The sequence below is a fragment of the Rutidosis leptorrhynchoides genome, chromosome 3 (assembly GCF_046630445.1).
Source record: "Rutidosis leptorrhynchoides isolate AG116_Rl617_1_P2 chromosome 3, CSIRO_AGI_Rlap_v1, whole genome shotgun sequence".
Lineage (NCBI taxonomy): Eukaryota > Viridiplantae > Streptophyta > Magnoliopsida > Asterales > Asteraceae > Rutidosis > Rutidosis leptorrhynchoides.
This window is the reverse complement of record NC_092335.1, coordinates 425341724-425413812: the sequence shown is the minus strand read 5'-3', so window position 1 is coordinate 425413812 and position 72089 is coordinate 425341724. Positions and strand designations below refer to the sequence as shown.

Here is a 72089-nt window from a genome sequence, read left to right as displayed (position 1 = left end):
TTTGACTTTTGAAGAGAATTCGAATTTTAACCAAGAAAGAGTACCTTTTACACCAAATTAACGATGGAAATGTGTTTAGGAGGCACGAGAGAATAAGATTTGAGCTTCGAATCACAAAAATTGGTCAAGATTTGATGGTGGTGTGGTGGTGGGATGCTCGTCGGCCGAAGGTAACAGGGAGGGAAGAAGAGAAAAAAGAAAAGAGAAAAAGAAGAAGAAAAAGGAGAGGAATGGAAGAAAAGGAGAAGAAAAACGGGCCCGTGTGGCTCACGGGCTTATTTCCCCGACCCGACTTGCAAATTTTTATACTTTTAAAATTTTAATGATGTTAATAAAAGATAAACTTTTACTTCGGATTTTAATCCGGTTATTTTTATATAATTAACTTAAATAAGAAAAGACAAATGGATGGAGTAAAATTAAAATATTTTATTTTATTAAAACACAAATTACACATGTTCCACAACTAAATTCCAGAAATTGTGATGACCCAGAAATTTCTGATCAAATTTAAACTTTAATCATTATATGATTCTGACACGATAAGCAAAATCTGTAATGTTGAGTCTCGAAAGTTTTGAAATCTATATTCATGTAATCAATTACCCTTTGACTGTGCTCGCCGATTCACGAACATTTATGTGTATAGATATATATATATATAAGATCTAGTTATATTAATTGAAAACGTTAACAAAGTATTAGATGTATAATACTTTACATGAACATAATTGTTTCGATATATGTTTAATATATTTATCGACTGAATTAAAAGATAATATCAAATGATTGAATTATCAGATACATAGTGATATGATTAAGGGCCTCGGTTGTGAGGTCCACGTTGATTTGAGAAATCTTTTCTTTTTAACGGTATTCAGAATAACTGGTAAAGTGATCTGCGAGTAGGAACAATGTGTCAAATAATGAAAGCTAGACAAAAGTTAATGGAGATTCCTGTTTGATTTCCAATACATGCTTTATAATAATTTACTTGTGACTTTTGATAAGGTAATCATTTAACTTTCATATTAGTTAATGTAAAGGTGAAATTATGAAATGTAGATAACTTAGAAGATGGATATCGACAAGTTAAGCAAATTAACGTGTTACATTAAAATAATTTCATACATTTATTTATTCGTTGGACTTTAACCTTCAATTCATGAACAACCAATTATTAATGGACATCTGTATAAATACATATATACAATAAATTGGAATATTAATTTTTAGAATTTAATATATAAATAACTTGCAACGTGTTAATAAAATGAATCTATATATGTATATATATTTATGATTGCTTTACGTAATTATTGATCGTATGTGTATTATAATATATTAAAATATATAAAATTTAGTACTCAATAAGTTATTATATAATATATAATATATAATCATTTAATATTAGATAAATAATAAAATGTAATATTAAATTACAAGTTAAAATATAGTTGTTATATCAATACTATTATTATTACTTTCATGGTGAATATCAAAATTAATGTTAATATTAATATCAGTATTAGTAATATTATTATTTTAAATATATGATACATAAATATGAAATCTGATACATTTAATCTGTTATAATATTATTATTACTAATGTTATTATTATCATTATTAATATCATTATATAAAAATGGGAATAGGTAACTTGTTGTATCTTAATTGTAAATTGTATTATTATTAGAGATTATTAATACACTAACAATAACAATTATTATTATTATTGTAATTACCCTTATTATTATTATTATAAAGTAATACAATTTATTATTATCACTAATAATATTATTACAATCATTTTCATTATTTTTTTATTACTCTTATTAATATTATTAATATTATTATTATTATTATCATTATTATTATTATTATTATTATTATTAATTATTATTAAATACAATTATAGTTATTGATTAATTACATTATTTCTATAAAATATATATAGGAATCAGAGTTCACAGAATCTGTTTTAGGTTACTATCATACTATTATTGAGTTACAAAAAATGGTACAAATCAGAATCAATCAACTACAGCAATATCCAAATTCAGTTAGGAAATCGTACACTATTTTATCTTTTTTATTTATTTTTCAGTATCTGATGGATACTTCTGTCGACCACGATTTGCTATGAGCCACACGAATTATACAATGTTATAGATTAAGTAGTTTCTTTTATCCATTATCATTATTAATTAAAACCACTACAATTCGAATTTTAAAACAAAAAAATTCATAAACTGAAGCAGGACCCCTGTCCTTGTTTCATTTTTCTCAAATCTCGATTTTGAAATCAACTTCAAAAAGTAATAATGCAGTTTTGTTAGGATTCATTTATGTAATCTTTCTGCAAAGTTTCACATCCCAATTCGTAATAACAAACCCAAATTCTTGAGTCAAAGTTTTTAATTTCAAAAGTCAACAAAATTGTTCTTGAGAAATTCGTGTTTGATTTTATGTTTTTGGATAAATCGATGATCCATAGAGTTTACAGAAACGATTTATAACTTATTTCTTGTTATAGTCATAGCCTATAACGATCTCAAAATCAAAAACCAAATTATTTTTTTTATATAGCAGCGATGTACAGCAGCTTTTGTTATTATTATTTTTTTTTACTTCTTTAATCCTATTCTTTCATCTTCTGATTTATTTCAATCACCTTTACGTTAGTTTCTGCTTTAAAACCATGTCCAATTCAAATCTATAAGTGTTCATACGATTTCCAGTTAGTTAGAAGAAGATGAAATAGAGAGGAAACAGAAATACGGTTTAAGTATATTAGAATCTGATTATAATCAGAAAAATAATAATGGAGGAATGGCTGTGTGGGTGTTAGGATGAGCGGGAGGTCACGGGTTCGAGTCCTGGCTTGGGCGATTTGTTATCTTTTTGAGCCTTTAAGGTAGTAATCATTTTTATTATTATTATTATTATTATTATTATTATTATTATTATTATTATTATTATTATTATTATTATTATTATTAAGATTAAGATTATTGTTATTATTAATGTATTATCATTAATATTGTTACTAGTATTATTGTTATCCTTATTAATATCATTAAAAGTATTAAGATGGAAATTTTAGAATTTTCATTGTTATTAATATAGGTATTACTAATATTACTATGATTATTACTATTAATATTGTTATTATTATTAGGAAAATGATACAAATCATTATTATTTTCACTAATAATAGTATTTGTATCATTTTTATAATTATTAGTATTATTATTATCACTAATATCGTTAGTAGTAAAATTATTATAAATATTATTATTATCAGTATTAGTATTATTAATAATAACATTATTACTAAAAGTAACATTATTTTCAAACCTGTCATTTTTGTTAAAACTAATAGTATCATTAAAAGTAACATCTTTACTATTATTATTATTATTATTATTATTATTATTATTATTATTATTATTATTATTATTATTATTATTATTATTATTATTATTATTATTATTATTATTATTATTATTAGTGTTATCAATATCATTAAAATTATTATGATTACGAAAATAAAGGTTTTAAAGATATTGTTAAGGTTATAAGTATAAAATAAAGATTACATATACACAAATATATTTAAATTACATAACTTAACTATATTAAAATTTCTATATATAAAAAAAATGAAAGTATATGAATAAATAGTGAAATTTATAAATTATTAAATATAACAAATACATTATTAATAATAATAAATAGAATTATTCGATTACAAGAATATGTTTTAATAAATATACGAATGATATAGGTTCGTGAATCTGAGGCCAACCTTACACTTGTTCAATGATGTTATATGTAATTTTACTACGAAATACAGTATGGTGAGTTTCATTTGCCTTTTTACCCTTTATATTTTTGGGCTGAGAATACATGCGCAACTTTTATAAATGTTTTTACGAAATAGACACGTAATTGAAACTACATTCTATGGTTGGATTATTGAATCGAATATGCCCATTTTTAGCTTGGTAGCCTAAGAATTGGTGTTTATTATAATTGTCACCAATTGACGCGAATCCTAAAGATAGATCTATGGACCTTGACAAGTCTCATTCGAGTTACGAATGCTTTAGTACTTCCATATCATAACTGATGTGAGTCCCAGAATGATGGGGATATTCTATATGCATCCTATTAGTTCAGTTATCAAGCGTTCACCATATGAATGATTTTTATCTCTATGCAGTTTGCGAAATGCCTGATATGAGATGTATATTTATGAGAAACGGAAATGAAAATCTTATGGTTTATTAAATTACGAAAATGATCGATTATGATAAACTAATGAACTCACCAACCTTTTGGTTGACACTTGAAAGCATGTTTATTCTCATGTTTGAAAGAAATCTTCCGCTGTGCATTTGCTCATTTTAAAGATATTACTTGGAGTCATTCATGACAAATTTCAAAAGACGTTGCATTCGAGTCATTGAAGTTCAATAGAGAATTTTATTAAGTAAATGACAGATTAGGTCATTTATAGTTTGGATATTATGAAATGGTATGCATACCTGTCAACTTACGATGTAATGAAAGTTTGTCTTTTAAAAACGAATGCAATGTTTGTAAAAATGTATCATATAGAGGTCAATACCTCGCAATGTAATCATATTTTATCGTATTCATCCTTATGGATTAGGACGGGTCGTCTCAGAAATGACGTGGGAAGAAAGACAAGTTTAAAGCTTCTTTGACCATCCAGAGTAAATCAGCGGAGTGTACTGAAAATATTTCGAAATCACTTAACATCTTGCACTCGCGCTTCTGTAAATCTCCGATATCGTCCATAAGTTTAACCAAAGCCCTTTTTACTTTTTTAGTGTTTGAAATTCCATCCCGTGGTCCAGTATCTAGATAATTAAGCTCAAAAAGAAGTTTTAACACTGTGTCTTGAAATAAAAGATCTTCCACGCAGTCAGGATCACCGATAGTAAATTTAAAATTTGTAGATATTTCCCGAATGATCTTCCTTTGCGGAGTTGTAAATGGAAATTTTGACATAGTGAGGATTTGTACGAGTTCTGAATATATTTGCTTTCTTTTCGCGAAGAAATTCTGATGTATTCTTTCCTCGGTAGAATCCGGAAAAGCTTCAATTAATCTTTTGATGAGAAATGAGGCTGGATCAAAGTAAAAGAAATATCGGTTTCCATATTTTGAAATAGAGTTAGGTTTCTTGCTTTCAATCCAAAATTCTAATTCAGATATCATTGCCGCGACATAACGGTTTATATGAACTGGAGAAATTTCCTTATTGGTGAAGTGAGGGAGAAAACTGACAAATGACTCTAAATCGAATTTGAAATCAATTTATGCATCTCGATACTTGACGAAAAGGTTATCCCCACATTCTTTTAACAGTTTGTGAAGAGAACGAATCTGAGAACGCAGCTCTTTTAACAGATTGATTTGAAATGTTGAAAACGGGAAGTCTGAGGAATAGAGGTGCCTAATGAATGCTCTATAGACGTCTAACCTTCTACTAGGATTTAACAGATTTCCAATAAACGGAGCTTTTGTTTTATCAGTGTGTCGTATCTCTTTGGGATTAAATTCGAACAAGTCTGGATAATTAAAAATAGTTGGGTATTCTTCCTGTATTTCATCTTCCATAATCAGGAGTTAAGACTGAGCCTCCCTTTTGGACCGTGAAGAGGGTTAAAACCTGGTTCATATGAGTAAAACTTATCCAAAAGCAAGGAAATCTCTAAGTCAGATGAAATCATCCGGCTTTTTGGACTACAAGGATCAAGAACTAAGTCTTGATGAGATTTATCAGGGTTTAGATTTGTTTTAGGTTTATAAAGAAAAACTTCGCCGGTTTCCGAAGTTGTGGGAGAGCAACTGCCTTTCGCACTTTCTTCGTAGTCGGTTAAGTTTGAACTGGAATCTACATAAATTAATACCATAATTAATATTTTGTTTTTATAATTTTGAAAAGGGTTTACTGAAATGGCGACTTTAAATCCTATACCGACAAACTCCCTGCTTGTTAAGCATGTGTGTTTCTTGTCAATTTATCTTTGAAAAAAGTGGCCAGGCAGACAACGGAGAGACAGGATCCTTTTGGTTCCAATATAATTGGAGACTGTTCGAAAAATCCAACAACCAAGTCCGTGTATAATTTTCTTTTTTAGACACCATTCAAGAGTCTCAGATGTCTTGATAGAATCAACGATTACCTTAACAAACAGAAAATAAGTCCCCGGTAGCGGCGCCAAAAACTTACTTACCCTCGTGATATGGCCAAAACGGACAGTTTTATTTGTGCGGTGTCGTTAGGCCGCGACGCGTCAGAATTAGCTACCACGAGGGCGTAATGGTTTTATTATTTATATTTAGCTGGGGCTCCTAGAAATAACTCACCTACTTGTCTTCCTTTTAACGAGTAAGTGGTAAATATAACTCAGGTTTGTATTTTTGTATGTTTGCTTAGTAATGTGGGACAAAAGTGCCTATATAGTTAACCCTGGTGACAAGAGGTGATAGATTAAGATTAACTAGATAAAACAGTATTTTAACTTATAAAGATAAAGATAGATAGGTATGAAGAATAGGATTCTGAAGGGGAATTATAGCAAGAGTTTAACTTCCTAGGATAAACACTAAACCTCAATCAACCGGGCTATGAACCTAACTGATTTGTCACTAAGAGTTTAGGCTTTGAAGATTCTAGCTAAGACGGATATCCCTACTCCCAACGTTAACCTAAAAGGTTTAAACGACCTTATGGATGGAATCCTAGGTACATGAACAAAGTGGTATACCCATAAAGGAAAGTCTCAGCTTTTCTTAATCCTAGTTGGTATAACTAAAGCAATATCCTACCACTAAATCACTATGCTATGCCTTAACATTAACATATGTGCAATCTTAGATATTCTAAGGTACTGCTAATTGGAATAGAGGTCTCTCCTTTGTGATCACTTATTCAACCCCAGATCATCTTACAATATCTCAAGAACATTGCTTTTGACGCGAATCATGCTTTTGAGTAAGCTAGTGTTTACTGAACTCTCTGTTGCTAACTCTAATCACAACCTAAACGGGTAGCTCTTCTATGACGAATAAGTGGTTATTCGTACGTAGGTACTATATCCCTATTGCGATGTTAAGCACACATAACTACTTACCTTGTATCCTAGGGTTGATCAGGTCCTAATACTAGGTTATAGCCACGTGAATAAGCGGAAAGGGTGATCCGTAAATTAAACTTCTAAACCGTCATGGTTTCAGCATAATAGTAGGATAAGTCTCAGATAAAGTATTCAACATATAATAAACATTCGTAATAGATAGATAATCATGCAAGATGAAAGCAACTTAAGATAATAAGATAACTTCATTAAATTAAGGAAAGCGTTCACCGTTTACAGACGAGATCTGGACCATTACAAGTGCTTATATCCTCTAGACCGCTCCTATTACAATCTTCGGCATTCGCCTCCGGGTAGTAAATTTCCCGCTCGAAGGTGAGAAGGCCTTGAAAGCTCTAGTGAGAGAAAGTGTATTGTAGTGAGAGAGTGAAGAGAGGTGTGTGGAAATTGGATGACAAAAAGCCTTTAAATAGACTTGAAAAATGCCTGCAAACGTTTGGCAGGCTGTTTGACAGGCCGTTTTTGGCAAGCCGTTTGATCAGGCAAGCCGTTTATCGAGCCCGTTTGCACTGACCGTTTGGCAGGCCATTTGTCATACTGGCAGGCCGTTTGACAAGCCGTATGGTAGGTCGTTTGGAAGCCTGGTCAGCCTGATTTCCCTGGATCGTAACTTGATTTCTTGTCTTTCACCGTTTTCGATCTAGAATCTTCGTTTTAGCTCCGTTTCTCTTGATTCTATTTGCATCGCCTTCGTAATTACTTTATCTACAAATTTAACTGAAAAAGCGATTATTTTGCCGACAAAGTTTTGAACTTTATGTTTTTGGGACTCAATATCGGGGGTAAAAACATGACTTTTTAGCCGATATAAACCATACTAGTGTATTCACCAAGCATATAAACTACGTACGTGCACGCCAAAGCACAACGATTGTTGTAAGCTATACCTCTTCTAAGTAAGGTCATCGAACCCGGTCAGTGCTGATTAATACACTTCACCATAACGCGGTCTCAAGCATTGCACCCCCTTGAGAGATTCTTAGTTAATTAAGAAACTTTTTGTTTAAACACATACAGGATTGAACCGTTAGGATAACCGAACGTGTTCATGGAAGTCACACTGACTTGGCCATGGTGTTCTTTATGGTTGAACTCTATTTAAGGGCCTAACTATCTTTTTAAACCCAATCATTAACGAAAGCATCGAAGCACATCACGTCTCTCGAATGTGGCATACCTTGTATTTCATTATGCTTAAGAAAGTTTAGACCTTTGTGGAATTTTAATACGTCACCCAATCGACTCGCGCAATTGGATGAGCCGTTTGAACGTGTATGCCTATAGTCAGACTGTACGGGCGTCGGGGGTAAAGGACGTTGTTGTCTATTCAGAATCTTCAAGCCTAACGCATTACCTAGTGACATGTCTTATGACAGGGGCGTTAGGACCAGTGTAGTGAATACAAGGTCACTACCTATTCATGAGCCAACATTCCATAATCTCGACAAAGTAACTGATGAAACTATAGTATGCACTTGTTTTAACCTTATCTGAATTACAAATTTAATCGCATTTACTTTATTTTATCTTATAAACTAGAAAACTCAAAATTAGGTAATAAACCACTACTCATTCACTTTAGGATTATCTTTAGTTATATGTTCGATTCTACTGATATCTTAAAAATCCGACCCTAGGTCATACTTCCCTTACTCACCATAATAAGGAGTAGTACGATTTAGGCCCCGCTAAATATAAATTTAAAACTATTGTTCTCACCTCCCGATAGCTGATTCTGAGGCCTTGCAACCTAACGACACAGCATAAATAAAACCGTCTGTTTCGGCCATATCAGGAGGGAAGTAAGTTTTTGGCGCCGCTGTCGGGGAACTGGTATCAGACAATACTGCTTCTATCAATCCTATTCGCAAGCATTTATTGGTGTCTAAGAAAGACAATTATACACGGACTTGGTTGTTGGATTTTCCGAACAGTCTCCAATTATATTAGAACCAAAAGGATCCTGCCTCTTTGTAGTCGGCCTGGCCACTGGGTTTGTTAAATAGTTCGTGCGAAGATCTGTTATCAAAATACCACGGAATCACTAGCAAGAACCAAAAACTTAATTATACCTAGAATAAATACCTTAGATTAGTTTAGATTAAGAATAGATTACCTTAGATTACTTTAGATTAAGATCACTATAGTTTACTTTAGACTAAATTAGGAATTTAGCTAAAATTTAAAACAAGAGGGCATATATAACAACCCTCAGTTTTCCATACTTGAAATGACTATATTACCCCTAGAGTTTTTTTTGCATGCTTATTAATATTGAAATTAATAAGTAATTACTCTACTTTAATACAACGTTGACTAAATATTTATTTTTGGGCAACACATTATATTAATTAAAGTTTATATTATTTATATAAGCAACTTTAGTAAATATTGCAAGTATTAAAATTAATGTGTGACTACGTGTTAGTACATTCTTTCATATAACGGTTATATTTCGATGAATCGTCTCGGTTTCCAAACCAACAATTTATATTTTTGTGATTTATTTTTAACCGAATTCTTTTATACGACATTACTATGTCATTTGAAATAATAAATTATTCCTATATCTTATTTCGTAGATTTTTATCCTTCTTGCGTACTTTAATCACGTAACGTTTTATTTATCGGATCGTGTTCGTTTATCGCCGGGCTAAAGTGAAAAATCAAATTTTGATTTTTGGCCCATCTCTTTGACCCGTTCGGCCGAATACTTCATGAATTACTCATTTTTCATTTTTTTAATTAATTATATTTTTTTATTCAAATTTATGTAAAGATAATATCAAAAAATTTAATTAAGGATGAGATTTAAAAAATAAATGAATAAATTATTGTATTGTTACTCCCCTTCAAGTCACGCCGAACACCTAAAATTGTAGGCTAAGATTCAATTTTTTTTTTTTTTTTGTTTTACCAGATAAGACTTTATAAATAAAATTTAACTTATAAGAAAATATATATATGTGTACTCCCTAACTCTTGGTCGATTCCCCCTTGGGGTGTATCCATAAGATCTTTTTAAGTTTTGGTATTTGGTATATATTTGATTTGTTCCAAGTTTATCTCATTTATTTTTCTTTAACCTAAAACACAAATTGAATTTTCTCTCCTTCTTTCTCCTTGGTTTTGGCCGACCTCAAACATCACCATCATCCTCACAAAATCAAACTCATCTCTTATTTGGTTGATCAATGTTCAAGTTGGTTGCTATAATTTTGCTCCTCTCGATCCGATCTCTACCCTTGTCTTTCTCTTTTACTTGTTAGGTAATTTTTATAAACCCTAACTTTTTTCAATTCATCTTATTTTATTTATTTTATGCATGATTATATAGTACTAGTGCTTGTGTTTGATTGTGGCTTGGTTAAAATTAATTAATTGGATGAAAAGTGCACTTTTTTCGGGTTATAAAATTGAGGCAGCAGCCTTACTGCATTTTGGGCGATATGTGCGTTAGGATTTGATCTCTGATTTGTTGTTTAACATATTGGTCTTGTCGAGTAGTTAATTTTTCATGTAGACTTTGTCCAAATCCGATAAACGAGTCAAAAGTTACGGTCAAATCAAATTCGTATATTTTTAATATATATATATATATATATATATATATATATATATATATATATATATATATATATATATGTATAAAAGATTACAGGTCTGATCAGGTCACCTCGGGATGCGTGCGAACCAAACTCAGAAATCTGGGTTGACGGTTGCGTGCGTGTCGAAAAATTAATAAATTTGGACTCTTGATTCATGTCGTTTACATTTTTTTTCGATTTTATATGAATTTTTGAAGTTTATATGAATATTAGTTTTTATAAAAAGTGCTGATGGAAATTTTGATAAATGTCGAAACGGGAATTGAATTTCTCGTTGATTAGCGTCGATTCAAGATTTGAAACAATTCATGTTACTTCCTTGTTGTAACGTTAAGAGTTCGGCTTAGGCCATTTGTCAAACCGAGATTCTAGGATTTTTCTAAAAATCGCCAAAAGTGGCTGTTTAGTCGCGCATTTTGGTATTTTTTGAAAAGCTGATAGAAATTTCTTTGAAACATCAAAATCGTGTCGACCACCATGGTCATTGAAACGCAGTAAAAATAGTCAAATAAATCATGTAGTATCTTGATAGCAAGGAGAAGCTATTGGTTCTGCTCGTTTGTCAAAATGAGTCCCGAGCATCGTTTTAAAAAATGTCAAAGTGGGTCACCTTAGCGCACTTGTACATTTTTTCTGAAAAGCTGAAACAAAATCGTTGAAAATGTCGAAACGGCGTCGGTTGCCACGAATTACTCATATCGAGTTGGATCCTGAAAGTTTTTGTGTAGTCTCTTTGTGGTAAAAAGTAACACTTGGCATTGGCCGATTTTCAAGCGAGGTCCCACTGATTTTTATAAAAATTCCCAAAGTACACAGTTTAGTCATTTTTACAATATTTTTGAGTTTGTAATTTTTCTAAGTCATTTAACTACCAAGACAAATATTAGGGGTGAGCATGGTGCGGGTTGGGGCGGTTTTAGGTCAAAACCACACCCATAACCGTTATTGTAGTTAACTAATTTTCCTAACCATAGGGTGCGGTTAAAAGCGGTTTGGTTAATATGGTCAAATTGGTTAATGATTAAATATAAAGCGGTTAATTTGGTTAACTATTTACGGGAAAAAAATTAATTTAATAAATTTGTTTCTATACTACATAAATAACATTTTAATATAAGACTGGGTTTTGTCTCATATTTCTAATCGAAAATAAAAGTTTATCAATGTCATTTTTACACTCTTAATTGATGCAAAAGACCATAAATTAGACAAAACATAAGTTCACATAAAGTTTTTAATAGATAAACTTTCCTTCAACCTTTATTCTCCCTCCATCCGAGAGTCATAGATCAAAGTGTCCTTCATTGGTGTGTTTGCCTTTTGTATAATTAATATGTATGCTTAAGTTTTCCCTAACATAAAAGTCAAAATAATGTTACACATTGATCTACAAGGTTTAATATTGAAACATGTTAACCACCTTCCATAACAATGATCATATATAAAAAATAAAAAAAACTAAATGGTGCGGGTGCGGTTAATTCGGTGCGGGTACCTATTATTTCCATAACCAACCCACAAAGTGCAGTTAATTCAAAAGTGTTAACCAAACCCGCGGTTATCCATTTGGTTTGGTTAATTTGGTGCGGTTTTATCGGTTAATATGGTTACGGTTCGGTTAATGCGGTTTTTTGCTCACCCGTAACTAATATTATGATGATATGATTTTGAAATGAGTATAAATAAGTTTTAAAGATTGTTTGTAAATTTTGATGACTTTCAACTTTGACCGTTGACTTTTGAAAATTTGTTTTGAGTTGAGTGTTGACCTTTTAGGTTGACGTTTGATTATTGACTTTTTGAGTTGACTTTCTAAATAAAGAAACCTTTTAAATGAAGAAACTTCTTAAAAATAGAAAACTTTCCAAAAATAGAAACTTTCCTAAAATAGAATATTTTTAAAAATGAAAACTTACTAAAAATAGAAAGAATACAAAATACTTTTACTTAATCAAGTATATTGTCACGTACTATTAAATCCATATCAAGCACTAAGACTATCATGCATTGACCTGACCTAAGTTAGGCTTTTACTTACTTACTTTCGTAATTAGGTTGAAGTCTCGATCATACTTGATCTATTGCTCGTGCATGTGTGATATCTTTCTATGCACTCTAAGGTGAACTTCATAGCCCCGCTTTACATACTTTATTGAATTTAATAATTCTCGGAATGAGACACATGCTTGATTTTAAATGGTTTACATTTTAGACACAAGTGCCTAAACATTTTAATATGCAACTTCATGAGACTTTTGTTAACTTGTATTGATGATTGTATCTTTACATGCAAATCCTCGCCATAATATCGTTAATTGCTGGAATTAAAATGTTGCAAGCTTAATTATTGTGAGTAGGCCTATTGAGAGCGACGTCTCTACCCATTGACCGATCGTCAAAGGGGTACATAATAATGATTACCGACATACGCGCAGTGCCAAGGGGTTTATGTTTAGCTCGATATTATAACTCATGGCATATTATTTATTTTTGATATATGATTTATAACGATTTTTTATATAAATAAATCTTGTGGTCTAAAAATATTTGATTATCAATTTTAAACCTATGAATTCCACTCAACCATTGTGTTGACGTTTTAAGCATGTTTTGTCTCAGGTACTTAGATATTATGCTTCCGCTATAGAACTTTGCAGTTATTTAGAAGTCAAGCCATGTACTGGGACCAAAGTTAACATCTGCGTCAGAGGCAATTTTTGATGGGGTGTTATAGTTGGTATCAGAGCGGTGGTTGTAGGGAACTAGGCAGTCTTAATGTGGACAACCCTGATTAATAGGGTGCATTAGAGTCTAGTCTACCGCCTAACCTATAGCTTTAGAATATTATTACTTGCATTATATAAATACATATCTCTTACTCTCTGACTTCGGGAGGAACTCCCATTATGATTCAAGGTATTCTATGACTCACGCGAGTTATCTTTATAAGACCACCTTGGTTAGGAAAACCGAGGGATGTCACTCATGATTTCTGGAATTCTTGACATTCCTATGCCATCTATCATGGTTATATGTATAACGTGAAATGTCATCCATGAATTTTGAAATTTCTATGTCAGTTACTACCTATACTCACATGTATATAACCTCCTTATTATATTACGTACCTATGTGCCCTTATGCCCTTGTGCATTGGTTTGCGAACAGAAAAATGTCATTATTGACTCATAAAGATTCTCGATAACTCAAAGAAATTATAATGTCATCACCATTCATATTCACTACTTTTAAAGTTTTTGTTTTCTCGTGCTATCCTTAATGCATTGGTTAGGGAAACGCTTTTGTTTAGGTACTTTGTAGATAGCAATTAAGTTTTAAGTCCTTGGAAGGTTTCTAATAGATAGAATTCTACAGAAATTCGGATTTTGATAACTTATCCTGACCTTATGGGGTGTGATTGGAATGGAAGTATGAATTAGTGAAATGTAATGACACCTGATTAACGTGATTACATTACAGTAAATCATATAGAAATTCCAATATCATGACATGAGGAATAGAAACTGAATCAAAGAAAATTCTCATGCGATTCATTCAAATATCCCAATGTCATTACATAACGGGTGAAAAATAATCATCTTCTTATTCGTAGAACTCGTTCTCATACTTATGAATAGATTGACTATCTCTCCCACGCCATAAAGGTTGTGAACCAAGGAATCTTGAAACTTTACATTCATTTTTCTTAACGACATATCTCTTTATCCTTGACGTTTAATCATCACTTGTTGTATCCAGGTTCACTCTATTACTACGCCCTTGGTGTAAACTTTCATATAATTTTCACCAACCCATTTCATTCGAATTCTCAAACGTTGATCTTATAAACACCACATTCACTATCACGTTCTCTATGCCGAGATGGTAAATATCTCACAGGCATAACCTTTTTAGAACCTTCCTGCAAGTATCTTTTTGATTATTAAGAAAATTTTCATGCTCGATTACTTTGCACCATGAGAATAATGATGTCGTACCCAAGTAATAATCGATCACCGTCAATTCAAAATCTAACGTAAGGTACACCATTTGAAGATTCTCATTTTGCCTGCGGGCTGCGGCATGAGCCGAATTCATCCTAATCACATCTGAAAACTACGATAGCAATTCCATCACAACCTAGCGTAACCTCCCTTCGGGTCGGTCATTTTAAATATGTGATCCTTCACAACATTGGAATCATGTGATCCTTCACTACATTGGAATCATGCGACCTTTGAATCGTTAACCACTTCCTGAAAATCTTACGATACTTCATTTCGCCCCAGTGTTAAAATCATGACTTGCTCTAATTAATCATTATTCAAGTGTAGAGCTTACGTTTGATAACAGATATATCACTCGCAACATCTCAATCCAGTTAGATCACATTGCCTAACCTCATGTTAAGATTGGCACTTCCTCATTGACAACTAAGTATGTTGAATATCATATTCTTCTCCCACCAACTTTCACATAAATAAAAGTTTCAATCATCAAATTCACACCATAACCTCACCATTCGAACACTCACTTTTGTAAGTCAACCTTATGTACCTTGGTACATAAGAACTACGAGGATTACTCGTCACAATAGATCTATATACGCATGTAATTGTATCATTAAATAATTATATGTTTAATTATATGCTAATGATCCTAACAATTTCAAATGACATCATGTCTTTAAATCACCCTTACTCATTGGGGAAATTCATACTATCTTGAAAATAATCACAGCTTTATTGAGAACTTGATGAATTGAAAATTTTCAATAATCATCACATAGTCAAAAGTCTCTACTTTATCATGCCTTCATACTTGCCCATACCATAAATCGTCAGACATTCACTATGGCTTGAACGATTCAAATTCTAAATTACAAACTACGCAAGAATCTTATTTGTTACTCTTTCTTACGCAACTCTAAATCCTAACTTATTCCAAGGGATTACTCATTTGATGATATTCACGCTATCATCCTTCTTACTTCAATATTATTCATATCGGTTGGGAATTTTGCAAAATCAATGGGTGATTAATCCTCATCCTCATACTCTACCATTCATATCTCACTTGTAAGCAATAGCTTCACACATGAACGTTTTGGCTCCAAGAACATATGCCCTGATATCAGTCAACAACCACATTTAATTCATTGGTTTTTCATTACCTCGTAAAATTTGTTGTTCAAATTTCACCCGATATTTCAGAGTCTTCAATCGATCTCTCTTGAACACGTAACCTCCAAAACATAAATACCCTGTTTTCCAAAACTTCTTACACATTATTTTATTTTCCGGTTCTCTTGAGATTTATTGATAAATTGAATCACAAAACTTACTTTCACTTGTGCGATTTATAAAATCATATATACAATATTATATATAATCAAATACATAAATTTACCTTTACTTATTTTGACACGTACATATCAAATTATACTTTCACTTTTACAAATAAATTCTTTTGCATTTTAACGAATTCAAAATTATATTCCTTAAAGTAGTACACGTTGTGCATAACTCTAGTTTTACTAAGAACTTCGTTCTGTTAATATTGTCACATCAAAATGAAATGTCCCGTTCTTATTGATTAAAAATGTTCCATATTAATTGATTTCGTTGCGAGATTTTGACCTCTATATGAGACATTTTTCAAAGACTGCATTCATTTTTAAAACAAACCATAACCTTTATTTCATCAATAAAGGTTTAAAAAGCTTTACGTAGATTATCAAATAATGAGAATCTAAAATATTCTGTTTACACACGACCATTACATAATGGTTTACAATACAAATATGTTACATCGAATTAAGTTTCTTGAATGCAGTTTTTATACAATATCATACAAGCATAGACTCCAAATCTTGTCCTTATTTTAGTATGCGACAGCGGAAGCTCTTAATAATCACCTGAGAATAAACATGCTTTAAACGTCAACAAAAATGTTGGTGAGTTATAGGTTTAATTTCTACATTTATCAAATCATAATAATAGACCACAAGATTTTCATTTTCCATAATAACCATCTTAAATCAGGCATTTCACAAACTGCAGAGATAAAAATCATTCATATGGTGAACACCTGGTAACCGACATTAACTAGATGCATATAAGAATATCCCCTATTATTCCGGGAAATCCTTCTGACATGATAAAACAACATCGAAGTACTAAAGCATCCGGTACTTTGGATGGGGTTCGTCGGGCCCATAGATCTATCTTTAGGATTCGCGTCAATTAGCAGACCGGTTTACTAATTCTTAGGTTACCAAGTAAAACGGGCATATTTGGCTTCGATCGTTCACACATATAATGTAGTTTCAATTACTTGTGTCTATTTCGAAAAACATTTATAAAACTGCATGTATTCTCATCCCAAAAATATTAGATTTTAAAAGTGGGACTATAACTCACTTTCACCGATTATCACTTCATCGAGAATTAGACTTGGCCACGGGTTGATTCACGAACCTATAACAATATATACATATATCAAAATATGATCAAAATATATTAACAATATTTTCTTTATTACGTGTTGATGATTTAAGTTGTCGAGTTAGCGGTCCATCGTTAATTGTCCATAGTTTGTGGTACATGAATAACTTAATATATATCTTGAATCAATCCACGACCCAGTGTATACATATCTCAGTATTGATCACAACTCAAACTATATATATATTTTGGAATCAACCTCAACTCTGTATAGCTAACTCCAACGTTCACATATAGAGTGTCTATGGTTGTTCCGCAATATATATATAGATGGGTTAACATGATAGGTCAAAACATTGTATACGTGTCTATGGTATCTCAAGATTACATAATATACAATATAAGTTGATTAAGTTATGGTTGGAATAGATTTGTTACTAATTTTCACGTAGCTAGAATAAGTAGTTTTTACCAATTTTGTTTTACTCGCCATTTCTTCATTTCTAATCCGTTTTGAGTGATTCGAGTTGCTATGGTTTCATAATGAACTAAAATTTATGAAACTAAACAGAAAAAGTATAGGTTTATAGTCGGAAATATAAGTTACAAGTCGTTTTTGAAAGAGGTAGTCATTTTCGTCGAAAGAACGACATCTTGATGACTGTTTTGAAAAACATACTTTCACTTTGAGTTTAACCATGATTTTTAGATATAGTTTCATGTTCATAAAAAAAATCATGTTTCCAGAAGTATAGCTTTTAAATCAAAGTTTTTCATAGTTTTTAATTATCCAAACCAAAACAGCCCCCGGTTGTACTACGACGGCGTATGTCCGGTTTTACGGTGTTTATCGTGTTTCCAAGTTTTAAATCATTAAGTTAGCATATCATATAGATATATAACATGTGTTTAGTTGATTTTAAAAGTTGAGTTAGAAGGATTAAATTTGTTTGCGAACAAGTTTAGAATTAACTAAACTATGTTCTAGTGATTACAAGTTTAAACCTCTGAATAAGATAGCTTTATATGTAAGAATTGAATGATGTTATGAACATAATTACTACCTCAAGTTTTCTGGATAAACATACTGGAAAAGAGAAAAATAGATCTAGCTTCAAAGGATCCTTGGATGGCTTGAAAGTTCTTGAAGCAGAATCATGACACGAAAACAAGTTCAAGTAAGATTTCTACTCGAATTAAGATTGTTATAGTTACAGAAATTGAATCAAAGTTTGAATATGAATATTACCTTGATTTAGAAAGATAACCTACTGTAAATAACAAAGGTTTCTTGTTCTTAGATGATTACTTGGAATGGATTTGAAAGTTTGGAAGTAAACTTGCAATCTTGAAAGTATTCTTGATTTTATGAAACTAGAACTTATGGAATTTATGAAGAACACTTAGAACTTGAAGATAGAACTTGAGAGAGATTAATTAGATGAAGAAAATTGAAGAATGAAAGTGTTTGTAAGTGTTTTTGGTCATTGGTATATGGATTAGATATAAAGGATGTGTAATTTTGTTTACTTGTAAATAAGTCATAAATGATTACTAATATTTTTGTAATCTTATGAGATATTTCATGCTAGTTGCCAAATGATGGTTCCCACATGTGTTAGGTGACTCACAAGGGCTGCTAAGAGCTGATAATTGGAGTGTATATACCAATATTACATACATCTAGAAGCTGTGTATTCTACGAGTACGTATACGGGTGCATACGAGTAGAATTGTTGATGAAACTGAATGAGAATGTAATTGTAAGCATTTTTGTTAACTGGAAGTACTTTGATATATGTCTTGAAGTCTTTCAAAAGTGTTCAAATACATTTAAATACATTACATGTATATACATTTTTAATGAAGTCGTTTATCCATCGATAGTCGTTACATGTAAGTGTTGTTTTGAAACCTTTAAGTTAACGATCTCATTTAATGTTGTTAATCCATTGTTTATTATATCTAAAGAGATGTTAAATTATTATATTATCATGTTAACATGATATATGAATATATCTTAATATGATATATATACATTAAAATATCGTTACAACGATAATCGTTATGTATATGTCTCGTTTCGAAATTCTTAAGTTAGTAGTCTTGTTTTTACTTATGTAGTTCATTGTTAACACACTTAACGATATATTTACTTTTCATTTTATCATGTTAAATATAGTGTAACAATATATTAATATGATTCATATATATTTAATAAGGCGTTGTTATAACGACAACCGTTATATATATCATTTCGAGTTTCTTACGTCAATACTCTCATTTTTATGTATATAACTCATTGTTACTATATTTAATGAGATACTTTATTATCATTATATCATATTAAACCTATATATATATATATATATATATATATATATATATATATATATATATATATATATATATATATATATATATATATATATATATATATATATATATATATCATCATCATGTCATATACAAATTATAACGTTCGTGAATCATCGGTCAAACTGGGTGGTCAAATGTCTATATAATTTATGTTTCAATTTACCAAGTCTTAACAAGTTTGATTGCTTAAGATGTTGGAAACATTTAATTATGCAAATATAGTTTTCATTAAAAATATATTCATAGAAAAGTTCGGGTCACTACAGTACCTACCCGTTAAATAAATTTCGTCCCAAAATTTTAAGCGGTTGAAGGTGTTGGCTCATCTTCTGGAAATAAGTGCGGGTATTTCTTCTTCATCTGATCTTCACGTTCCCAGGTGAACTCAGGTCCCCTACGAGCATTCCATCGAACCTTAACGATTTTTATTTTATTTTGCTTGAGTCTTTTAACCTCACTATCCATTATTTCGACGGGTTCTTCAATGAATTGAAGTTTTTCGTTGATTTTGATTTCGTCTAACGGAATAGTGAGATCTTCTTTAGCAAAATATTTCTTCAAATTCGAGACGTGAAAAGTGTTATGTACACCCGCGAGTTGCTGAGGTAACTCAAGTCGATAAGCTACTGGTCCGACACGATCAATAATTTTGAATGGCCCAATGTACCTTGGATTTAGTTTCCCCCGTTTACCAAATCGAACAACACCTTTCCAAGGTGATACTTTAAGCATGACCATTTCTCCAATTTCAAATTCTATATCTTTTCTTTTAAGGTCCGCGTAACTCTTTTGTCGATTTTGGGCAGTTTTCAATCGTTGTTGAATTTGAATGATTTTCTCGGTAGTTTCTTGAATTATTTCCGGACCCGTAATTTGTCTATCTCCCACTTCATTCTAACAAATCAGAGACCTGCACTTTCTACCATAAAGTTCCTCAAATGGCGCCATCTCAATACTCGAATGCTAACTAATGTTGTAGGAAAATTCTGCTAACGGTAGATGTCGATCCCAACCGTTTCCAAAATCAATAACACATGCTCGTAGCATGTCTTCTAGCGTTTGTATCATTCTTTCACTCTGCCCATCAGTTTGTGGATGATAGGCAGTACTCATGTCTAGACGAGTCCCTAATGCTTGTTGCAACGTTTGCCAGAACCTTGAAACAAATCTGCCATCCCTATCGGAGATAATAGAGACGGGTATTCCATGTCTGGAGACAACTTCTTTCAAGTACAATCGCGCCAACTTCTCCATTTTGTCATCTTCTCTCATTGGCAGAAAATGCGCTGACTTGGTGAGACGATCGACTATTACCCAAATAGTATCATAACTACTTGCAGTTCTTGGCAATTTAGTAATGAAATCCATGGTAATGTTTTCCCATTTCCATTTCGGAATTTTTGGTTGTTAAAGTAGACCTGATGGTTTCTGGTGTTCAGCTTTGACCTTAGAACACGTCAAACATTCTCCTACGTATCTTGCAATATCGGCTTTCATTCCCGGCCACCAGAAATGTTTTTTGAGATCCTTGTACATCTTTCCCGCTCCGGGATGTATTGAATATCTGGTTTTATGTGCCTCATTAAGTACCATTTCTCTCACATCTCCAAACTTTGGTACCCAAATTCTTTCAGCCCTATACCGAGTTCCGTCTTCTTGAATATTAAGATGTTTCTCCGATCCTTTGGGTATTTCATTTTTCAAATTCCCTTCCTTTACAACTCCCTGTTGCGCCTCTTTTATTTGAGTAGTAAGGTTAGTACGAATAATTATATTCATAGCTTTTACCCGTATAGGTTCTCTGTCCTTTCTACTCAGAGTGTCGGCTACCACATTCACCTTTCCCGGGTGATATCGAAGTTCAAAATCGTAATCATTCAACAATTCAATCCACCTGCGCTGTCTCATATTCAATTGCTTCTGATTAAATATATGTTGAAGACTTTTGTGGTCGGTAAAAATAATACTTTTGACCCCATATAAGTAATGCCTCCATGTCTTTAATGCAAAAACAACAGCGCCCAATTCCAAATCGTGAGTCGTATAATTTTGCTCGTGAATCTTCAATTGTCTAGACGCATAAGCGATTACCTTTGTTCGTTGCATTAAAACACAACCAAGACCTTGCTTCGAAGTTTCACAATAAACCACAAAATCATCATTCCCTTCTGGCAATGACAATATAGGTGTCGTAGTTAGCTTTTTCTTCAACAATTGAAACGCTTTCTCTTGTTCATCCTTCCATTCCAATTTCTTCCCTTTATGCGTTAATGCAGTCAAGGGTTTTGCTATTTTGGAAAAATCTTGGATGAATCTTCTGTAGTAACCGGCCAATCCTAAAAATTGGCGTATATGCTTTGGAGTTTTCGGGGTTTCCCACTTTTCAACAGTTTCAATCTTTGCCGGATCCACCTTAATACCTTTTTTGTTCACTATGTGACCGAGGAATTGAACTTCTTCCAACCAAAATGCACACTTTGAAAACTTAGCGTACAATTCTTCCTTCCTCAATTCTTCTAACACTTTTCTCAAATTTTCACCGTGCTCTTGATCATTCTTTGAGTAAATAAGTATGTCATCGATGAAGACAATGACAATCTTGTCAAGGTATGGTCCACACACTCGGTTCTTGAGGTCTATGAACACAGCTGGTGCGTTAATCAACCCAAACGGCATAACCATAAACTCGTAATGACCGTAACGTGTTCTGAAAGCAGTCTTTGGAATATCATCTTCCTTCACCCACATTTGATGATACCCGAAACGTAAATTAATCTTTGAATAAACAGACGAGCCTTGTAGTTGATCAAATAAGTCGTCGATTCTCGGTAGTGGATAACGGTTCTTGATACTAAGCTTGTTCAATTCTTTGTAATCAATACACAATCTGAATGAACCATCCTTCTTTTTGACAAATAACACCGGTGCTCCCCATGGTGATGTGCTTGGTCGAATGAAACCACGCTCCAAAAGTTCTTGTAATTGGCTTTGGAGTTCCTTCATCTCGCTGGGTGCGAGTCTGTATGGAGCACGAGCTATTGGTGCAGCTCCTGGTACAAGTTCTATTTGAAATTCAATGGATTGATGTGGAGATAGTCCCGGTAATTCTTTCGGAAATACGTCGGGAAATTCTTTTGTGACGGGAACATCATTGATGTTCTTTTCTTCAGTTTGCACCCTCTCGACATGTGCTAGAATTGCATAGCAACCTTTTCTTATTAGTTTTTGCGCCTTCAGGTTACTAATAAGATTTAGCTTCGCGTTGCTCTTTTCTCCGTACACCATTAAAGGTTTTCCTTTTTCTCGTACAATGCGAATCGCATTCTTGTAACATACACCCTCCGCTCTTTCCTTTCTCATCCAGTCCATGCCAATTATTACATCAAAACTTCCTAACTCTACTGGTATCAAATTAATCTTAAACGTTTCACCAACCAGTTTACTTTCACGATTCTGACATATTTTATCTGCTGACATTAATTTACCGTTTGCTAATTCAAGTAAAAATTTATTATCCAAGGGCGTTAATGGACCACCTAATTTGGCACAAAATTCTCTACTCATATAGCTCTTATCCACACCCGAATCAAATAAAACATAAGCAGGTTTATCGTCAATAAGAAACGTACCCGTAACCAGCTCCCAGTCTTCTTGTGCTTCTGCCGAATTAATATTGAAAATTCTCCCGCGGCCCTGCCCATTAGTATTCCCCTGATTCGGGCAATCTCTAATAACGTGGCCCGGTTTTCCACATTTATAACAAACAACGTTGGCATTGATTGCTCCGACACTTCTCGTTCCGGCATTACTTGTTCTGACACTATTTGTTCCTTTAGTTCTATTAAATCTTGGTCCGTAGATTTCACACTTTAATGCGCTATGACCATTTCTTTTACACCTGTTGCAAAATGTCGAGCAATACCCCGGATGATTTTCTTCACACCTATGGCATGTCTGATTCTGATTCTTGTTGTTATATGAATTGTTGTTATTGCGGTTGTTATTGTTGTTGAAATCGTTGTTGTAATTGTTGTTGGGATGGTTTTTGTTGCGGTTTTTGTTGCGAATAAAGGTGCATTTATGGTTGTGATTTTGGGGTTGGTTGTTGATACGATAGTTACTGTTGTTGTTGTATCCGTGACCCTTGTCACTGGTTTCTTCCCACTTCCTCTTGAGTTGTTTCGTGTTGACCTCTTCGGTCGCTTGCTTTTTCATTCTTCCTTCGATCTGGTTTATGAGCTTGTGAGCCATTCGACTTGCCTTTTGTATGGAGGCGGGTTCGTTTGAACTCACATCTTCCTGGATCCTTTCTGGTAACCCTTTTACAAACGCGTCAATCTTCTCTTCCTCATCCTCGAACGCTCTTGGACATAATAGGCACAATTCTGTGAATCTTCGTTCGTACGTGGTAATGTCATAACCTTGCGTCTGTAATCCTCTAAGCTCCTCTTTGAGCTTATTGACCTCGTTTCTAGGACGGTACTTTTCGTTTATCAAGTGTTTGAATGCTGACCACGGTAGTGCGTAAGCAGCATCTTGTCTCACTTGTTCGAGGTAGGTGTTCCACCATGTCAATGCAGCACCTGTGAATGTATGCGTAGCGTATTTCACTTTATCTTCTTCAGCACACTTACTTATGGCAAACACCGATTTGACCTTTTCAGTCCACCGTTTTAATCCGATTGGACCCTCGGTTCCATCGAATTCTAGCGGTTTACAGGCAGTGAATTCTTTGTAGGAGCATCCGCCGCAAGTTCTTGTGGCGTTTGTTCCGTTGCTAGTTTCAGAGTTATTGTTGTTATTATGCATCGCAGCTTGCACTGTGGCTATGTTAGCAGCAAGAAAGGTACGAAATTCTTCTTCGCTCATACTCATGGTATGTCGAGTAGTTGGTGCCATTTCCTTCAAAAATATCCAAAAGAAACGAGTTAATCATATAGAATATCAAGAGTAGTCAATAGTATTTCGTAGCATAATATGAACTTATTTATAAAAGCTCTTTCTTCATATTAGCGTTTTATAATTTTTAATTCGGGTAGTACCTACCCGTTAAGTTCATACTTAGTAGCTAATATACCAATTCAACTACTACAATTCTATATGAAAAACTAATCACAAAAAAAAAATTCATATTCAAACTTTTATACAATAACTTGCAAACTTACAATACCGCTATTTTACATATATCATGAAATATAGCACATAAAAACTTTGATACAAAGTAGTTGTGAAGATAATTCTAGTTAATGCGCAAGGCGTTCAGCAAAGGCAATAAAGACACGTAATTCATACGTCCAGAAACAAGTCATGCATTCTGGTTTTACTAATACCACTTCCCATCCTTGGTCTTGTGGAACATATCCGTTGTGACCGATAGTAAGACAACGTGTTGTAACGTCGTCAAAAGGACGAAGGTTACGTAATGACCAACAGTCTCGTAATAACCTAAAAACCTCGTTTCTTACACCAACTACCGAATCCGTCACTTGTGGGAATGTTTTATTTAATAATTGTAATCCTATGTTCTTTTTCTCATTTTGGTGAGAAGCGAACATCACTAACCCGTAAGCATAACATGCTTCTTTATGTTGCATGTTAGCAGCTCTTTCTAAATCATGAAGTTCTATGTTCGGATACGTTGAGTCAAAATAATTTCTTAACCCGTAGCGTAAAATAGCATTTGGGTTCCCCGCATTATATGCGTTAAAGTAAACACGGTGTAACTTATGGACTTCCCAATGTGATATCCCCCATCTTTCAAACGAAAGCCTTTTATAAACTAAGGCATGCTCGGAACGTTCTTCGAATGTTCTACAAACTGATTTTGCCATAAATAGTTGGCCCGATGAATTCTGACCGACTCTAGACAAGATTTCATCAATCATGTCTTCAGGTAGGTCTTCTAAAATATTTGGTCGCCTATCCTTAACATCCATTTTGTGTTTTTATACTGTAAAATAGACAAGGATTAGATTCATAAAAGATGTTTATTAAACAATGCAAGCAATTTTTACATATATAATAAAGCACAAGCACACTATATTACATATATTACACCGTATGATTACCACTTTCTTATTCGGACTCACTCGTTTCTTCTTCTTCGAACTTGGTTCTTTTTGCTAAGTTTCTAGGGATATATGATGTTCCCCTAATACGAGCCGTCGTTTTCCATAATGGTTTAGAAAAACCTGGTGGTTTAGAGGTTCCCGGGTCATTGTTACAACTTAAGGAACTCGGGGGTTGACGATACATGTAAAGTTCATCGGGGTTGGAATTAGATTTCTCTATTTTGATGCCCTTTCCCTCATTAAGTTAGCATATCATATAGATATAGAACATGTGTTTAGTTGATTTTAAAAGTTGAGTTAGAAGGATTAACTTTGTTTGCGAACAAGTTTAGAATTAACTAAACTATGTTTTAGTGATTACAAGTTTAAACCTCCGAATAAGATAGCTTTATATGTAAGAATCGAATGATGTTATGAACATCATTACTACCTCAAGTTTTCTGGATAAACCTACTTGAAAAGATAAAAATAGATCTAGCTTCAAAGGATCCTTGGATGGCTTGAAAGTTCTTGAAGCAGAATCATGACACGAAAACAAGTTCAAGTAAGATTTCTACTTGAATTAAGATTGTTATAGTTATAGAAATTGAATCAAAGTTTGAATATGAATATTAACTTGATTTAGAAAGATAACCTACTATAAATAACAAAGGTTTCTTGATCTTAGATGATTACTTGGAATAGATTTGAAAGCTTGGAAGTAAACTTGCAATCTTGAAAGTATTCTTGATTTTATGAAACTAGAACTTATGGAATTTATGAAGAACACTTAGAACTTGAAGATAGAACTTGAGACAGATTAATTAGATGAATAAAATTGAAGAATTAAAGTGTTTGTAAGTGTTTTTGGTCGTTGCTATATGGATTAGATATAAAGGATGTGTAATTTTGTTTACTTGTAAATAAGTCATAAATGATTACTAATATTTTTGTAATCTTATGAGATATTTCATGCTAGTTGCCAAATGATGGTTCCCACATGTGTTAGGTGACTCACAAGGGCTGCTAAGAGCTGATAATTGGAGTGTATATACCAATAGTACATACATCTAGAAGCTGTGTATTCTACGAGTACGTATACGGGTGCATACGAGTAGAATTGTTGATGAAACTGAATGAGAAAGTAATTGTAAGCATTTTTGTTAACTGGAAGTACTTTGATATATGTCTTGAAGTCTTTCAAAAGTGTTCAAATACATTTAAATACATTACATGTATATACATTTTTAATGAAGTCGTTTATCCATCGATAGTCGTTACATGTAAGTGTTGTTTTGAAACCTTTAAGTTAACGATCTCATTTAATGTTGTTAATCCATTGTTTATTATATCTAATGAGATGTTAAATTATTATATTATCATGTTAACATGAAATATGAATATATCGTAATATGATATATATATATATATATATATATATATATATATATATATATATATATATATATATATATATATATATATATATATATATATATATACATTAAAATATCATTACAATGATAATCGTTACGTGTATGTCTCGTTTCAAAATTCTTAAGTTAGTAGTCTTGTTTTTACTTATATAGTTCATTGTTAACACACTTAACGATATATTTACTTATCATTTTATCATGTTAAATATAGTGTAACAATATATTAATATGATTCATATATATTTAATAAGGCGTTGTTATAACGATAACCGTTATATATATCATTTCGAGTTTCTTACGTCAATACTCTCATTTTTATGTATATAACTCATTGTTACTATATTTAATGAGATACTTGATTATCATTATATCATATTAAACCTATATATATATATATATATATATATATATATATATATATATATATATATATATATATATATATATATATATATATATATATATATATATATATATATACATATATATATATCATCATGTCATATACAAATTATAACGTTCGTGAATCATCGGTCAAACTGGGTGGTCAAATGTCTATATAATTTATGTTTCAATTTACCAAGTCTTAACAAGTTTGATTGCTTTACATGTTGGAAACATTTAATCATGCAAATATAGTTTTCATTAAAAATATATTAATAGAAAAGTTCGGAAAAGTTCGGTCACTACACAAAACGTCTCAAACTATTTCAAAATTTCTTTGACTTATTTTCGTATTACTCTATACTATGTTTGGATCACAGTTTTTTTCATATTCCATGCTAGGACGGAACCTACCTTTTTGTGCTCATCAACTTTTCCCTTTTAAGGTTGACCGTTTAGAAGTTTCTACTTTCGATATTTCACAGCTAAACCACAACATCCTTGTAAACGTCAACTCTATGATTTAATATCTTTTTGGCACAAGAAAGCATTTTCGGAGATTTTCTCACCTGGTGTAAACTATTCCTTATAACCAATGATTTCTCATTTCTTCTCACCCGCACTTAAACTCATGAGTGAGAATGAATCCTGGATCGACTCTCCATTTGTGTGAGGGCGTCTCTCTCATTAAGAGATCACACTTTTCGTACATCTTCCTTTCAGAAATATAACGTAATTTATTTTAAAAGTCTATGATCCTCGCTATCCTCTTTAAAGAATTTTCTTCAAACGTTTATGACATTTATGTGTTTACTCTAAACATTTCTCCCTTCATTGGTTGCAACTAGATGTTACCCTAGTGAAATTCCGACCTCTGTTTTGGCATGTATCTGAAATCATCATCATATAGTTACTTTTTTCAAATGTGCTTTCAAAAAAAAAAAAAACCTTCCAAGTATAAGTTCACATGTATTATAATATACTGAACGATATCTTTCATTAATCGCCCAGACCATTCTGAGGGCATTTTAAGTAATTATAGCTTGCTTTACATATAAGCCTGATTAGTGGCTCTTCAGCTGGCATCTCGTTTCATCTATTCACATTAGACATTTCTTGAATACCATAAGCCTCATGTATATGGTTACCGGTAAATGCTTGTATAGCATCATCATCCCTCTTGAGAAAACCTAGTCAGATGACACTCTTGTTATCCCTTTAGATGACCTCCGCATTGATGATAAAATGCATTTCGTAGAAGAACCTGTTGAGGTTATGGACTGAACATCCTAACGCTTGAAATATAGCACCATTCCGATTGTTAAGATCCGTTGGAATTCACGACGTGGCCCTGAGTATACCTGGGAACGTGAAGACCAAATGAAACGGAAATATCCCCATTTCTTCTCAAACGCTGATGCATCCGAGAAGTCTACCTAAAACTTCGGGACGAAGTTTTCTTTAACGGGAAGGTACTATAACAAACCTCAGTTTTCCATACTTGAAATGACTATATTACCCTTAGGGGTTTTTTTTGTATGCTTATCAATATTGAAATTAATAAGTAATTACTCTACTTTAATACAACGTTGACTAAATATTTATTTTTGGGCAACACAGTATATTAATTAAAGTTTATATTATTTATATAAGCAACTTTAGTAAATATTACAAGTATTAAAATTAATGTGTGACTACGTGTTAGTACATTCTTTCGTATAACGGTTATATTTCGATGAATCGTCTCGGTTTCCAAACCAACGATTTATATTTTTGTGATTTATTTTTAACCGAATTCTTTTATACGACATTACTATGTCATTTGAAATAATAAATTATTCCTATATCTTATTTCGTAGATTTTTATCCTTCTTGCATACTTTAATCACGTAACGTTTTATTTATCAGACCGTGTTCGTTTAGTAGCCGTGCCAAAGTGAAAAATCAAATTTTGATGTTCGGCCCATCTCTTTCACCCGTTCGGCCGAATAATTCATGAATTACTCATTTTCCATTTTTTTAATTAATTATATTTTTTATTCAAATTTATGTAAAGATAATATCAAAAAAATTAATTATGGATGAGATTTGAAAAAAAAATAATAAATAAATTATTGTATTGTTACTCCCCCTCAAGTCACGCTGAACACAAAGATTCAAATTTTTTTTTTTTACTAGATAAGACTTTATAAATAAAATTTAACTTATAAAATATATATATATATATATATATATATATATATATATATATATATATATATATATATATATATATATATATATATATATATATGTGTGTGTGTGTGTGTGTGTGTGTGTGTGTGTGTGTACTCCCTAACTCTCGACCAATTCCCCCTTGGGGTGTATCCATAAGATCTTTTTAAGTTTTGGTATTTGGTATATAATTGATTTGTTCCAAGTTTATCTTATTTATTTTTCTTTAACCTAAAACACAAATTGAATTTTCTCTCCTTCTTTCTCCTTGGTTTCGGCCGACCTCAAACAACATCACCATCATCCTCACAAAATCAAACTCATCTCTTATTTGGTTGATCAATGTTCAAGTTGGTTGTTATAATCTTGCTCCTCTCGATCCGATCTCTACCCTTGTCTTTCTCTTTTACTTGTTAGGTAATTTTTATAAACCCTAACTTTTTTCAATTCATCTTATTTTATTGATTTTATGCATGATTATATAATACTAGTGCTTGTGTTTGATTGTGGCTTGGTTAAAATTAATAATTTGGATGAAAAGTGCACTTTTTCGGGTTATAAAATTGAGGCAGCAGCCTTACTGCACTTTGGGGGATGCGGGCGTTGAGATTTGATCTCTGATTTGTTGTTTAACATATTGGTCTTGTCGAGTAGTTAATTTTTCATGTAGACTTTGTCCAAATCCGATAAACGAGTCAAAAGTTACGGCCAAATCAAATTCGTATATTTTTAATATATATAAAAGATTACAGGTCTGATCAGGTCACCTCGGGATGCGTGTGACCCGAACTCACAAATCTGGGATGACGGTTGCGTGCGTGTCGAAAAATTAATAAGTTTGGACTCATGATTCATGTCGTTTGCATTTTGTTTCGATTTTATATGAATTTTTGAAGTTTATATGAATATTAGTTTTTATAAAAAGTGCTGATGGAAATTTTGATAAATGTCAAAATGGGAATTGAATTTCTCGTTGATTAGCGTCGATTAAAGATTTGAAACAATTCATGTTACTTCCTTGTTGTAACTTTAAGAGTTCTGCTTAGGCCATTTGTCAAACCGAGATTCTAGGATTTTTCTAAAAATCGCCAAAAGTGGCTGTTTAGTCGCATTTTGATATTTTTTGAAAAGCTGATAGAAATTTCTTTGAAACATCAAAATCGTGTCGACCACCATGGTCATTTAAACGCAGTAAAAATAGTCAAATAAATCATGTAGTGTCTTGATAGCAAGGAGAAGCTATTGGTTCTGATCGTTTGTCAAACCGAGTCCCGAACATCGTTTTAAAAATTGTCAAAGTGGGTCACCTGAGCGCACTTGTACATTTTTTCTGAAAAGCTGAAACAAAATCATTGAAAATGTCGAAACGGCGTCGGTTTCCACGAGTTACTCAAATCGAGTTGGATCCTGAAAATTTTTGTGTAGTCTCTTTGTGGTAAAAAGTAACACTTGGCATTGGCCGATTTTCAAGCGAGGTCCCACTGATTTTTATAAAAATTCCCAAAGTACACAGTTTAGTCATTTTTACAATATTTTTGAGTTTGTAATTTTTCTAAGTCCTTTAACTACCAAGACTAATATTATGATGATATGATTTTGAAATGAGTATAAATAAGTTTTAAAGATTGTTTGTAAGTTTTGATGACTTTCAACTTTGACCGTTGGCTTTTGAAAATTTGTTTTGAGTTGAGTGTTGACCTTTTAGGTTGATGTTTGAATATTGACTTTTTGAGTTGACTTTCTAAATAAAGAAACCTTCTAAATGAAGAAACTTCTTAAAAATAGGAACTTTCCAAAAATAGAAAACTTTCCAAAAATAGAAACTTTCCTAAAATAGAATATTTCTAAAAATGGAAACTTACTAAAATAGAAACACTACAAAATACTTTTACTTAATCAAGTATATTGTCACGTACTATTAAATCCACATCACGCACTAGGACTATCATGCATTGACCTGACCTAAGTTAGGCTTTTACTTACTTACTTTCGTAATTAGGTTGAAGTCTCGATTATACTTGATCTATTGCTCGTGCATGTGTGATATCTTTCTATGCACTCTAAGGTGAACTTCATAGCTCCGCTTTTACATACTTTATTGAATTTAATAAATCTCGGGGTGAGATACATGCTTGATTTTAATATGCAACTTCATGAGACTTTTGTTAACTTGTATTGATGATTGTATCTTTACATGCAAATCCCCGCCATAATATCGTTAATTGCTGGAATTAAAATGTTGCAAGCTTAATTATTGTGAGTAGGCCTATTGAGAGCGACGTCTCTACCCATTGAACGATTGTTAAGGGGGTACATAATAATGATTACCGACACACGCGCAGTGTCAGGGGTTTATGTTTAGCTCGATATTATAACTCACGGCATATTATTTATTTTTGATATATGATTTATAACGATTTTTTTTATAAATAAATCTTGTGGTCTAAAAATCTTTGATTATCAATATTAAACCTATGAATTTCACTCAACCATTGTGTTGACGTTTTAAGCATGTTTTGTCTCAGGTACTTAGATATTATACTTCCGCTGTAGAACTTTGCTGTTATTTAGAAGTCAAGCCATGCACTGGGACCAGGGTTAACATCTGCGTCAAAGGCGATTTTTGACGGTGTGTTACAGCATACTCAGTGTATGACCCACACCCGATCTAGACCAGGGCCGTTGTTATTCGTACCTGATCCAGACGCAATAATCTCTAAAGCACGCAAAGAAGAACGAATCAGAAACCAAATGGCGTTACGCGTTACTCTAGTAGAAAACACCAAACCCTCAATTGAAGGTCGAGGAGGACCAATCAGATTCCGAGAGATTCAAGGACACTCGTTCGAATTAAAACATCAGATTATACAGCTCATCCAAAATGGCAGTCAATTTCATGGACTCCCGAATGAAGATCCTAATTCTTACCTTGATAAATTCATATCTCTTTATAACTCCTACAAACAGCCAGGGATATTACAAGATATAGTCCGGCTATACTTGTTCCCATATTCTCTCACTCATCATACACAGACAGGGTTTGAAGGATCGGAAAAGATTCCATCACGTCATGGACGGAGATGGCTACTAAATTCCTAACCAAATATTTCCCTCCTTCTAGACAAACCAAGCTTAAGAATGACATCATTAACTTTAAATAAAGTTATGATGAATCTCTTTACACCGCATGCGAGCGATTCAAAACCCTACTGAAGAAATGCCCTAATCACTAGTTAGAACGGTCAGCCCAAATCTGTATGTTCTAAATGGTATTACGGTAAATCATAGGACGACGATTGATGCAGCAGCTCATGGAAATCTGATGAACCAAATCGCAGACGAAGCATGGGAGTTGCTCGAAAACATGACAATGCATCATCATGATTGGAACAGTGGTGAAACAACTTCATCATCTGCTCCACTATCCGCACTTAATAATCAAACTGAGGCCATCAAATCTCTCACATATAAGATGGAATCTCTTGCCAAACAACTCAGAGAATTGAAGACGCAGACGCAGCAGGTTAACCAGGCTCAGGCATGTGTTAACTGTACCAACCCGCAACCCTTCAAAGAATATCAATTTGAGTACAAGAATCCTGACAGTTCAGTCTGTTACGTTCAATACCTAACTCATCAATCAAATCCCGTATTCAATCAACAACCTAGGGTTAACTAATTTCAAAGAAATAGCCAGCTTTTTCGCTACCATTACCCACCTTATCCACCCCAACAATCTCAATTGACCTATGATCAACCACTTCCACTCACTAGACCACCAGCTGAGGAAAATTATCCTACCACCCAAATTACGAAAGTAACCAACCCTGCTTTCGGGACTGATGATCAGTTGACTTAGTTCATTCAATATCAACAACAGCTAAATCAGAGAACTACGTCTAGACAAGACTAGACAGAGATACTCATGTGAAATCAATTGGCTATGCTCAAAAGTCTAGAAATGCAGCTCGGACAGTTATCACGGCGCCTTGAAACCCAACCACAAGGAAGATTACCTAGTAATACTATCTAAAAGCCCCACATAGAGGAAGCTAAGCAAATGGATTCTATAATCCTAAAAGAAGAACCACGGAGACGGTCATCTAGGCTCAAGAACAAATCAACGTATACTCAGAAGTTGCTCACTCAAACTCCAGTTCGTATACCTTATCCTGGAAGGCTACTGGAAGAACCATCCAAGCTTGATACATACAAACTTGATGGAAGATTCCTGGACATCATGTCCAAAGTTCCCAACCAGAAGAGGTATATTCGAAGTCTTCTCTCTACAAAGGAAAGGATACTAGATTCCAAAAAATACCACTGAGTGAAGAATGCTCGGTATTGCTCAGAAACTCTCTACCGAAGAAAGTAGGAGATACGGGCCGATTCATTTTCCCATGTTCAATCTACCAATCTGGAACCATTCATGCGCTAGCAGATTTAGGAGCAAGTATCAACCTAATTCCCTATTCTCTCTACAATAGATTAGAGCTAGGAGACTTGCCACCAACCAAAATGACAATTCAACTTGCCGATCACACAATTCGATATCCTAAGGGCATAATTGAGAATGTCTTGGTAAAAGTCGACAAATTCTATGGATATTAAGGAAGACCTACATACTCCTATAGTATTAGGGAGACCTTTCATGAACACGACTATGACTGTCATTGATGTGTACAATCAAACCTTGATCTTAAGATCACATGGGGAGAGCGTTACCTTCAAAATTGACCGACCTACCGATCTTTCTGGACAGGCAGAGATGTTTTCTATTTCCATCGGACGGATCACTTCCGATGATGAGTCCCCACCACCAGCCGATGATATCGAAATAGGTGTCGAATCACAGTCTGCTCACGACCCATAAATGAAAGAAGAGGATCCCAGCGAAGAAATAGAGGAAGAGGAAGAATCTGAGGAGGAAGAGGAAATGGGAGACGTAAAAGAAACTGCGATGGTACCTTCTCTAATCTTGGAAACAAATTGCAATCGTCACAAAGAATTAATGAGGCTAGAGATACAGGATCACAGTTAATTATTCGATTCAAAAAGAAATCTGCTAAAGACGTTGAAGTTTTAGATATAGAGATTGACCCTGCTAGTGCCGAAGTGAAGCACCAGAATACTGAAGAAGCACGTTCATCAGACGAATCTACAGAAGAAAACTATACCGATGATGAAGAGGAAGAGGAGCAAAATGAAAATATTCTGGATGATTCATATTCCCCACCCGCAGCAGATCAAGAGGATTCGGACTCTTCTTCAGATCATATTCCAGTCATATCTAACCACGCCGACATGATAACCTTCATCAATGATACCGATGAATTTGAAGATATTCTCGAAGCCATCCGTAGATCAACAATTGTTTTCACACCTCGTTTAAAGGAGCAAACTGCGACTATCGAAGATGAATACAACCTCTATCTATCGAAAGAAGATGATAATGTTGAAATTTTGGGTAGACGCATTCAAGACTTTATCAATACTCTTCACGATCATATCTTCACTTCTTTTCAGCTTCGCCTCTTAACAAATTTGTGCAAAGCTACAGACTCCTACTGTGGAGATCACCGTTCTGATGATTTTGAGATACTGAAGATACAATTTTTGACACTATTTGAAGACCTCTGAAATGAACATCATGTCAAAGAAATAATCACTACAAGTACGGCCTCGATGATTGACATTCATGGATCAATCAGCAGAGCCCTAGATCATATTCTCATCGGACTTCAAGATTTGTCACGAGCTGAAACCGCACATTATCTCTCTTTTAGAAGATCTTTGAGAGAAATACCAGATCTTCTACCACTCTTGGTCCGGCACTTTCTCCGAATCTATCCACCAAGACTCACGTTCCCTCGAGAAGACCATGATTACAACTACCAGTGGGGAATGTGATATTGCTAAAAATGAACACATATTTAGAAGCAATCTCAGTCCGAAATAATAAGTTTTTAATAGTAATTGTTTCATTTTCAAGTTGTAATTGTATAAATAATTCAAGAATGTAAACGGAGCTTCGAGGTGAAAATTATGTCAAGAAATCAGTTAAAGATGAAGATGTACAAGTCAACAAATACAATGTACAAGAGATCAAAGCTAGCCGCCAGACAAGTTGTAACAATTCTGCACGTTTGCATAATCATAATCATAATCATAATCATAATCATAATCATAAATCATAAATCATAAATCATAAATCATAAATCAATAATCATAAATCAATAATCATAAATCAATAATCAATAATCAATAATCATAAATCAATAATCATAAATCAATAATCAATAATCATTAATCAATAATCAATAATCAATAATCAATAAATCAATTAATCAATTAATCAATTAATCAATTAATCCAATAATCCAATAATCCAATAATCCAATAATCCAATATCAATAATCCATAATTCATAATCCAATAATCCAATAATCAATAATCAATAATCCATAATCCAATAATCCATAATCATAAATCAATAATCATAAATCAATAATCATAAATCATAATAATCATAATAATAAAAGATGGAGTATAGTAGAAATAAGATATTACGGAGTAAAGTAAAAATGAAGAGATGTATGTGTGTGTTATCATGATACACAAAAACACACATGCATAACACATACAACACACACACTAGACACACACAATAAAACACACTCCTAATATCTCTCTATATATATATACTCGTATATGTTCAGTGCAAGGGGGAGGGGAGTTGACAACTCCCTGACACAATCACTCCTTACTATTTCAAGTTCTATTTTAATTTCTATGTAGTAGTAACTTTGTACTGTAAAGGGTATTACATGAGTATTTTATTTCAAGTTCTAACCGTTTGAAGATAATGAAACTGAAGATAGTTATAAGTTGTATCTTTTATCTTTGTCCCATGTTCCGTAGCTAACTTTATATTATGCTTATCAAAGCCAATTAATCGTGATGTTTGACTAAAAATATATGATTTGGGTTAATTAATTTATACTTTTTATTTAATGTTTACATAAAAGAACGATTCTTGTAAAACTGGACTATTGACTATTAATGGATTATATGTTTGTTTAACAGAATGAAAATTCGTTAATTGAATATATATATATATATATATATATATATATATATATATATATATATATATATATATATATATATATATATATATATATATATATATATATATTTACAATTAGCTGTATATATAAATAGTCATATACGTTTGACCGGACACGATGAACAGATTATTTATATATATTAATAATTGTGCGTTTATCCCAGTACGGGAACAAATTAATATAAAACAAACTAGTTGACACAGGTGTGGATTATACATAGGGAAAAGTAGTATAATTGTTGACAAAGTGAAAACTACGTCATAGTGTAAATCATTATTTAATAGAAATATTTAGTTATAGTCATTAGAATCCCGACGACAAGGACACTTGCATTGGGTAATTTTGACTGTATGCCTGTACTGGAGAACTCCAGGTGGACTAATTGAATATCTCTAGTATAAAAGAAATTAACCAATTATTTGAAAACAAAAATGTCAAACATGACGTATTAAAACCCATAATCCCTTTATATATATATATATATATATATATATATATATATATATATATATATATATATATATATATATATATATATATATATATATATATATATATATATATATATCTTTACCTCGTTTAGTTAAATTTCTGCTATATTTACTGTTATTTACTTTCCCTTACGCCGTAACTTATTGACTAATCGGTCATTAAACGGTAAAAACCCCCTTTTTTTTAATTTAATAAATTGTAGTTAAATTCATAAATGCACTCCTCCCTGTGGAACGAACTTGACTTGTCGGTATTTATTTCTGCACGATCGGGACCAGTTGCCCATAGTGTGATAATATTTATTAGTCAGTTTTGTTGTAAAGTTTAAAGGTTGAACTTGTCACATCAGAATGTCTGATTTTTAGACATCATTATGGTCGAACCAATGACCTTAAACAAAAGCGCTTCTCGACAGGAAACCCGTGCAATAAAGTAGAGTAGAAGAATAAAGGATGATAAATGAGCCGATCAATAAAGGGCGTAACTTCCAAGATTGCTTAAAGAACCTGCCTTCACAAGCCAGCCAGTTTCTTCACAAGCAACCACGACCATCCGCTAGGGGGTACTCCTTTCTTCTCGTTACTAGCTCGAATTTAAATTATGTCACATCCTAGCTTATCACTAAGTGTGGGATTCCAACCCAAATAAACACTAGACAAATATTCCCAAAAATCGTTAACTAAAACTCCTAAGTGTGGGATATACTAGGAACATTGGGGACAATGTTCGTCTAAGTGTGGGATGTTGGTATAATCTTTTTATACTGTATTAAAATAACTCCATTACAAAGATTCCTAGTTCTTAAGTCAAATTTCAAATTTTTTAACAACAGAAAGCCTTTCCGAAAAAGTACTTTCAAAAACCTAAAACGTTTGTAAATAAAAATTAAGGCTTAAGTAGGGTAGAAATCTTGTTGGAACGAGCCGAATCTCTAAAAGAGCATTGCATGACTAGGCATTATCGACCTAAATTGATTATGGTGAGGCACCAAATAAGAACATGTAAGCATTCATCTTCAATGCTTCACTATCTTTCATTGAGAGTGCTGATGTCTGTACTCAGAACCAGAACTCGCTCTAGATCTACATTTCCATGTAACGAAATGTGATTCGCGTATAATCAGAAGATCTAGTCATTTGTCAAAATAAACCCTTCACACCATTCACCACATCAAACCATCATCCACATTATCTTTACTATTACTCGAAAAATCCAGAAAATGAGATTCCTTCCGAAAAACCCGATGTTATAAACTTCTCAAGTATCACGGCAAAGGTCTTGCAAAAAGTTTACCGGCAGAAAGTTTCTCGAGATAAAATCTCCAAAAAAAAATATGATGAATTTTAAAGTTCTGAGAAAAGGAGCAGAACTTATAAAGAGAAACGCCGAAGAAAAACTTGACCAAAGAATTCCTATCACTCCAAAGGAGAAAAGTTCGAAAGTGCTTCTCAAAAATATCAGCACTCTTATCTACCTTTCATTTCCGAAACTCGGAATAAAGTCTTTAAAAGACTATATCACCCTTTCACACCCCTTAAAACAACTTCACCACCACTCCAAAATTCCTTTCCATCCTTCCAAATTGACAAATGACCTAGAAGCTATGGTTATTACCGTTCTCGCATTTGAAGCAAGAATTTGAGTCTTTATCAAGCCTATGACGATGGGTGCAACATGACTGACTATGAGTGAGTTTAATTCTTAGATCTATAGGGAACCCTAAACACTTGTGTGATTTGAGTGACCCGTGAAAGCTAGCCTAAGTCATGTAACCTCCTCACATGCTTGCAGAGATAGTTTCAACCCTAACATAGATGACTCACCTTATCTTTTTGCTCTTATAATAAAAAGAAAACCGCTTAGGCTAATAGAAAAGAAACTCCGAAAAGATTTCTTAAAGTTAAAAATCAGAAGTTGCTTGAGGACAAGCAAAGTCTAAGTGTGGGATATTTGATATCGGTCAAAAAGTCACATTTTCACCCCGGTATTGAGGCCCAAAAATAACGTTCCAAGCTTTGTCGCCAAAATAATCGCTTTGTCGGATAAAATTGAAGATCAAGTGATTAAGAAAATGTTGCAAAAAGAATCAAGAGAATCAGAGCTAAAACGAAGATTCTAGAGCGAAAACGGTGAAAGACAAGTTACGACCCCCGAAATCAAGTTACGATCCAGCAAAAACAGCAAACCAGGTCAGCCATACGGCCTGCCATCCGGCTTGCCAGTTTGGATATGGCCTGCCATGCATACGTCCAGGTCAAACGGTCTGCCAGGTCATACGGGTAGGCCATACGGCTTGGCATACGGCCTGCCAGCCGTATGACAGCAAAATCATTTTCTATTTAAGGGCCATTTGTCATCCATTTTTAAACACACTTCAATTCACTTCTCTCTCTTTCTACAATATTAGTCATACTTTCAAGGTCTTCAACTCCGTGCGGAAAACCTAGTACCCGGAGAAGAACGCTGAAGATTGTATTAGGAGCGGTATGGAGTTTGAAGTTGTCACTTTTGTATTCGAAACTCGTTTAATCTACTGGTACTTCTATCCTTTGTCTTTATATAATGTCTTCTATCATTATGATTTGTGATATTGTTACCATGATTAGCGAGTAGCTATCTTTAGTGTATGCTATGATGTAGTAAGTTATAATGCCGAAATAATATTATGGTTTGTGTATGTTGTCGAGATGCTTTCCGATTATGCTTTAAACTCAATCGATTTTCCAACTAATAGAACGTAGTTATCGGCTGTGTTATTGGGAAGTCGCGAACCCCGATTCAGAGTACACTATCTGTGTCACCCTTGGTAAGAGAAGTCTATCGGATACAACGTAAATTTGACTGAGGCACACCGGTTGTAGTAAGTTCATCGGTCTTTGGATTCCACTGAGGAATTTTTCATAGTGAAACATCTAACTAGGCCCATAGTACATTGTCGGTCCTAGACCATGCTAGTGAGTCACTAAGCATATAAACTTCGTACGTGTTCGCCGAAGCACAACGGTTGTTGTAAGCTGTACCTCTGCTAAGTAAGGCCATGGAACCCGGTCAGTGCTGATTAGTACACTTCACCATAACGCGGTCTCAAGCATTGCACCCCACTTGAGGGATTCTTAGTTAATTAAGGAACTTTTTGTTTAAACACATAAAGGATTAGACCGTTAGGATAACCGAACGTGTTCATGAAAGTCACACTGACTTGACCATTGTGTTCTTTATGGTTTAACTATTTTTAAGGGCCTAACTATCTTTTTAAACCCAATCATTAACGAAAGCATCGAAGCACATCACGTCTCTCAGATGTGGCATACCTTGTATTTCATTATGCTTAAGAAAGTTTATACCTTTGTGGAATGTTAATACGTCACCCAACCGAATCACTCAATTGGATGAACTGTTTGAACGTGTATACCTGTAGTCAGACTGCACGGGCGTCGGGGGTAAGGGACGTTGATGTCTATTCAAAATGTTCAAGCCTAACGCATTACCCAGTGACATGTCTTATGATAGATGCGTTAGGACCAGTGTAGTGAATACAAGGTCACTACCTATTCATGAGCCAGCATTCCATAATCTCGGCAAAGTAACCGATGAAACCATAGTATGCACTTGTTTTAACCTTATCTGAATTAAAAATTTTATCGCATTTACTTTGTGTTATCTTATAAACTAGAATCCCAAAATTGGGTAATAAACCACTACTCCTTCACTTTAGGATTATCTTAAACTTTAATTATAGGTTCGATTCTACTGATATCTTAAAAATTCGACCCTAGGTCATACTTCATTTACTCACCATAATAAGGAGTATTACGATTTAGGCCCCGCTAAATATAAATTTAAAACTATTGCTCTCACCTCCCGATAGCTGATTATGACGCCTTGCGACCTAACGACACCGCATAAATAAAACCGTCCGTTTCGGCCATATCAGACTCCTATCTATATATCATGCCAAAAAGAGATTAGCAATCCATATCCAGCACACCATTTACAACTTTATGGACTAAGGATTTCATATAATTCCTCAACACCTTGCAACTTTATCATCTCATGTCATACCGGGGACATTTGACAATTTCTAACTCTAGTCAAGTCGGATAAAATATTGTCGGGTGGATGGTTACCAAAAGACGATGTAACAATGGTCTTCCACGTGGGGTTATCCGTTGAAGTGATCTTAGCCCACCGCTTTGCCATTAAGGTCAAATTCTTCACTCTTAACGGGACAATTCCAAGACCACCACAATCCTTTGGAAGACACACTTTACTCCATTTAACTGACGCCATTTTTTGTATGGAAGAATCACATCCCCATATAAAATTCCTTCTAAGCTTTTCTAGCTTTTGAATAACCCCTTTTGGCGCCTTGAACATTGACATGTAATGGAGAGGAAGATTAGATAAAACTACATTAACTAAAACAACTCTTCCCCCGGTAGATAAACATCTTCCTTTTCATCCCGCTAGTTTCTTTTTCACTTTTTTAACAATCGGTCTCCGTGTTGTTTCTCTATTTACCTTCGCTCCTATCGGGATGTTGTTTCTTGTTGCACAAGTTAACTTGACCTTCAAGCTAAAGACATTTCAAAAATCAATCACCACTTGTTGAACAAGTTAACTTTGCCTTCAAGTAAGCAACTTTCCTAAAATCAGAAACTTGCTACACAAGTTAAACTTAACTTCCAAGTAAAAGTTATCTCCCAAAGCAATCTTGATTTTCTTTCTTTATTTAAAGTTTCCATATCTCAACAAAATATACTATACTAGAAAAAACGTTTTTGAAAATCCCGATTTATAATATGACTATAAATTACTATTGTGACCGAAGTTTGATCGTGGGCTTGAATCAGTAGAAATTTATTAGATTTAATTAGGATTTCATGGTATGTATAAATATTGCATGAACAATACTTGGATCCTTTGAGGTTTTCATTATTTAACAGTTATTGAGTAATTGGGTGGCAACTGGAGAGCATTAAGATACATGAACTAGATACATGGAGAAATTGAGAATGTGATTTGAGAGTTATTAACTGGCAATTGGAGAGCATTAAAATACATGAAATGTATACATGAGAATGTGTAAGTGACTGAAAACCTACATGAAACATAAAACATTTCCTAACTCAACTCATTTGTGTCTTTTTGCTACATACAGGAGGTTTTTTGCCGATGCTAAAAGGATGAATATCTTATGCGGGCCGAAACTCCAGGCCACTGACACTAAGGCCAGACATGGTTCCTTCATAACTTTTAAATTTTAAGTTCACAAGAAGACAATCATCTTGATCAAGTTCACGATTCAAGTCAAATTTCGACACACGAACCTCCATCCATCCGTCTTCCCTTTCTTCTGGAACCCGAGTTACATCATTTAAATTCCATGGGTTTGGATTTGTAAAATAAATAATTTCAGGATCTTTGTTTTCTCGGTGGAGTAGATCTCGTACTTTGACGGGACCGTTCATCCCTTGAGATTCTTTTGAGAGCTTGAACACAAGGAAGCAAGTATACTTTGTATCGCTTGATAACATATGATTTTCAACCGCGCACTTGATATAAAAGACTACTTGTGGCAGCAGCTCAATTACCTCATGAAATCTACATATATAGTATATCGTGTGATTACGTACTTCTTAAAAAATTCCTGGCTATGCCAAATTGTTCAAAAAGGGAGTGTGACTAGAGGGTGCGCATAATGCGCAATTCACCCGGGTCTCGCGATCAGGGGGGCTTGATTACCCGAGGTTTTACCTTCTATGGGGGAGCCAATGTGCTCGTTCATAGGAGGGTTTCCTCGCTTACCCAAAAAACGTACTTCTTAAAAAATGAAAAATCAGAAATGGGAAGCATAACTTTTACAAATCATTTGTTGACACATCCTTGGTAATTCGTTATATAATCCACAAGAATAAGATAACATATTTCGAAGGCGAACCTGGATTCGGCTAATGGCTTTGACTCATAAAACTTTGAGTCAGAAGAGCTACTGAAAATCGTCGTGGCGGAAAGCATGAGATGTTTCTTTCCATTCACTTCACTGAGCGAGAATAACTGTACAATATTTAAAGAGATATTGCTATTGAACGACGAATAATGTTGTTCTTTAACCGATAGAAATGAAATACGGACCTTTTCATTAACCGTTTGCAGTATTTGTTGCACGTCTTCTGTAATCAAATTCGATTTGAAGACTTGATGAACTTCTTTTACTTTATCTATATATTCATGTTCCACCTATATATAAATATATTGAATTAAATATACCATATTATAATTAGAAGCGTAACTTTAATCATTAAAGAAATTTGAAACAGAACTAAAGAATATATCGAAACTTGCTTTTTTAAGAGCTCGAAACTCAATGCCTTCAACGTATATAGCATCATCACCACAATAGTGTTCTGAAAGACTCTCTATTAGAAACGAGATCTCAACATTATCCTTCTCATTCAAGAATCGGTACAACTCTATTTTCATCCACTCGTGGTCTCTTTTTGTTGCAAAATATGAATGCAAGGTTTCATCCCCCATTTTGTACTTGAGGTTAACATATATGGGTTTACTTGAAAAGACACTCAATTCACAAAATTTAAAGATTAAATAGACCCCATATACGACATCCGGTGATAAAGATTGAGGTTTTGTTTCGATTTTGATCATCATGTTAGAAATATCCAACATCTCTACTACTTCATGAAACCTGTGCATGTGTTTATAAGATATTAGTATTTTTTTTAACTCAATAATTTCATTATATTAGATTTTCTAGATATCCACATTATAATTTTGGCCTAGCTAACTAGGGCTTTGATACTAGTGAAAGGACCGGTGACCGGTTACAACTCAACAAACACCAACCATATAACACTCATGAGATCCTTAATACTCCAAAAACAATTGATAGTACAAGGAGATGCTCATGAGCTTATATGATGGTCCTGTCCATTCAATGTGGGATTGGGTTCCGTATCCCCCGTTTTTTTTGTAATCTCGATTGAGGACGTTTTCCTTTGGAAAAAGGAAAACTACCTCGTTTCTATATGAGTTTTAATTTTTTCAAAAAAAAAAAAAAAAAAAAAAAAAACAATACACACGCAAAGAAAGAAAAAGAACCTTGATTCTGTAAGAGACCGCCACTTATGTGGAGAATTGTTTGTGTATATAAACTTTGTTGCTGATATCAATTCATTTCTTTCTTCGTGACTAGAATGAGAGTACCTGTTATACAACAAGAAACAATTAATTAAAACTCATTCTCTGTGATGTGTAATGCATGTACATATTTTGAGTTATTCCTCTCAAGAATCGTTTTATATCAATAAATAAATTGCAAGACATAATTAAGACATGTATACAATAAATAAATTGTTGCACATAATTAAGACATGCACACTACAATGGGTAGAATAAAACAATAAAACGAGTACTTAAGTGGTAGACATGGAGACTTTCGCAATTAAAGACGTATTTACATGAACCAACCAAAGTCTCCTAATAAAATGTTGAAGAAGCAAAGGGTATATATATATATATATATATATATATATATATATATATATATATATATATATATATATATATATATATATATATATATATATATATATATATATATATATATATATATATATATATATAGTGGTAGGATCAAGAGGGAAGTAACCATTCGGGGGGAAGCGGGGGGAAGCAAAAACTTTTTTTTTTTTTTCGTTTTTTGAAAAAACTTTGTTCACGAACATTATAGATGAGATGAAAATATGAACATTTAGTAGAGACACTTTGTGATAAATGTTTTTATTTTGGCGGAAAAACGCTCGAAGAAGTAATATATAACAATTATCGTGTTTTTCGAGCGTATTTTGAGGTTTTAGCTATTGGGGTTTAGATATTAGGGTTTATAGTGTTTAGATATTAGGGTTTAGAAATTTAGGGTTAGGGTTTAGATTTAGGATTTAGATTGAGTTTTTAACACGAACGGTTTAGAGTTTAGGGTTTAGGGTTTAGGGTTTGGTGTTTTGGGTTTATTCCATAAACCCAAAACACCAAACCCTAAACCCTAAACTCTAAATCGGGCTAAATTTTACTTCACAAAACATGGAAAAAAAAACGTTCATATTCTTCACGAACAATATTTTTCTTGAATGTTATTTTTGTCGATCGTTTTCCCGCCTAAATAATAACATTCATCACGAAGTGTCTCTTCTAAATGTTCATATTTTCGTGTGATCTTGATGCCGGAAAAAAAAAATTTCAAAAAAAACGAAAAAAAAAAAAATTTTGCTTCCCCCCGCTTCCCCCGATTGGTTACTTCCCCATTGATCCTGCCCCTATATATATATATATATATATATATATATATATATATATATATATATATATATATATATATATATATATATATATATATATATATATAGGAGATCAAAGGATAAGTGGTATTTTTGAGATAAGGAGATAAGTAAAATGAGATTTTTATATCTTTTACATTAGAGCTCCAATTTAAAAAAAAAAAATCGTAATCTACTGACATTGTGTAGATTCATAATTTTTTTTTTTTTTTTCAACAGGAGCTTAAAATGCATCTGATGCATGTTAACGTTTTTTGAGGTTTTTTTGAGTTTTTTTTAAGATTTAGCCCGATTTAGAGTTTAGGGGTTAGGGTTTAGGGTTTTCGGGTTTACTCCGTATACCCTAAACCCTAAACCCTAAACCCTAAACTCTAAACCGTTCGTTTAAAAACTTGTTCTAAAACCCTAATTTCTAAATCATAATTACTAAACCATAATTACTAAACCCTAAACAATGTTTTTTTTAATCAAAAGTCATTTTTTCTTTGTTTTTTGTTAAGATGCATCTGATGCATGAAAGGCAGTTAACATGCATCAAACAGCAGATAACATGCATCAGATGCATCTTAACGCTCCAGTTGGAAAAAAAAATTCTGAATCTACACAATGTCAGTAGATCACGGGAATTTTTTTTTTTAAATCAGAGCTGTAGAACTCAAGATATAAAAATCAGAAAATCACTTATCCCCTTATCCCAAAATATCCACTTAGCGCTGGATCTTCTGCACACACACACACACACACACACACACACACACACACACACACACACATATATATATATATATATATATATATATATATATATATATATATATATATATATATATATATATATATGGGCATGATCAATGGGAAGTAACCAATAGGGAGAAGCCGGGAGAAGCAAATTTTTTGCTCGTTTCTTTTGGAATTTTTTTTACAGGCATCAAGATCACACGAAAATATGAACATTTAAAAAAGACACTTTATGATGAATGTTATTATTTAAGCGGGAAAATGATCGACAAAAATAACATTCAAGATAATATTGATCGTGAAGAATGTTAACATTTTTTTTCATGTTTTGTGAAGTAAATTTAGCCTGATTTAGAGTTTAGGGTTTATATATATATGTGTGTGTGTGTGTGTGTGTGTGTGTGTGTGTGTGAGAAAGATTTAATCAAGAGGGAAGTACTTTTTTGAAAGGAAGTGGGGGAAGTAATTTTTTTTCGTTTTCTTCGGAAAAAAATTTCAAACATCAAGATCACATGAAAATATGAACATTTAAAAAAGACACTTTGTGATGAATGTTATTATTTTGGCGCTAAAACGCTCGAAGAAAAAAAATGAAAACATTCAATACATTGAGTGTTTTGATTCTGAGTTTTTTTAAGGGGATAGAAATTAGGGTTTAGAAATTAAGGTTTAGAAATTAGGGGGTTAAAAATTAGGGTTTAGATATTAGGGTTTTTGGTTTAGAAATTAGGGTTTAGGGTTTAGAAATTAGGGTTTAGATTGAATATTTTAACACGAACGGTTTAGAGTTTAGGGTTTAGGGTTTCGGGTTTAGGGACTAAATCGGGCTAAATTTAAAAAAAAACACTTCACACAACATGAAAACAAAATGATGCAAATAAACTCAAAATCAAAACATTCAATACATTGAATGTTTTCATTTTTTTTCTTCGAGCGTTTTACCGCCAAAATAATAACATTCATCACAAAGTGTCTTTTTTAAATGTTCATATTTTCACCTAAACTTGATGTCTGAAAAAAAAAATTCGAATAAAATGAAAAAAAAAATTACTTCCCCTACTTCCTCAAAAAAAGTGTTTCCCTCTTAATTACGAGTATGACCCATATATATATATATATATATATATATATATATATATATATATATATATATATATAATGCAGAAGACAAATGGTCATTTAGATAAAAAGAATACCACTTCTCCCTGCTGGAAGGGGGATTCCATTGGAGAATATGTTGTAAAAATCCTCTTTCTTTACCTAGAAATTGTGAGTTTGATATTTGAATTATATCCTTGTAGTCTTTAGGCAATTTGGGTTCCCATATTTCATAACCCATGTGTATTAACATACAAAATCATATTTTAATGCATATACTACAGTCTATCGACATTTCGTGAACTTATTTTATTTTTAGTTTCGAGTCCAACATCTAATTATCTCTTTAATGCAAGTATACTTCAGAATATATACCATCCTTATTTATCAGAATTAAATATTTACCATTTACCATTGTTATAATATTATAATGTAAACTTCAGTTTAGTTGTTAAGGAATCTACAAACTTATGTTCATTAGTTACTTGATAAGTTTGATTTCTATGCATATCAGTATGTTCAAATTATGATTTTAGTCAACAATAAGAGACTAATGTACGAAAATGGAAAACTTACTTGTAAATCCAAGGCTTTCTTAAGTTGTATTACCACATCACGTGCGGTTGGCCGTTGTTCTCTCTTCTCATTTAAGCATTGGAAGGCAATTGCTAGAAATGTAGCAAGTGAACTCGGTACAATTTGTTTCTTTATACCCTCAAACACCATCTCATCAGATCTTCCATTTTCATAGTGGTGTTTTAAAACAACGGTGTGAAATTGTTCACCGATTTTTTGTACTGCAAGTCTTCCACTAAAGATCTCAAGTAAAACCACACCAAAAGAATATATATCAGATTCCTTTGTTATGAAACCAGATTCCATACTCTGTGGGTCAATATAACCATTTGTACCACGAACACCGTGAATGGCATAGTCCGTTTCCTTATTTATTGAACTTATTACGGAAATCCCAAAATCAGTAAGTTTTGCTTTCCAATCCTCCATCAGAAGAATGTTAGTGCTCTTAATGTCACCAAGTATGACTAACTCCTGTGATCCATGAAAGAACTCCAGCCCGCTTGCCACCTCAATGCATATTTGAAGCCGTTTCATCCATGTTAGATCAACATTGTTCAAGTGTCTATCTAGACTTCCCCGAGGCGCATACTCGTAAACAATAATTTTTTCATCTGATTCATCACAGACTCCTACAAGCTCAATGACATTCTCATGTTTATACCCTAATAAAAGAATTTTAAGTTCTGTAAAAAACTCATTTTCTCCTTGACCATATTTCCTATCCAACCGCTTTGCAGCAATCATGACCTTAGATCCATTAGCAAGAAAAAGCAATCCCTTGTATACAATCCCAAAACCTCCTCTTCCAATGATACTGGCGTCACTGAAGTTTTGTGTGGCTAATATTATGTCTTCGAGGGAAATTTTTAGATGCTCAGGCAGCTCAAAAGCCTTATTCTTCAACACAGGTTCCTTCTGTATATAATTAGGCAACATAAGTATTACTAAAAAAAAATGACATCTATAATATTATATCTGTTGGGTCTAGAAAACCCAATAAAGAGATGTATGTTTAGGTGATGGTTAATTAAATTTAAGTTTACACGGTATGAACAATAAATACCATTGTTCACAATCAGACGGATTAGGAAACAAGTGCTACACCGAGTTTAAGAACACGTGGAATCAATTACATACCACCTTTGTATATCATTTTCCAGATCAAGACATGCTTACTTGGTTACTGATTTCATATTTGAGTACTATAGCATCATCCATAACTCAATTACACAAATTCTAGTTAGTTTTTTTTTTTTTTTTTTTTGAACGGCAAATTTTACATCAGTGTATTATTTATTTCAACGACATTCATCATTTGCGCGCACACACGCGTTCATTTCCACACACACTAGTTAGTTTGGGCCTAGCATGTGGTATTAGAGCATCATTAGATCTCTTTTGATTGATCCAGAAGCTAATTCGTTTGTTTAAATCTCAGATTCATAGCTGTGTTCATCGAATGTTGACTTTTATCCAAAAGTAAACTGAATTAGGGAGGGGAAGCGATCTGTAAGTGTTGAGATCAAATTAATTGTCGTAGAAGGTTTATTTACAATCATAAAATCTATCTGTTAGGCTTGATTTGATCCATTTCGAGATTAATACAGTTTTTGAATCCTTCATATTCCTCCATGATCTTTAGAGTGATTTGACCATTTAATTAATTTGCAATCGTACTTCATTGCTACACAAGAGAATGCTTAGTGTTCGACACGTAAGCATTTAACTACACGTGGCAAAAGACCCAAAACTTTAAAAATGAGTCCATTGAGTTTACTTGAAGACTAAATGGGTCCATTGAGTTTACTTGAAGACTTAATTGGGTCCTAACACATAATAGAAAAAATAAAGGAACGGGCCGGCCCAACTTCTTTTAAAAGATTAATGGGTCCTAGGCTTGACCCAATTGAGTCATACAAAAATTAAATGCAGGCGTTTTACGAGGCGCGTTTTTCGAGACGCTTTTCTCGACAAGCGTTTCTCGCCGTGCGTTTTTACGAGACGCGTTTTCGAGACGTGTTTCTCGACAAGCATTCCTCGCCGCGCGTTTTTCGTCCCGCATTTTCGAGGCGCGATTACGAGGTGCATATTCGACGCGAGTTTTTTGTATCGCGTTATTCGGCGTGCGTTTTCGACACGCGTTTTAAAGGCGCGATTTTGGGGCGCGATTTCGACGCGTGCTTTCGACGGGCCATTTCGGGGCCCGTATTCCACTAGTGTTTTCGACAAGAAGCTTTTCGACGCGCTTTTCTGGGGCACGCTTTCAGCGTGCGTTGCGCGTTTCCGAAGCGCGTTTTCTGATGTGCGTTTTTCAAAGGGCGTTTTCGACGAGAGTTTTTCGACGGGCGTTTTCGACGAGAGTTTTTCGACGGGCGTTTTCCGACGCGCGTTTTCAACGCGCTTTTACGACCTGCTTTTAGGAGGCGCGTTTTTGGCGCACCTTTTCGTCGGGCGTTATCGGCGCGTTTTTTCGTTGCGCGTTTCGACAAGCGTTTTGCGGGCGTTTTCGGGATATATACATCAAAAAATTCAAACAAGAACATTTTACTAGCCCGACCAAACGACCCAGATCTTGACCCAACCCGACCCGGGTCTCGTCCCAACGAGTTCGACCAATTTTAATTCTGACCCATTTCGATCTCATCCCATTTGATCTTTGACCCAACCCGACCCATCTCGACCTGTTTTCCAGGTATATATGTAACTGAGAATAAGTAGTCTTTAAATTTAAATTAGGAAAATGCTAAACGTAGCCTAAAGGTTACATTTAAGCATTAATTGCAAAGTTAATATTTCATGTATAAAACTACATATTTCTATAAATAAACCGACCCCTTGAATTTAAGTATGAATAGTGCGTTATAATATGAAAAATTAACATTTTATAATAAATGCCTAAATGTAGCCTGAGTATTAAAGGCTATGTTTAAGGTTATAGGATATGAAATATATTTGTATTTTTTTTTCTTTTTTGTCTTCTTCTTTTACTAAAATAATGAAAACATTAACATAATCTTTTCAATAGATGTACTTTCTTAATGGGTGGTGATATATCCAACATCATTTTTACTTCATCCACCATAAATCATGCATTAACATGTTGTATTGTACAATCTGTTAATGCACAGTTATAGTAGATGAAGTAAAAATGATGTTGAATATATCAATGCTCTTTCTTAATAACTACCTCATATAACCACTTCACTAACTTCATTATACCATTCTTAATGCTTAAAATAATTTTTAAAATATAGCCCTTAGAGCTATTATTAGATAAACTTTTAATTTAAATTAGATGTACTTTGTTAATAACTACCTTATACATATATATACACACAGACACACACACACATATATATATATGGTGAGGATTCACAGAGAATTAAGGGTATGAGAGAACGCAAAAAACTCACATATGAATTCACATGCACCTACCATATCCGCCTATACTTTGAAAAAAAAATCAAAATTTAAAAAATAAAATTTGATTTTTTTTTACAAAAAAATTTTTTTTTAAAAAAAATTTGATTTAATATTTCTTTAAATTCCACGTCAGCAAACTGGCAGTCAGTCTGGATGACGTGGCAGTCAGTCTACACCAAGGTTGTAAAAGACACGAGTCGGAGACGTGTCGGCCATGCCTAAAAAATGACACGTCGGACGCAACGGGGACGCAACGGTGACGCAACGGGCGTTGACTAACGTTGACTTTTAAAATAGTTTTATTAAATATATATTTATACTAGTAATTCTAATGCACGGCCCAATGATGCTTGTGGACTCTTTGTTTTTATAAATTCCAGCTTTATAAAAAAACAATTAAAGAAATTGTTGGAGTATCTGTCATATATGGAGTATATATGGGTGTCTTCGTTATAGCTTTCATCATGAGTACTCTATATAGTAAAAGGAAAAAATCACACGAGAAAAAGTAACAAACTATACGAAGTTGGATTACGATATTACGTTCACCTCCTAATATGCTTACATTTAGCTATCTTTCTTGAATTCACCTCAAACTATACTAAGTGAGATTACAGTATTACATTCACCTCCTAATATGCTTACATTTAACTATCTTTCTTGAATTCACCTCCTAATATGCTTACATTTAACTATCTTTCCTGAATTTACCTCTCATTTGCAATATACTCCCAACTTAACATGCATACATAAAACCTAAAAGTTTTAAATAAAATTTTATAAACTTTCAATAAGTTGCTCAAAATCATGTGTAATAATGTTTCTATTATTACCTCCATTTAATTACTCCACAATAGCTTTTAACAAAAAGAAAAATTAATTATCCGTAATAATTACTCCATAATTGCCAAAACCTAAAAAGAAGGGTAGGCCTAGGAAGATCCATGGCGAGGAGTTAAGGAATTTCAAGAATGATGGTATGTGAAGCGTTTTGATCTTGATTCTTCGGTTTTCTCAGGGTGTTTTTGTCGTATTTTGGTTGTCGTTGTAGAATTTCTCTTATGTTAGGTTGGTTCGTTCTTATTGTGGTTCCCTGTTTGTCGTCTTTTTTCTTTTAGTTTGATAGTTTTGTTGTGGTAGGTTGGTATGTTGGTTTTATGTGTTGGCCGTTTGTTTTCGTGTTTCTTTTGTATCTTGTTTAGGTCTTCATCTTTTTTATGAAGTGCCTTTAGTTTATACATAGTTCTAATTTTTTGCAAAAAAAAAAAAAAAAAAAAAAATTAATGACAAAATATATATATGACTACTACACACCTTAATTAGTTTGTAACAATTTCAACTGATTATTATGTAAGACCCGAATATTTGTTGTGTACACATGTGTAAATAAGCTACTTGAAATGGGGTTCTTGTTGTACATTTAAAAAGAAGTCAGAATCTGACCTGGTGGTATTGCGCGTCGCGCAGCCTTCTGGCGCGCCGCGCCACTTGTCTGAGACAGATTCCCCTTTCTTTTTAAATTAGATATTTTGAGGGCATTTTGGTAAAAACACTTAAGGGCCGAATTAAATGCCTTAGATCAGTTTTGGGAGCTTCATTACTCCATTCACAACCACCAAATCTTCTCCACTTCAATTTTAGAGAGAGGGTGCACTTCAAGAGTGAGAAAGCTCCATTAAAGGAAGAAGGAGGTTGAATCGGGTCTAAGTGCATGTTTTAAAGTCGTTTATCTAGTCGCTAGCTACATAGTGATTGTGTTGGTAAGTTCTAAAACCTAAATTCTCACTTTAATTGCATTAAGAGTTAGGGTTTGGGTTAGTGATGCACACAAAACCCAATTGCTAGTAAATTTGGGGGTTTTTGGTGAATTTGGGTCTTGTAGACTCAAAGATGACTAATTAGGGTTTTCAAGTATTAAATTATGTTTATAAGCTTAAATTGGTTAGTTAAAGTACTAGAACACTCTAATGATATGTAAATGGGTGTTAATTGGGTATGGATGACCCAAATGGGTGTGTTGACCTTGAAATGGGTCAAATGGGTCTTTAATGACCTAAGTGGCCTTGCATGTGTGAAAATGAGTTAACTTTGTGATTTAAAAGTGTTCTAAACCCATCTTGGTTAATGATTAGGGTTTTGGTGTGTGTTGACCCAAAATTAGGGTTAAGGGTTCAAATGGGTCGAAATTGCACCTTGGGTCAAAATGGCTTTGGAATGGTGAAAGGATCGGTTGACCAACTTGAGTTTGCGTTTGATAATATGTATAATGTAATAGGTACGTTACATTGAAGGTTCTTGGACTTGATTATCTTTCACCTAAGGCGTAAGGTGAGTGGAATAATTATATGTGTAGGTATATAATGTATCTATTTGTTGTAGCGTGAAATGTGTAGTGTCGAGGTGCTAAGACACCACGTTTCACGTGATGAGTGAAGCATCGAGGTGTTAAGATGCCACTCGGGGTGAAGCATCGAGGTGCCACCTAGGGGTGTAGTGTCGAGGTGTTAAGACACCACTCCGTAAAATAATGAGTGAAGCATCGAGGTGTTAAGATGCCCCTCGGGGTGAAGTGCCGAGGTGTTAAGGTGCCACCCTAGGGGTTAGTGATACGAGGTGTTAAGTACCCTAACGGATGTTATGAACACCGATGGCGTTTTCGCGAGCATCATTCCCTTGTACGATTGGTTAACCATGGTTATTTGTATTGTAAGTGTAAGCATAATATATTATTCGAATTATATTACATGCGTTGCATATGCTAGCTTGTGGTATTGGGGTTTTCTAGCTTGTATTCGAGATTGTAAGCTAATTGTGTTGCTAGCATGTATACGGAGTTTGAGTAAGTGATTTGCAAGTAGGTGTATTATATATGTATGTGTATAATTATTGCATTCACTAAGCTTTGCTTACCCTCTCGTTGTTTACCTTTTTATAGGTTCGGTTGTGGACAAGGGTAAGGGCATCATCTTGGATTAGAGATCCCGTCGTTGCTAGAGAATGCTTTTGGGCTATTTAGCTTTTGGAGTATTGACCGAGACTTTGGTAGTTTAATCCCAAACACCATGCTCGTAGTGTATTTTGGTACTTAAACTTTTGATGGTCGAAACTCGTATTTTGAATTAAACTCGTAAAACGGCCGATGTGGGCCCCGCTTCGTAAAACTCATTTTTATTAATGGAATGTGTTAGTTTTACATATTTGAATATGTTGTTAAAAGCGTTATGTCTAATTATGTCGGGAAGTGGCTAATCTTTTTAGCATTTCAAGACTTTTTGGACAGACCAGAATGGCGCGCCGCGCGGCCTGGCGCGCCATATGCTGTTGCAGCAAAAAAAAAAAAATTTGTTATTTTTACGCGGGTTATTCGTGGTTTGGTTTGGGTCGTTACAAGTGGTATCAGAGCCTGGTCTAAGAGATTTAGGTGACTTGAGATAGGCGCCTAGACTTAGACTTTTTGTATGCGCGTTATGCGGGACTTGTAGGACTTTGGGTCGGATCGGGTTTTGGTTAGTGCATAGGTTTATGTGAACTAATCATGCGCTATTGTTTTGTGTGGTATTTGAAATCGTCAAGCGAGATAGACGTGGTACTAGTGAGTTAATGCGATGTGCTCGCGTAACAATGATTAGCTACCATTGTTACGGGTTCAAATCGTATCAAACAAGCGATGTACGACGATTGTTGGGCAAGATGGAGTAGTGTGGTGTATATGTATATACATATGGGTTAAGTCCTTTCGTTTTGTTGCTTAATTTACTTCGTTTTATAGAATGAAGATGAGAAATGGACACGACACCAATGACGGAGGTACGAGTGAGGACGTTGAACTCACGGCCAAGGTTGAGGCCATCTTTAAAAGGCTGAAGAGGGATTTTCTTGACGACGTTCGAAAGGTCTTCCAAGAGTCGGTCGATGGACAAGTGAGCGAAATGATCAATGATCGAATGAAAGCCGCAATAGAGGAGGCTTTAGAGGCTAGAAACATTTATCCTCGAGGCGAAGGGGGTGAAGGTAATGGTGGGGGTGGAAGGCGGGACTTCCACTACAAAAATTTCAAGGATACTCAACCTCCGATGTTTAATGGGGTGCGAGATCCGTTGAAAAGCACGTGTTGGATTTCTAATATCGAGGGGGCTTTCCGTACCGCGGAGTGTCCTCCCGAAAGGAAGGCGAGGTATGGTTCTAGTATGTTGAGGGAAGAAGCCAAGTTGTGGTGAGATGACAAAATCAACTTATATGGTGAAGAGCAATGCATGAACTTAACATGGGAGGAGTTTAAGAAGGAATTCTTTAAAGAATACCGAACTTCTTCCGATCTTGATAAAATCCGGGACGAGTTGCACCATTTGCAACAAGGTTCAATGGACTTGGTCACACTCAGGTCTACCTTTTTGGCAAAAACTCATTTTTGTCTGGAATATGTGGGTGACGATCACAAGCTAATGAAAGATTTCTACCGTACTTTGAATGATGAGTTCAAGGCAAGATTAGTCGAGGCATGGCTAAGTCTTTTGATGAGTTATTTGAATTGGCCCAGGGTTTTGAGCCGGATGTTCCAAGAAAAAGCGATTTCACGTTTTTCAAAAGAAAGTTTGAAGGTTCTAGTCATTCTAACTTTTCAAACAAGAAGAACAAGAACAAGAAGGGTTCCGAGAGTGTTAATAGCGTAAAGAAGGGCGCTTCCGCGGGTTTTTCTTATACGTGCTATAATTGTGGGCAACCGGGTCATATGGCTCGTGAATGTCCTAAACCATCTTTCGGAAACAAGATCACTTGTTTTAATTGCGGAAAAGAAGGGCATAAGAAGCCGGAGTGTCCCGATTTGCGAAACGATAATGTGAAGCGATTAGAGAAGTCGGCGGGTACGGCTAGGGGTCGCAACTATTTGATGACCAATGACGAAGCCAAACAATCTAACGAAGTGGTCTCAGGTACTTTCATGGTTAATTCTAATCCGGCAAGGATTCTCTTCGATAGTGGTGCAAATTTGTCGTTTGTGTCTCCTAAATTTGTGCCTAAACTAAATAGACCGTTAGCTAAGTTAAGTCGTCCGGTAGAAGTCGAAATAGCGGACGGCAAGACGGTGCTAGTGGTCGATGTGTGCAAAAATTGTGATGTTGTGTTTGGTGCCGAAAACTTTAAGATAGATCTCATTCCGATGACTTTGGGCGACTTTGATATTGTTGTGGGTATGGATTGGCTCGATCGTAATAGAGCCGATATTGCATGCCATGAAAAATTTATTCGTGTGAAGACCCCAGGTGGGGGAGAGTTAATTATTCACGGTGATAAGCGTAGAAGACTTGTGCCGATATGCACTTTTGCACGGGCACGTCGTTTCCTTGTTAGTGGTGGCATGGCCTTTCTTGCCCATGTTGTTGATACTCGTGATGAGCCACCACCCATTCGTGAAATTCCGGTGGTTAGTGAATTCGAAGACGTTTTTCCGGACGAGTTACCGGGTGTTCCGGCGGAAAGACAAGTTGAATTTCGCATTGAGTTGGTTCCGGGGGCTACCCCCATTGCTAAAACTCCTTATCGTTTAGCGCCGACGGAAATGCAAGAATTATTAAATCAAACCCAAGAGTTGCTCGAGAAGGGTTTTGTTCGACCGAGTGCTTCTCCATGGGGTGCTCCGGTTTTATTTGTGAAGAAGAAGGATGGTAGTATGCGGATGTGCATCGATTATCGGGAGTTAAATAAAGTGACGATCAAGAATCGTTATCCATTACCTCGGATTGACGATTTGTTTGACCAACTCTAAGGTGCAACATATTTCTCTAAAATCGACCTACGATCCGGCTATCACCAAATGCGGGTCCGTGAGGAAGATATCGAGAAAACGGCTTTTCGAACGCGTTATGGGCATTTTGAGTTTGTGGTAATGCCTTTTGGTCTTACGAATGCACCGGCGGCATTCATGGATCTTATGAACCGAGTGTGCCAACCTATGTTGGACAAGTCGGTAATTGTGTTCATTGACGACATACTAGTCTACTCGAAAAGTATGAACGAACATGAACGTCATTTGCGTGAAGTATTGAAGACGTTACGAAAGGAGAAGTTGTATGCTAAGTTCTCCAAATGTGAATTTTGGCTAAGGGAGGTTCAATTCCTTGGCCACATTGTGAACAAAGACGGCATTCAAGTAGATCCGGGGAAGATAGAGACGGTGAAGAGTTGGAGACAACCGACTACGCCTACGGAGGTCCGAAGTTTTCTCGGATTGGCCGGTTATTATCGTCGGTTTATCCAAGACTTTTCTAAGATCGCTTCTTCATTGACGAAATTGACGAGGAAGAACGTGAGATTTACTTGGGAGAACGAGCAAGAAATTGCTTTTCAATTGTTAAAAGAGAAGTTGTGTCAAGCTCCGGTGTTAGTGTTGCCGGAAGAAGTGGAAGACATGACGGGTTATTGCGATGCTTCGTTAAATGGGCTCGGGTGTGTTCTAATGCAAAGAGGTAAAGTCATCGCTTATGCCTCTCGACAACTAAAGGAACACGAAATGAGAGATCAACTCATGATCTTGAGTTGGCGGCGGTTATGCATGCGTTGAAAATTTGGCGCCATTACTTGTATGGTGTCAAGAGTACGATTTATTCGGATCATAAGAGTTTGAAACACCTCTTTAATCAACGAGATTTAAATTATCGTCAACGTAGGTAGATGGATGTGGTGAAAGATTATGATTGTGAAATACTTTATCATCCGGGCAAGGCGAATGTGGTCGCGGATGCGTTAAGTCGAAAGAGTCATCACCCGGCGATACGATTGGGATTGTTACGTATGATTATTACTAACGATTTTCTTGAAAAACTTGGTGTGATTCAAATAGAGGCTTACGTTCACAACAAGCATGCGGAACGAATCATGGGGCAATCGGAATTCATTACTATGGGCTCGCGTGGTTTGTTGTCTTTTCAAGGAAGAGTGTGGGTGCCTAAGATGGGTGATTATCGACAAGTGCTACTTGATGAAGCACATAAGTCAAAGTATTTCATTCATCCGGGCGCGACGAAAATGTATCTAGATTTAAGAAAAGATTATTGGTGGTCGGGCATGAAACGTGATGTTGTGAAGTATGTTGAGCAATGCGTCACGTGTTTGCAAGTTAAGGCCGAGCACCAAAAGCCGTATGGTAAGTTACAACCGTTAGAAATCCCGAAATGGAAATGGGAGCACATTACCATGGATTTCATCACAAAATTACCTAAAACGGCGAGAACCCAATTTGATTCGATTTGGGTTATAGTTGATCGATTGACGAAAAGTGCCTTGTTTCTTCCCATTCGGGAAGCGATATCGTCGGAGACCTTGGCTAAGTTGTTTATCAAGGAAGTCATCTCTCGACACGGAGTTCCTATATCGATTATTTCGGATCGAGATACTCGTTTTACATCTCGGTTGTGGGAAAAGTTTCATTAAGATATGGGTACACAATTGAAATTGAGCACGGCGTATCATCCTCAAACGGACGGTCAAACCGAACGTACGAATCAAACTTTGGAGGATATGTTACGGGCGTGTATTATTGATTTTGGTGGTAGTTGGGACGAGCACTTACCTTTGGTGGAATTCTCGTACAATAATAGTTATCATACTAGTATCGGGATGCCACCTTACGAGATGCTTTATGGGCGGAGGTGTCGAACCCCGATTTGTTGGGGTGAAGTGGGACAAAAGGAAATCGGGAGTACCGATTTGGTTTTAGAGACGAATAACAAGATTGATATTATTCGGGATCACTTGAAGAAGGCTCAAGATAGACAAAAGTCGTATGCCGATAAACGTAGACGAACGATCGAATTTCAAGAAGGTGACATGGTGATGCTTAAGGTTTCGCCATGGAAAGGTATTATTCGATTTCGAAAACGGGGAAAGTTAGCTCCTCGGTTTATTGGGCCATTTAAGGTTTTAGATCGTGTTGGCGAAGTTGCTTATCGTTTGGAATTACCCGAAGAGCTTGCGGGGATCCATAATACATTTCATGTTTCTCATCTCCGTAAGTGTCTTGCGGGTGATTCATCTTGGGTGCCATTAGACGAGATCGAGCTAAACATAAGTTAGAGTATGTTGAGGAGCCGATTGCTATACTCGATGAGAAGGTCAAAAGGTTGAGGCATAAAGAGGTTAGGACCTTTAAAGTTCAATGGCGACGGAGTAAAGGTTCCGAGTTCACTTGGGAGCCTGAAGAATTCGTGTTGGTTTATCTTCCCTCTTGTCATGCGGCTTGGATTGTGAGGACGCAATCCGAATAAGTGGGGGAGAGTTGTAAGACCCGAATATTTGTTGTGTACACATGTGTAAATAAGCTACTTGAAGTGGGGTTCTTGTTGTACATTTAAAAAGAAGTCAGAATCTGACCTGGTGGTATTGCGCGCCGCGCAGCCTTCTGGCGCGCCGCGCCACTTGCCTGCGACAGATTCCCCTTTCTTTTTAAATTAGATATTTTGAGGGCATTTTGGTAAAAACACTCAAGGGCCGAATTAAATGCCTTAGATCAGTTTTGGGAGCTTCATTACTCCATTCACAACCACCAAATCTTCTCCACTTCAATTTTAGAGAGAGAGTGCACTTCAAGAGTGAGAAAGCTCCATTAAAGGAAGAAGGAGGTTGAATCGGGTCTAAGTGCGTGTTTTAAAGTCGTTTATCTAGTCGCTAGCTACATAGTGATTGTGTTGGTAAGTTCTAAAACCTAAATTCTCACTTTAATTGCATTAAGAGTTAGGGTTTGGGTTAGTGATGCACACAAAACCCAATTGCTAGTAAATTTGGGGGTTTTTGGTGAATTTGGGTCTTGTAGACTCAAAGATGACTAACTAGGGTTTTCAAGTATTAAATTATGTTTATAAGCTTAAATTGGTTAGTTAAAGTACTAGAACACTTTAATGATATGTAAATGGGTGTTAATTGGGTATGGATGACCTAAATGGGTGTGTTGACCTTGAAATGGGTCAAATGGGTCTTTAATGACCTAAGTGGCCTTGCATGTGTGAAAATGAGTTAACTTTGTGATTTAAAAGTGTTCTAAACCCATCTTGGTTAATGATTAGGGTTTTGGTGTGTGTTGACCCAAAATTAGGGTTAAGGGTTCAAATGGGTCGAAATTGCACCTTGGGTCAAAATGGCTTTGGAATGGTGAAAGGATCGGTTGACCAACTTGAGTTTGCGTTTGATAATATGTATAATGTAATAGGTACGTTACATTGAAGGTTCTCGGACTTGATTATCTTTCACCGAAGGCGTAAGGTGAGTGGAATAATTATATGTGTAGGTATATAATGTATCTATTTGTTGTAGCGTGAAATGTGTAGTGTCGAGGTGCTAAGACACCACGTTTCACGTGATGAGTGAAGCATCGAGGTGTTAAGATGCCACTCGGGGTGAAGCATCGAGGTGCCACCTAGGGGTGTAGTGTCGAGGTGTTAAGACACCACTTCGTAAAATAATGAGTGAAGCATCGAGGTGTTAAGATGCCACTCGGGGTGAAGTGCCGAGGTGTTAAGGTGCCACCCTAGGGGTTAGTGATACGAGGTGTTAAGTACCCTAACGGATGTTATGAACACCGATGGCGTTTTCGCGAGCATCATTCCCTTGTACGATTGGTTAACCATGGTTATTTGTGTTGTAAGTGTAAGCATAATATATTATTCGAATTATATTACATGCGTTGCATATGCTAGCTTGTGGTATTGGGGTTTTCTAGCTTGTATTCGAGATTGTAAGCTAATTGTGTTGCTAGCATGTATGCGGAGTTTGAGTAAGTGATTTGCAAGTAGGTGTATTATATATGTATGTGTATAATTATTGCATTCACTAAGCTTTGATTACCCTCTCGTTGTTTACCTTTTTATAGGTTCGGTTGTGGACAAGGGTAAGGGCATCATCTTGGATTAGAGATCCCGTCGTTGCTAGAGAATGCTTTTGGGCTATTTAGCTTTTGGAGTATTGACCGAGACTTGGGTAGTTTAATCCCAAACACCATGCCCGTAGTGTAGTTTGGTACTTAAACTTTTGATGGTCGAAACTCATATTTTGAATTAAACTCGTAAAACGGCCGATGTGGGCCCCGCTTCGTAAAACTCATTTTTATTAATGGAATGTGTTAGTTTTACATATTTGAATATGTTGTTAAAAGCGTTATGTCTAATTATGTCGGGAAGTGGCTAATCTTTTTAGCATTTCAAGACTTTTTGGACAGACCAGAATGGCGCGCCGCGCGGCCTTCTGGCGCGCCGCGTCATATGCTGTTCCAGCAAAAAAAAAAAAATTTATTTTTACGCCGGTTGTTCGTGGTTTGGTTTGGGTCGTTACATATTATTTATTACACCGAAGCTCAGAAGGTCCACATTAAGATAAACATGAAAAAGCCCGATTGAGATTTAAGATTCTTTATGTTTGAGTTTAATTAATACTCCCTCCGTCTCATTATAAGTGTCCACTTACTTTTTGCACACAGTTTTAGGAAAATTCACTAACTTCATTCTCCAACAATCAGAAATATTCTCTCTCCAGAATAATCTCTTTTCATTGGTTGAAAAACAAAATGGACACTTGAAATGGGACATCCCAAAATAGAAATGTGGACACTTGTGGCGGGACAGAGAGAGTATTAATATTAGTAATTATTATTAATTAATTTAATATTTAATAATTATATTATATTAAATCTTTTAATAGTGCTATGAAGGACTAGGAAATGCCCAATTAACACCCATTTACATATTTAATAATTATATTATATTAAATCTTTTAATAGTGCTATGAAGGACTAGGAAATGCCCAATTAACACCCATTTACATATTAAATTGGTTAGTTAAAGTACTAGAACACTTTAATGATATGTAAATGGGTGTTAAATTGGTTAGTTTTTTTTTTTTTTTTTTTTAAATCAAATATGTAAAACTAAACATATAAAAATCACTTATCCCTAAGATCCTCCTTAGCTCTGGATCTATTCCATATACATACATACATACATACATACATACATACATACATACATACATACATATATATATATATATATATAGTGGTAGGATCGAGGAGGAAGTAACTAATCGGGGGAAAGCAAAAAAAAATTTCGATTTTTGAAAAAACTTTGTTCACGAACATTATAGATTGGATGAAAATATGAACATTTAATAAAGACACTTTGTGATAAATGTTTTTATTTTGGCGGGAAAACACTCGAAGATATAACATATAACAATTATCTTGTTTTTCGAGCGTATGTTAAGGTTTTAGATATTAGGGTTTAGATATTAGGGTTTAGAAATTTAGGGTTTAGGGTTTAGATTTAGAGTTTAGATTTAGGATTTAGATTGAGTTTTTAACACAAACGGTTTAGAGTTTAGGGTTTAGAGTTTGGGGTTTTGGGTTTAGGGACTAAACCCAAAACACCAAACCCTAAACTCTAAATCGGGCTAAATTTTACTTCACAAAACATGAAGAAAAAAAATGTTCACATTCTTCACGAACAATATTATCTTGAATGTTATTTTTGTCGATCGTCTTCCCGCCTAAATAATAACATTCATCACGAAGTGTCTTTTCTAAATATTCATATTTTCGTGTGATCTTGATGCCGGAAAAAACAAATCCCAAAAAAAAAGAAAAAAAAAATTTTGCTTCCCCCCGCTTCCCTCCGATTGGTTACTTCCCCATTGATCCTTCCCATATATATATATATATATATATATATATATATATATATATATATATATATATATATATATATATATATATATATATATATATATATATATATATATATGGGCAGGATCAATGGGGAAATAACCAATCGGAGGGAAGCGGGGGGAAACAAAAAAAATTCATTTTTTTGGAATTTGTTTTTTCCGGCATCATGATCACACGAAAATATGAATACTTAGAAAAGACACTTCGTGATGAATGTTATTATTTAGGCGGAAAAACGATCGACAAAATAACATTCAAGATAATATTGTTCGTGAAGAATGTGAACATTTTTTTTTCATGTCTTGTGAAGTAAAATTTAGCCCGATTTAGAGTTTAGGGTTTAGGGTTTGGTGTTTTGGGTTTATTCCTAAACCCTAAACCCTAAACCCTAAACTCTAAACCGTTTGTGTTAAAAACTCAATCTAAATCCTAAATCTAAACCCTAAACCCTAAATTTCTAAACTCTAATATTTAAACCCTATAATCCCTAATATCTAAACCCTAATATCTAAAACCTCAATATACGCTCGAAAAACACGATAATTGTTATATATTACTTCTTCGAGCGTTTTCCCGTCAAAATAAAAATATTTATCACAATGTTACTTTATTAAATGTTCATATTTTCATCCAATATATAATGTTTGTGAACAAAGTTTTTTCAAAAAACAAAAAAAAAAAAATTTGCTTCCCCCCGCTTCTCCCGATTGGTTACTTCTCCCTTGATCCTACCTATATATATATATATATATATATATATATATATATATATATATATATATATATATATATATATATATATATATATATATATATATTAAAGGAATAATAAATGATAGATGGTGACTTGTATTTTTTTTTTTTTATCTAAGCATATGATTCTATTTTTATGTTTATTTTTATGCATTTGTAAGAGTGGTGTCCACAAAGCTTTTGGTCGCTGCTACGGTGTATTTCATTTGGCAGGAAAGAAATGCTAGGTTTTTTACACAGACTCGCAGATCTGTGGAGCAAGTTTTTGAGGTTATTTTCGCTACTGTCCAGATGAAGCTTATGTCTATTAAATTCAGAGAGTCGGATCAAGTGAAGCTGTTGAAGAATAATTGGAAAATCCCTTAATTTGTTTTTATTGTCGGGTTGTAGGCTTAGGCCTTTGCTAGAAGTCTAGCTGGTTTGTCTAGGGGCCTCAAGACTCACTTGAGGTGTATGAACGCAATTGTTCCATTCTTGTATTATTTTTAATAATATTCACCGGGGAAACCCTTTACTCAAAAAAAAAAAAAAAAAAAAAGAGTGCATGTCCATTTCTAAGAATGTGCGTCCATTTTGTACCCATATTCGAGTGTATAAATGAGAATCAGATGTGTCCAAACTTTATTTTCATGTACCTGTAATTCGGTGTAACTAAAATCAGATCTGGCCCGTGAGCTGGTTGTCTTCCCAGATACGCTTGATCTGAACTCCACAGTTTTATCAGCAAACGATGAACTAGAAATCTCTGCAATCTTTTTTTATAAACAACATAGAAAGATTGGAAAAAACCAGATTATGACATTAGTTACGATCACACCCATGTAAACTATAATAATTTAGTAATACTTGTTATATCAAACTCACTCATGTAATATTTTGAATAGAGAATCGAGAAATAAAAGCCCACTGTAGAACTTATGTCTTATGTATACAAACTTAAGATGGGTTATTTTTGAGGGAAGGGGAAGCAATGTGAGACACAAGATTACATCACTCTCAAATTTGGGGGAGAAGTATTTTCATTATTTTAAAATTTCTTTTATATTTTCGTTTTTTGGAAAACAAAATAATTAAGAATGTTATGTTATCATTCTTTAGAAAAAATAACGGTGACTGAATATTAAAAGGAGGACAAGATGCCCTTTTATTAGATTAGCCTCCTCCGCCCTTTTATGTGGACAAGGGGACCCAGTATTAAAACGCATAAAATTTAGTAGGTTTTCAGTTCACCGAACATAAAGATAGTTGCCCATCAGATCAGAGAACATAAAGAATTATTACACAAATATTTACCGTTTCAGGATATTGGCTGATGCATCTGATGGTTTTCAGTTCTGTAAATGATTGATATAATTGTCGAGGTCGACCAGCCATTCTCCATCCCCGTACCTCTGTAACAGTGTGGTATCAGGAAATTAAATATTTTTGGCAGCTTAGTCTTGATATCTAACTTAGAATTTGGAAATAGGAGGATACCTGTATCATCAATGGCATCACCAACTATGGTGCCTAACCAGCCAGGTGTCAGTCTCCCAAGCTCCGTTAACTTGTAGAGATCAAGCCGACAAAGATAGTACAATCCTTTTCTTAGCTTAAATTCAGACAAGTCTCTTTCCACAGTCTCTACCCATCCGAGTTTATTATCAGAAATTTCACTTGCCACATCATCATCGGTGTACACCAGGCTTGCACCACATTCAACTACTTCCAACCCATTCATGACAAAGATAGACACAGTAACTTCATCTCCAACGTTCAATAAGTTTCCAATTGGCCAATAGCTTAACCATATGCAAACTTCACCCGAAGCAGGTCTTCCAAATACTGTGGGGTTGTAAATCAAATCATCTCCATTGGTCATACTGATTTTAGCAAACCAAGTCCAATCTTCTTCATCTGATACTTTATATCTTAAAATTACATTTAATCCTTGGAGATGACTACTAATTGGACAAGGAGGCACATTAAAGGACACAGACGTGGATTGTGTAGCATACTCGGGCACAAGATTTGGATGCTTTATGTCTGGCAATGATGTGCTCATTATGTCGTATTCATATAACATCTGCACCAACCAAAGAAGTTAATTCATTTGTTAATAGAATACAAGTGAAATACAAATCTAGCTATTGTAATGTTCATATATTTTTATATAACTTAAAATATATTTGAAAACTATGACTGGAACACTACACTTGAAGTTGTTTAGTTTCCTAGCCATATTGTAGAATTATAATATAAAAATTATAATCATATAAATATAAATATAAATATAATATGGGGTAGGATCAAGAGGGAAGTAACCAATCGGGGGGAAGCGGGGGGAAGCAAAAACTTTTTTTTTTCGTTTTTTGAAAAAACTTTATTCACGAACATTATAGATGAGATGAAAATATGAACATTTAGTAGAGGCACTTTGTGATAAATGTTTTTATTTTGGCGGGAAAACGCTCGAAGAAGTAATATATAACAATTATCGTGTTTTTCGAGCGTATTTTGAGGTTTTAGCTATTGGGGTTTAGATATTAGGGTTTATAGGGTTTAGATATTAGGGTTTAGAAATTTAGGGTTTAGGGTTTAGATTTAGGATTTAGATTGAGTTTTTAACACGAACGGTTTAGAGTTTAGGGTTTAGGGTTTAGGGTATGGTGTTTTGGGTTTATGGAATAAACCCAAAACACCAAACCCTAAACCCTAAACCCTAAACTCTAAATCGGGCTAAATTTTACTTCACAAAACATGAAAAAAAAACGTTCATATTCTTCACGAACAATATTATCTTGAATGTTATTTTTGTCGATCGTTTTTCCACCTAAATAATAACATTCTTCACGAAGTGTCTCTTCTAAATGTTCATATTTTCGTGTGATCTTGATGCCGGAAAAAAAAATTCAAAAAAAAACAGAAAAAAAAAAAAATTTTGCTTCCCCCGATTGGTTACTTCCCCCATTGATCTGGCCCAATATAATTATAATATAATTATAATTATAAGATAATTAATAATTAATAATAAAATAAAACTGAAAAAAAGATAGATCGATCGGATCATGATCCTTTCGAATTAGTTGGATATGGATTGGCTCGCGATCTGCAATGTTAGATCATGATCCATTTATATTATTTAGATTAGATATGGAAATGGATAGGATCATGATCAAATCCGTTGTATCATGGATCATTATCGATTCATGGGTACGTCCCATATCGAGATTGGATTCATATCTATATATTTCCGTTTTGCATGTGTTTGAGAGAGAGAGAAAAAAACCTGGAGAAAGCAACTTCTGCCTTCGGTGAGTCCATAATCGCCAACCAAGCACACTTCATGATTCTCATATTCTTTTAACCAATTCATGTGGCCCAAATCAGTTTCATCAAGTTTAGCTACTAGCAACAATTTCAACAAGCCTTCAATTTCGCACAAATTAAAGCAGCCTTCATAACCAAACTCTTGTAACGTGAATCGACCTGATTCAAAAGTTATTTTCTCTATTGACATACAATAACTTATATACAATTCTGCAAGTGCATTTGGAAGACATAAAAGTCTCTTAAGTCTTGAACAATTTCTTAATTCAAGAACCCTAAGATTTCCAAGACAGTTGTAACTAGGCAGTACTTCAAAAAGACCGTTCCCCAAATTTATATACTGCAGAGATTCTTGATCATTGAAACTCAGAGGAAAACGGTCAGTGCATTCAAGATTGCACTCGTCGAGGAATAATCGATGTAGAAAATGTGGTAAGGGAAAGGATGGCCTTTGAGTACTGCCTGCACCCGATGTTGAAGCATTGAACTGTACAGATGTATGTACGGGTTCCTTCTTACAAAGGTTTTTACACCCTGTCATGTTTAATACAGAAAGTCTTTCAAGGTTTTCAATGTAACTATCCACATGAAACAGACTTTGACAGTTCCAGAGAATCAAAGTCTCGAGATTAGGTATCTGGTCAATGCTGCGGATTTCTAAAAGATAGTGCGAATCCTTAAGATTTAAAATCTTCAGTGATCCTAAAACCTGTTTTTAAAAGCAACAAGTTATATTTAGATTATGTACACCATATATTTAGAACATTAAAGACTATGTACACCATATATATATAAAAAAAAAAAAAAAAAGGAAACAGTGAGATCCCTACCATGGGTGGTTCAAATACTTTCAAGCAGCTATAACTCATATCTAAAGCAACCAATTTACCCATGAGTAAGTCAGTATGTATGGTGCTTTTATTGAATCCAACCCAACAGAGCCATCTTAAATGTTCAGATACATCCCCGTAAGATCCTGTGAGTTCCACATAATTGAGCTTGAGCAATTTCAGTTTATCCATCTGCTGAAGTGAGTCGCTGAAAAGCTGTTCAGTATGAGAAAAGAATAAATGAATTAGGACCTGAAAAGAAGTAACAATCCACGAAAAGGATAGACAGACACTGTCTTGAAAGATGTATTTATTTTTGTTTAAACAAAATGAAAAACTGAAAATACAATTATATGACATATTTCATGTTTAGAAATCAAGGTTATAATCTAAAGTACAATGTACCTCGCGCAAATTTCTACGTTCAAGTCCCTCCTCGATCATGAGCATTTTAATGTCGAGAGCTAGACCTTCTATTGTCTCCGAACCCTACACAGAATAACAATGGAAAAAAAACCAACTATTAGATCAAGATGGAGCGGCTGAAATGGAAAGTAAGCTTAAACATACACGTACAAAGCATCTTACCTTTTTTTTTCTTAGTATCTCGTACGAGTCCTTATTACGCCAAACTCTGCTGCGTTTGGAAAGTATACGTGGTGATTCTCGATACACTAAGCTTCTTCCCATTTCTTGAAGCAATCTATGCATCATCAGTTTTTTTCCTGGAGTCACATACAGAAAGCATCTCTTTTTCAGGGTTTTGATCTTTGATTCGGCGTAATAATCAGGCTCCAATACATTAACAACGTAATCCATATCTTGGCCAACAAAGAAACATGCAATATGCAAAAACAATTCTTTCTCAGAGTCAGTTAACGAATCGTAGCTACTTTTGAGTACAACATCAATATCCCCATTAAAATCTTTTCCAAATGATCTCAGCTCACTTTCCCAAGCTGCCATACTTCTTTTTTGTGACAAAGAGGAACCCAACACTTCAAGAGCCAGTGGATTTCCTTCACAATACTCTACTACTTGTTGTGCAAGCTCTTCATAACCATCTTTAGGATTTTTTGATTGGAAAGCATGAAGACTTAAAAGCTCTAATGCTTCGTTATTATCAAGTAACGACATTTTGTGCTTGTGATACCTCTTGGATTTGGATCTAAACCAATTACTTAAATCATTATCTGTTGTTATTATAATCTTGCTTTCTTTGTTCAAATTCCCGGATCCAAGTAAATCTTCCAATTGACGCACTTTAACAACGTCATCAAGAACAATAAGTGCTTTTGTCTTCTCCAAGAGCACTTCAATATGAGCTGTTCCCTGACAAACGTTGTGTATTCTTCTGTCACTTCCCTTTGAAATATCATTGTATAGTTGTTGTTGTAGTATAGCCATTTTTTTACATCTAGAACCAATTTTTTCAACAATACTATTACTTTCATAATGTTGACCATATGAATAGACTATATATTGCGCCAACGTTGACTTGCCACTTCCTGGCATTCCATTAATTACTAAAAATTGATCTTCAGATTGTTCTAACCAAGAACTGAACACCTCTTTATATCGAGTATCCATCCCTGTTACATATGGTGGAATATAGATTTTTTTGCGATCAAGTCTTTTGTAAATGGTGCCGACAACCTCCTTTATAAATTGACTTTCAGGCCTGTAACATACAGACGAAACTAATTAATTCAGTAGGTGAAGAGTTTGAATGATAAAATTTAGTAAGAAGTAATAAACTACTAATGTGTGTGTGTGTATGTGTATGTATATACATACATACATGAAATTTGGTATTCTTGACATATTGAAGTCACCCAATCGTACATATATTACGGTCAACGACGTATTATTGCATTGTGTTTTACTGCCCATCCAAGTTTATATCCGATTTTATTTATGTGAAATCCAGCCAACACCTTGTTTCAAATTTGGTAAAAGACACAAGTGACCTTATCATTAACATGAAATTCTCTAATACGAACTAGACTCACAAGCTTATGTGCCTTGAACATGTTTTTGACTCACTTGATTTATTGAAAAGTTTATTCTAGAAGAAAGAAAATGGATGTATACCCAACAAGACACATGCCGATTACACCAACAACCTCCATAAGTGCTGCCTTCCACCTATTGACGTTCTCAACTGTCCATCGTCGTCTGGAGGAATTGGCTGCAATATCGAATCTTTTTTTGTGTTTACCAACATCTGAAGGATCCACAAGATAAAAAAGGGGCAAAACGAAATGATTGCCATCCCTCCTTTGATCAAGGATCAACGAGATCTCATCAAGGCACCACGTTGAAGTTGCATAGTTTTCAGACAAAACAATTATTGAAGCATCAGATGCTTTAATTGCACTCTCAATTTCTAGCTTCAGGTCTTCGCCTCTTTCGGCATCGTCACTGTCTCTAAAAGTGTGAATTCCTGCCTGCTCCAACGCCTCATAGAGATGATCAGTAAAAGTTTGACGAGTATCTTCGCCTCTAAAGCTCAAAAAGACATCGTAACTGTTACCATTGGCCCTAGGAAGAGCCATGTTACTAGATGAAGCCAGTTGAAATTAGATGCAATGATCTGTCAAGATGGAATATATATTAAGAACACAAAAGTCAACTATATGTTCAATACTCAAAAGTCTTCTAATAATCAATCGATTATTTTAACAGAGGTTTTTTATCTATCTACTTAGATTAAATCAAAATTGTATCAACTAACAAGATTAAGTAAATCATCTTCAACGAAGAAAATTTCATTAGTCCAAAAAAAAATAAAAAAATCAAATCGATTTGGAAAACACTATTGTTGGTAATTCATCAAAATTGTTTACCTAAAAGAACAAAAGAGTGTAATATACTCGTATATAGTTATAAATACAGTGAATAAATGATGTCAAGTGTAATTTCTTCTTGAATTGAAGTAACAAGTTTCATCTGTAATATAGTACGAGTATATAGTTATAGTTATTATACATTTTTATGTAATTTGAAAAAGGCGTAAAAGATTAAGTGAATTTGAAAAGGTGAATTGATTGATGAACTTTGAAGAGAAAAAGTGGGACGAAATTTTGTTTCGAAATTGGCAGTTTAGAAAGTCAACTCTGAGGGATTTTAGGGAGAGTGGTGATACAATGGTAGGTGTGAGTCTGTGAGGTTTGTTTATGTGATTGGAGGTCATACATAAGGATGGAACATGCAGAGAAAAAATAATTAGGTTAATTTAATATTAATATTTACTCCTTTTTTTTATCTATGATGTCCGGACAAAAAATACACACAGTTTAAGAAAAAGTGAATAACGCATGTAATTTTATTTGTTACTTTATGCTTTACTCCTTACTTTTTCTCTTTCTTTTTGTCATACATATATAATACAGAGGCATAAAGAACTTTATCATATTATTTCTTTCCATTTATAGAAGTAGATGATTAATTTAAACTAGTTGTTGAACCCTCGCTTCGCGCCGGGGGTTCGGTTTTCAATGTATTTTATTGCGTTTAGTTTGTAAAATTATTTTGTGCCTAAAGAATAATGTCGTTGAAGCGCAACTCGAGTCGAACTAAAAGGTATAACCCGTAAAAGATTTAAATGTTGTTTTAGATTAACAATATATGTCCATCTCCGCGTTTAGCTATGTAATTATCGACTTTTAAAAAGCGTCCGTTTTGCGTATAGTTTGTAGTGACCCGAACTTTTCCATGTTTATATATATTAATTGAGATTGATATTTACATGACTAAATGTTTCCAACGTGTTAAGCAATCAAACTTGTTAAGACTTGATTAAATGAAATAAGTTTCATATAGACAATTGATCACCCAAGTTGACCGGCGATTCACGAACGTTACAAAATTGTAAAAACTACATGTTGTGGTATATATAGACATATATATATGGTTGAAATGAGATTATGATGAGTAAGTATCTCACTAAAGATATTAA

At 34.2% G+C, this 72089-nt stretch overlaps 2 protein-coding genes across 6 annotated transcripts; both read right to left on the bottom strand.

Moving 5' to 3' along the window:
- Positions 1-42374: 42374 nt before the first annotated feature.
- On the bottom strand, positions 42375-71086 carry LOC139897839 (uncharacterized). 5 transcript variants are annotated; one of them, XM_071880558.1, is made up of 15 exons: positions 70978-71086; positions 70223-70724; positions 68717-69720; positions 68534-68617; positions 68129-68344; positions 67258-68007; positions 65466-66054; positions 65283-65380; positions 64625-64741; positions 48107-49024; positions 44460-44564; positions 43686-44046; positions 43476-43580; positions 43282-43397; positions 42375-42944 (listed from the first exon to the last, which is right to left on the bottom strand). In XM_071880558.1, exons 3-11 carry the CDS (start codon positions 69716-69718, stop codon positions 44550-44552), a joined length of 3789 nt encoding a protein of 1262 aa, XP_071736659.1. In that variant the 5' UTR covers positions 69719-69720; positions 70223-70724; positions 70978-71086; the 3' UTR covers positions 42375-42944; positions 43282-43397; positions 43476-43580; positions 43686-44046; positions 44460-44549. The 5 variants fall into 5 exon arrangements, with proteins under 5 accessions (XP_071736659.1, XP_071736658.1, XP_071736661.1 ...); XM_071880557.1 differs by lacking the exon at positions 70978-71086 and having other exon boundaries at positions 70223-70749; XM_071880560.1 differs by lacking the exon at positions 70978-71086 and having other exon boundaries at positions 68717-69460; positions 70223-70749.
- On the bottom strand, positions 70192-70686 carry LOC139901447 (toll/interleukin-1 receptor-like protein). Its single transcript, XM_071884161.1, has one exon. It carries the CDS (start codon positions 70684-70686, stop codon positions 70192-70194), a length of 495 nt encoding a protein of 164 aa, XP_071740262.1.
- Positions 71087-72089: the final 1003 nt, after the last annotated feature.

Coding starts and splice junctions, on each gene's coding strand:
- LOC139897839 (XM_071880558.1), bottom strand. CDS start 69,718: ATGGATACTCGATATAAAGAGGTGTTCAGTTCTTGGTTAGAACAATCT. Junction 68,008..68,128: donor AAGTATTTGAACCACCCATG/GTAGGGATCTCA, acceptor TTTTAAAAACAG/GTTTTAGGATCACTGAAGAT. Junction 66,055..67,257: donor GCAGAAGTTGCTTTCTCCAG/GTTTTTTTCTCT, acceptor TGGTTGGTGCAG/ATGTTATATGAATACGACAT.
- LOC139901447 (XM_071884161.1), bottom strand. CDS start 70,686: ATGGCTCTTCCTAGGGCCAATGGTAACAGTTACGATGTCTTTTTGAGC.